Source organism: Artemia franciscana, chromosome 13 (assembly GCF_032884065.1).
Source record: "Artemia franciscana chromosome 13, ASM3288406v1, whole genome shotgun sequence".
Taxonomy (NCBI): domain Eukaryota; kingdom Metazoa; phylum Arthropoda; class Branchiopoda; order Anostraca; family Artemiidae; genus Artemia; species Artemia franciscana.
This window is the reverse complement of record NC_088875.1, coordinates 13605924-13678012: the sequence shown is the minus strand read 5'-3', so window position 1 is coordinate 13678012 and position 72089 is coordinate 13605924. Positions and strand designations below refer to the sequence as shown.

Below are 72089 nucleotides of genomic sequence, written 5' to 3'. Positions count from 1 at the left end.
CATTAAAACTTAAAACGAACAGAAATTACTCCGTATATGAAAGGTGCTTTTCCTCCTCAACGCCCCGCTCTTTACGCTAAAGTTTCTTACTGTTTTAAAAATAGAGTTAAGAGAAAGAGTCAAACTGTTAGTTGACTAACTTGTGTGCGGTTAGATTTCTCGTAGATTTCATTCTGTCCGAAATAAATTATATTTAATAAAATAATGTATTTGCTTTATCGTTTTCGTTTTCGCCTCGTTGGTTCGTTTTTTTTATTTAATAAAAAAATGAAATCTAAGCTAATAAATCATTTTTTATTTCACTTATAAATCATGTGTCAACTTAGGATATTTCTCATTCGTCAGGCAAATAAACAATGAAAACTTTATTTGGCGTGGCCTCCGTTTGTTGCGTCTGAGGTGTCCACAAATCTTTCAAAGCAATTTGAAGCCTACTACATCCTTGCCTGAGTACATGGAAGTATTTGTTGAAAAACTGTCAAAAGAGGGCCAAAAGGAGATTCAGACAGCAGCTTCAACTATAAAACAAGAGAATGTGGAAGAAGTGGAGGATGGTGGTGATGAGATGAAAGAAGAGGGTATGAAAGATGAAGGTACTGTTTCTTCTTTTTGCTATTCTGAATAAAAGAAGTCAGGACCTAGCTTAATTGTGACAGTTTGTGATTTAATGACTATTCATCTCATGGAGCCGGTCTTGATGCATTTTATCCTTAAATTTGATGGTATATCAAAAAGGGGTAAAGCAAGTCTAGCTGAAAACCAATAAAATTAATTGAAAATTTTACGGTGCTACTTTCTTGTTTTGTTTTTTTTTTTATTATTTCCAATCTTTGAATATAAATAAGAAGACATTAATTGGAAGTTTCTATAATCTCGACCAAGTTCCCATCCATGCCTTCCGAATTTGTTTCAAAAGAGAACGTTATTTATAAGTTTTCGTGATGAGTTGGGTGTTAGTCATTTATGTTTTGTTTATCTGTATCTAATTTAAAATCTATGTTGCTGCAGGACAATATTCCGAGCAGAGTTTAGAAAGACTACTTATTCCTCGATTTCTATTAATCTCGAAATTTAGTTTGTTTTTTTCATTTTATCTGTGCGTCAAGCTTTTATCTGTTGTTCACTTTTAGCATTCTTATATTTTTTTATAGTAGTTCAAATTATTTTTGGTAACTTTATGCAATCAGCAATACAATGTCTCAGCTGTTGATTTCTGATTCAATTTTTCTCCACCTTATTCTCATTTAGGGTTTTATAAGTTTCTTTAATGTTTTTATAGTTTTTCTGTTTTCTTTTTTTTTTTGTTCTGTTTTATTGTAATTTACATTTCATAAGCAACTTAGAAATTACTGCTAACGTTGCTGTTCATAGCATTTATTTTTTATTTGTTAATTTTTTTACTCTTTTTAAGTTTTTATAATTCAATTTATTGTTTCTTTTATTTTGCACTTGTATCCGAAAAATTGCAGGTGCTGTAATCTATATTGCAATTTCAGTTTTTATTTAGTGGTTTAACGTTGTTGTGGATACCTGAAGATGGGGTTAATGGGGGATTAAATTAAAATTCGAGGAGGGGAATTAAGCGTGATTTCAACCCTTTTGTTGCAATTCTTTTTCCGTTTTAAGTAGTGGCCATTTACACAGAGGAGGGATAACAATCTGATCTGCTCCCTCCCCCAAAATTTCACGCTATTTATGGTTTGTCCAAGGCACCGCGCGAAGTACTGTACCTCCCTGAAATAAAAACTAGCATACGTGCCTGTGAAGGAGGCACAGTTGTTTATAGTAAAGACCTCTCCTAAGTTTTCTTAATGGAAAGTTCAGGCATGCTGTTAAAATGTTCTCCTGAACTCTATGGAAAAGTATTTGGGTAATCTTGGTCAGAGCCATTTTTAGAATTTTTGCGGGGGGGGGGGGTGCAAAACTTAAATCATATTGTCTGCAATAGATTAGTGACTATCAAGATTTCTGGAAGAAAAGATTTGTTTATGTGTGTCTTTTTTTTACCTTTGTACGAGTCGGACGAAAATGGGGGAGATGGGGTCTGATGGGATACACCTCTCTCCCTGGATATGGTTATAGTGCTGGGTGAATTTTTTAAATTAGAACGTGATACGTCAAAAATGTAGATTTATTTTCAATTATATGGGCTCGTATACCCTTTAATAATTTACAGCAGCCTCCACTTTGTTGTCTTTAGTTCTAATTTGTGCCGTTTACTTTGTGAAAGAAATGGTTTACGTGAATGTAATAGCAGGACTGAAAAATTGTGTTGCACAATCTTTCTACTATTAATAAACTGTAATTTAGTAAGACCATGGGATGATTTTCGGTGGCTGGAAGACCAGATTTTAAGCACGTTTGAGCTTACCATTAAAAAGTATGTGTCTTGACTGGCTCTGGGTAAAGACCTTTTAATAATTGACTCCTGCTAGTAGAATCACTCTGGAAAAGCTAAAAAACAGTTAGAATTTCCGTGGAGGTCAAAGATATGATTAGCTATGTTGATAACGAGTAAAAAACCAGGGAATGATTATGAAACAACTCTTTTGTGCTTTGTCTTTCAAGACAAAGCATTTATTCTGATTGGATAAAGGTATGGACGTAAAAACAAAAAGTCAAATGAAATTTCCCCGTTAGGCGCGTATGTATTTTTTTATGGGGGGGGGGAATGATAATAAGTGAACTTCTTGAAAACTTATTCAAAAAGTCTTTGAGAACTTAAATAAAAAGTGCTCAGAAGTTCAAGAAAATCTTGCTTTTTTATGGGGGGGGGTAACCCGGCCCCGAAGCACCCTTGCCTGTATACCTCTCTATTTCCCCCATATGATAAGAAAATGAAGCAGTCAAATTGCCCGTGTACTTTGTTTTGATCTCGTTGCTTAAATCTCTAATACAAGCTGTTCTACTTCCCGCTACATCCATGTGACATCCATGGGGGTAGGGTAATTATTACCCAAAACTCTGTATGCCTCCTCATCTGAGCTTTATAAGAATACCCTCGAATTAAATTAATTTTCTATTTCAGGGTCCAATGCGGAAGAAACTCTCCCCGCTGCAGTGACTATGTGTACTAGTGAAGATATGAAGTTACTTGCGCCAAGAATTGCTACGGAATGGAGAAAAATTGCTTCAAGGCTAAACTTCAAACCAGATGAGGTACTGCCAATTTTGTCTCTATGTACTGAATTTACAATTGATCCGTGGAAAGTCCATCAATTCTGAAACAGAATGAGATTTTATTTAATAAATTAGCGGCTCAATGCTAACATTAAAAAACCTAGCTCTGAATTTAAATAAGAATCCTAATATCGTTTTATTTGGGGGGGGAGAGAGCTCGGGCCATTGAGGGCCAGGCGGCAGCTACTTCAAGTTTTGGGATAAAATATGGTTAATGTTTTTTGAGGGGGGAGGTTGGACCATGGAGGGCCAGGTGTCAGCTTCAGTGAGTTTTGGAATAAAATATCGTTAATGCTTTTTGGAGGGCCTGTGGAGGGCCAGGGGTCAGATCCCATAAGCTTTGGAATAAAATATTGTCAATAATTTATTTGGGGGAGGGTGGTGGAGGGCCAGGGGTCAGCCTCCATAAGTTCTGGAATAAATTGTCAGAATCATAACATCGACCTTCAGAAACTTAAATTTAAATTCCAACGGGGAAGCCCCTCTAAATAAGCCCTCACAGGTAAGATGAAGTTTTTTTCTTTAACCTTGTAGATGAAAGGCCAAAACTCAGTAAAGAGGAAAATCTGCTACATTTTCATAAAGACGTTTAGATTGAAAGGAGGAAGATAGCGATTTCAGTTCAAATTAATTTTAGTAAATTTAAATGAAATTTAGAACATTTGTAAGACGTATTGATTAACTTCAATATTTAATTTTTAAGGCCACTTAGTCAAACACCTTCTTCGGCTCTTAACATCTTACCTTTGTATAGGAACCCTAAAAGTATGGATAAAGTGCCCGACAATGGGAGAATATTGGATGTTGTTGTATCTGTATATACTGAGAAGCGCAAGTGCGTCGACTAGTTTATTTACATATCAAATGTTATGCACATTCGGGTCATGAAATGCAAGATTTTGTTTGTGTTTGGATGTTTGTGTTTAATGCGGTACATGGTTTTGCCCCCTGATTTCATCCCCGAATTCTTATTTTTTAGAATAATAAGACTTAGCTTAGAATAATATTAAAGAGAGTTGTAAGGAAGAATATTATTTTAAGTATTATTTTAAGTATATTAGAATTTGTGTTCAGATGCGAGCTAATTGTGTACCACTAATAAGAAATTGGAGGGATTTTAATTTTCCAAATAGACTTCGAACTTGTTTATTCTGAGATATTCAGGGGTATGGGTGGAGGGGGTGGTGGTGAGGTATTAGGGCATCTTCTTTTTAGATGCAATTAATTGGTAAATCTATATATATATATATATATATATATATATATATATATATATATATATATATATATATATATATATATATATATATATATTATATATATATATAGTTGTAGGTATAAATCTATGTGTATAAATATTTATAAATATATTCACACACATATTGAATATTTATATATTCAGTGTATTTTTATTATGAATATTTTTAGCTATATATTTAATAGCATTCTTCAGTAATATAAAAAGTAGAGTAAAAATAAAATTTGACATATGATAAAAAGGACAAAACTAAAACCAACAGCAAAACCTGATAAAGGTGCTCTCATTGACAGACCCTTTTGCTGGTAAAAGAATTATGGAACTAGAAATACACTAAGTTTATAAATAACTGAGCAAAGGAGCAAGGTGGACACAAGCTGATTGTATTTTATGTCAATTCACTCGAAAATACACCCCCCCCCTCCTCTGCTTCCCTCTTGATGGTCCCATATATTGTCCGAGTAATGTATGCCTCCATTATATCAGTCTAGTTTTACTTACCTTAAGACTATGGTTTTGTTAATCCGGTTATATTCTCGAACTACAATTTGTCTCCATGTGTGATTGATTGCCTAATGTTACAAAGTGCAGTCAACGTCATTAGAACATCGTGATCCAGCTCTGTTGCTAGATCTTCGATTAAGGGATATTTTTTTCAGTTTTTTTAACAGTTGCTGTAGTTTTGCAACGTTAATGTTTCTGTACATGGAAACCAATGTTTTTCAGGGCAGTTAGACAATCCTTTGACATATGTTCCAAAAACTACTAGACTAGAGTAAATGGAAAGGAAAAACTTACCAGTCCTTCAGATGGTCCTCAAAGTGAGGTTTTAGCAGGCCAAAAAATTTTACATTTATTCATTAAAAATCATTTCAAGACAGATGTCGCTTGGGACCTTATCTTTACCAGCTAAAAAAAAAGTTTTCCAGAATATATCTTATATATCTTCAAAAAACTCTTAACGCTGATTAAAAATTTTTAATCAGCTACTTTTCAAATTAATTCTAATTAGTCCTTCTCATCTTACCGCTCTATGGTCGACAGAATTAAATAAAACTGGTAGTGCTTTTTTGTGGCTATGATAGGGTTGTTCTGTTGCAACCATATCCTTGCAAAGGGTTCATCGTTTGTAAGGAGGGGAAAGCACATGCTTTATTTAAACATTAACTCAGAAAAACACTCAGAATTATAAGATCATTCAGTAAAAGCTAAACAGACTTCAATCGATCCTAGGGAAAACTTCATTAAAAAAAAAAAAAATTCAGCGATAAGTCAAGAATGTTTTAAGATTTTATTTTTCCTATTTAAAGAGACTAAACGTGTAACACGTTCCATCTGATTAGAAGAGGGAGAATTCCCTGCGTCAGCCGGCACGGGAAAGAATTGAGAAAATTTAAGTTTATTCAGACAATATTCTATCCACTTCTATTTTTAATTGGGATTAAAAATTTTGTTTTGTCGACCAACGAAACTTTGTTTAAAATGAGTAATACCTTCCTATTAAGGGGTTCGAGAAAACCTGAAATCTGCACCCTCTTCTCAACTGGTGCTTCAGACACCACCGGTCCTTTCATTGGCCGTGACGACGAAATTTATCAATTGGTTCTATGGTGGCTTTGATTGTATTAACTCAAATTTTGGTCTTACCACAACGGTCAGGGAGCTTGTATTTAAGTGCGTTTCATACGATGATATTTGGTGGCTTTTAGCAGATATATCTAACCGGTGTCAGATTATAATTCAAAGGTGATGTTTCTGCATGCACCGTTTTTAGTCTTTTTATTCAACAGATTTGTTTTTAAGACTTTCGTTTTAAGAGATTCCTTTTTAAGAAATTGCGCTTTTAGTCAGATGCACCAGGCAGAATTTAGGTAGCAAAATTTCCGTTGTTTTAGCTTGACTTTTATTAGAACTTTCTAATAAAAGAAAGACGCTTTCTAAAATCTAATAAAGACGCTGTCTTTTATTAGAACTTGGCTTACGAGTAGAACTTTTTTACTTCGATTGCCATCAAAAGGCTAACGCTAATAGGTATTCGTTAACTAGTCTGTGTGTAAAAAAAAAGCCAAAAGTAAAACAATCCGAAATCAGAAGTTACAATTACTGCTTTTAAACACTAATAAAATAAAAAACTAGATTAAATAACAAAATTAGGCATTGGATTTAGTTAGGCATAATGAAACAACGCTATGTTTTTCGTTTTAAAGCCGGAGGTGTTCTTATAAAAAGCCCCATTTGCTTGTTAATCAGCTACAGTATAATACAGTAGTGTTAATAAAATCTAATATTTTTTTTCACAAAACTTTTATTTTAGAACAATTTTAGAACTTAATTTCGAAAATTCTCCCAGTCCTTTGTAAGTTTTATGTTTTTGGGTTTCAAACAGTACTTTTGTTAAATGTAAGTACAGTTATTATGCACATATAAGTATAATTATTTGATTTTGCAGCATTCTTGGTAAGGAGGAAGGATGTAAAATTGGAGATTTCAATTTTCCCTGTGACTCAATTTTAATTTGAATGGTTCAAAAAGACAGGACCATGAAATTAACAATAGAGATATAAAATGAGAGTTAGAAAATTGGAAAGAAAAAAAAATATCAGTTCGCTTTTCCATATCAGAATTATAGGACCTACATACCTATAGCGATATACCTATAATATAAGTATTTGGCAAATAAAAGTAAAATAAAAAATATTTATGAAGGTGTCGATTTTGAAAGAAGAAAGAAAACGGTGACCGACAAGCATTGATCTGAAGATTGTTTCTTTTTGTTATTCTTTGTTTTAATTTAGTCCTTCTTGTTTACTAGATTTGGAATAAATAATAAGACTTTTATTATTCTGAGTTTTTTACTAAAACTTTTTTAGGTGTTGTTAGCTTTTAACACAGCTGAAAGTTTCAACTTAGTAAATTTATCCTTGCAAATAACATGAAGTCACTACTTTTTGTGGTAACTTCAAAATCTTTCGTCTTTTATCGTATTTTCTGTTACCCTTTCTGAATGTGTTTTCCAAAATCCTATAGATGATAAAACCTATTGTGGACAAAAGGAAATATTACTATAAAAATTCTGAATGTATATTAAAAATAGGCGTAAGAAGGGCGTCATTATGAAAGTCCCTGCCGAATTTAATAAAAGATATTCGAAATTCAAATTTTGCTTCCCAGAAATATTTTTGAGGAGTGGCTGTCAAGAATCAGCCTCTCCTAAGTCTGTAAATGAAGAAGGGTGGATAACAGGCTAGTTCCCTACAGGCTAGTTCTATTCCCACAAAAACTTGAATGATCATTGATACGACACCAAAAATCTTGGACTCAATTCGATTTCCATTTAAATAATTACTTGAATACGATTTTTGACAACGAATCGATCTTTTCATCTTGCCTTTTCAAATGTAAGCACTGTAATCCTGAGACGCTATTTAACTATATCTATATGTTGATTTTAAACTATTTGTCTTCTGATTTTTTTTTTTTTTTTGTCGTTTGATTTAATCCTTTTTTCTTTTTTGTAAGCACAAGCGCCATTTAGTTTTATGACTACGAAAGATTGTGCAAATAAAACCTATTCTATTCTATTCTAAGTTGCCTAGAGGGGGGAGTAAGAATTCTTTAGTCATATCCCGAGAAGAATGCTGCGCTGTCGAGGTTGTTTCTCGAAGGTCTTTGGTCAAATACGCTGGTAAGGGTGTCATAGAGAGACACTTTTGTCGCCTTATGCGCCAACCAGTGTGGAAAGACTTAAGCGCTAAGTAAGTAAAATACTTATTTAAAAAAAAAGGTAAATTCAATTGATTACTTAACTATTAATTTTTTTTCAGATGGAATATTTAGAAACAAAATACAGTGATGTGGAACAGCAGGCATATGAAATGCTACTTCTTTGGATTGAGAAACAGGAAGAAGATGCTACGGCTGAAATTCTTATGTATGAAATAGGTGGCTCTGGTGTTGATGTTAAGTTCGATGGTATTTTTCCACCTACTTCGTCTTAAGGACCAATTTTCTTTTCTACGTTCTACTTATTTTTATCTCATATACACAATAAATTTAGTAATTTCGTTAAGAATTTTCGGGCTATTAATTTTATTTTAACCCAACAAAATTTTATTTTTACTTTCCTCAGAATCCTATTTTACTTTCCTCAGATTGAGAACCTATGACTTAAGTCCTATGAGCCCAAGTCCTGTGCAGTACATCGGTGGCTCTGACGCTAATATTAAGCTTGATGGCATATTGCCGCCTATTTTGTCTTGGGTATTTGGGTCTGGCTTTGGGTCGGCTCGTCTGATTTATTCCTTAGAATACTGCTCATTTTTTTTAGTAAGGCATTTAAACGTTAACGATTTACTTCATTTCTATAGTTCAGGAGAGAAACTTAGCTCTCTACACTCCTTAGACAAAGATCTATCTGCTGGTCTCATTTGTCTGTTATACTACCACTGGATTCTCAATTTAGGGGATTTAAATGTTAAACAACTTGTTTCATCCCTAAATTTTAGGAGTTTTTCATGCTCCTTGGACTTAAGATTTACCTCCTGGTCTTATTTACAATTCAAGTGACTCAATTTACAACTCAAGATTTCTGAGACTAAGATATTTGAACGTTAAATGACTTGTTTCCTGCCTGAAATTTAGGAGAAAACATTGTTTCTCATTCTCGATAGATTGAGATCTTTTTGGGGGGTCTGATTCGTCCCTTGAAGAATCATTTATTTTGTTGACTAATGAATTTAAGCGTTGGGATTTAACCACCTGCTTCATGCCTACAATTTAGGGACACGGGTGGGGAAAATACTGTTTTTCATACTCCTTTGACTTGGATATATATGATGCTCTGATTCGTCTTTCGAGTGCCATCTATTTTCTTCCATTTGTACTTCGTACATAGAATTTAGGAGAAAACCTAGTCTTTCATACTACTTCGACTTTTACTCTTTCAAACTCCATACGCCTTAAATGATTTGCTTCATACGAAGAATTTTGGGGAATACTTAATTTTCAGGCTTCCTGGACTTGTATTGCATAAGTATTTTTAAGGCTATATTGCTGGGTATCAAACTGCTTCTCTGATTTATCCCTCAAAGCCCATCCCATTTCTAGATTAAGAATTTAAACGTCGAACAACTTACTTCGTACATAGAGTTTAGGAGAAAACCTAGTCTTTCATACTACTTTGACCTATACTCTTTCATATTCCATACGCCTTAAATGATTTGCTTCATACCAGTAATTTTGGGGGAATAGTTAATTTTCAGGCTTCTTGGACTTGCATTGCAGCTGTATCTTTAAGCTTCTATTGCTGGGAATCAAACTGCTTCTCTGATTTATCCCTCAAAGCCCCTCACATTTTTCAGATTAAGGGATTTAAATGCAAATGATTTGCTTCGTACCCAGGATTGAGGAACAATACCTAGTTTTTCACATTCTTTAGACTTAAATTTATTTGCAGGTTTGATTCATCCCTCAAAGTGTCATGCATTTATAACTAACGTATTTAAACGCTAAATCACCCTAGACGAAATCACTGCGACAAGTCCATTGGATTAGGTATTTGATATTATGATTTTAGACAACCATTTCCAAACTTCTTAGATAAGCAGCACTCATTTAGGAGGGAATGGGAGTAGTGTGCAGCGTCCCTAGGGAAGTTTGATCCCAATTTATATGACATAAATAAAATTTTAGTAAATAATAACCATCTTTCTCAGGAGAGAAGTTCAATTAAGGAAAGTTATATGTTGGAATGAGATTTCACTTTGTGGTAAATAACGATATAGAAATTTCTTTAGAAAAATGTTGGATTTTCATTTCACGCGCAAAGTTTGTCTTTGATCATAAGAACTAGTTTTGACTGATATGTAAGCAGTGATGAAAGTGAAGAAAAAATGGGCACAAGATTTATCGATCCGCTCGGTGGAGCTGAACTGGATTGCAAAATTAAGGAGATGAGTTTAAATGAGCTGAATTTGAGAGGGCTATCTTGCATCCAAATTAATCTTAAGCTAATAAAGAAGAAAAAGAAATTTTACTTCTTGCGCAATGGAATAAGAAAATTTCAATGGGAAAATAAAAAAATACTACTACTATGAATTTATACGGCGATCCTTATATTTTGTAATTTGGCTCATTTCGAACAGCAGACCTGCTTAGCAGGGAAAAATAGTGAGTCAATGAAGAAAACATCAGAAGTGGAAAAAAAGGTTGCTTTTTAGTCCTACTTCAGTTATGGAATCCTCAATCTTTTCTTAGCAAAGGTAGTTCTCTGAAAATTGACTTGTTGATACTTTTCTTCTCACTTATATTAAAAACTTTATGAAACACAAAAAAGAGATTAAAAACTGTCTATCTTGAATTAACTTGCATCATAACCATATTTGTACGCCATGTATGTATCAATCAGGTACAGAAAGCCGTTCACAAGACAAAACGCCTGAAAAAAATATAATTGAATTTAAATTTTTTTCGTAGTCTAAAACCGTCAACCTGCGAGCTTTGACTCCCCCTTTCTCATTTTGAAAATAAAGAATTAAGATTCTTTTTTCATCAAAACGAGTTACCATCAATTTGAAACTTGAAAACCCTGACGGTTGATAGCACTTAGCAGAAAAAGGCAAAGATTGAAAATAGATGGTAAAGGAGTATTTTTGCTGGTTTTGGATGAAGCATCAAACAGTTCGTAGTAATGAACGGTAAATAAAAAATGATAGGTAGCTATTGTTAGTATCATGTAGTAAGTTAGGAATATTTTTAGTTATAATTGATTTTTTTATATACTTGATACTTTTAGGTACAAGTTAGTTTGGTATATATCTAACATTTTCAGACTTGTGAGATAAGTTAAAATACCGAAATACCTTGAGTTGGGTTGTTGCCTCTGAATTATTTGTCTTTACTGTTTTTATTGTTTGGTAAATGACGACTTATACTTATTGACGACATGACTGCCTGTCCATGGATTATTCTTTATGGTTGATTGTGTATGGCTATGCTGTTTGACCTATGTGGTTGTATGGATGAGTAGGGTTAAGGCCTCATTCAAGTGCTGGTCTATATTAATCACTAATCTAGGAAAACAGTTTTCTCTTTCTCCTTCTATCTCTTTTTTTTTACTGTGTTTGTGCTGTTGCATTGATGATTTCTCTTTTCGTTATTTTATCGTCCGAATCCTAAAATGGTTGATAACTGTTATATTTTATCGTCCAAATCCTAAAATGGTTGATATCTGTAAGGGGGAGGGGCGAACACTTTAGTTTCTTCACGGCTTTGAATGAGAACAGATAAAATGTTTTCGCTATCTTGTTCCTGAGCAAAAATAATTTCAACAAACTAATTATCATTAAAATGAAAGCTTCTGAAACGCATCCTAAATCTCATGAAGGAAATTTCCCAAATACAAATTTTCAAACAGTTCGTGGTAACGAACTGTAGTAAGGAGCGACCCGGCTCAATAGTAACCAAAACTCTAAAAAATGGAATTTTGATATCAATAGCTACATCAAAAGAATCGCATTTTAATGCTGATTTTAAATATATAAGTTTCATCAAGTTTAGTCTTACCCATCAAAAGTTAAGAGCCTGAGAAAATTTGCATTATTTAAGAAAATAGGGGGAAACACCCCCTAAAAGTCGTAGAATCTTAACGAAAATGACACCATCAGATTCAGCGTATCAGAGAACCCTACTGTAGAAGTTTCAAGCTCCTATCTACAAAAATGTGGAATTTCATATTTTTTGCCAGAAGACAAATCACGGGTGCGTGTTTTTTTTTTTTTTTTTTTTTTTTTTTTTTTTTTTTTTTTTTTTTTTTTTTTTTTTTTTTCCAGAGGTCATCGTATCGACCAAGTGGTCCTAGAATGTCGCAAGAGGGCTCATTCTAACGGAAATGAAAAGTTCTAGTGCCCTTTTTAAGTGACCAAAAAAATTGGAGGGCATCTAGGCCCCCTCCTACGCTCATTTTTTCCCAAAGTCAACGGATCAAAATTTTGAAATAGCCATTTTGTTCAGCATAGTTGAAAACCATAATAACTATGTCTTTGGGGATGACTTACTCCCCCACAATCCCTGGGGGAGGGGCTGCAAGTTACAAACTTTGACCAGTGTTTACATATAGTAATGGTTATTGGGAAGTGTACAGACGTTTTCAGGGGGATTTTATTTTGTTTGGGGGTGGGGATGAGGGGAGGGGGCTATGTTGGAGGATCTTTCCTTGGAGGAATCTGTCATGGGGGAAGAAAAATTCAATGAAAAGGGCGCAGGATTTTCTAGCATTACTATAAGAAAACAATGAAAAATAAACATGAAAACGTTTTTTCAAACGAAAGGAAGGAGAAGCATTGAAACTTAAAACGAACAGAGATTATTACGCATATGGGGGGTTCTAAAAATACTTTAGCATAAAGAGCGAGGTATTTAGGAGGAGATAAATACTTCGCTCTTTATGCTAAAGTATTTTTAGTAATTTCAACTATTTATTCTACGGCCTTTCTGATTCAGGGGTCATTCTTAAAGAATTGGGACAAAACTTACGATTTAGTGTAAAGAGCGAGGTATTAACGAGGGTACAAACCCCCTCGTATACATAATAAAAATAAAAGATTATGAAAGTTTGTTACGTAAGTTAATTCTTAAGTTACGTATATTTTTTACTAATAAATCGTTTAAAATTAAAAGTTCTAGTTGCCTTTTTAAGTAACCGAAAAATTGGAGGGCAACTAGACCTCCTTCTCCACCCCTTATTTCTCAAAATCGTCTGATCAAAACTAAGAGAAAGCCATTTAGCCAAAAAAAGAATTAATATACAAATTTCATTTTAATAATTTATGTGCAGAGAGCCAAAACCAAACATGCATTAATTCAAAAACGTTCAGAAATTAAATAAAAAAATAACTAATTTTTTTAGCTGAAAGTAAGGAGCGACATTAAAACTTAAAACGAACAGAAATTACTCCGTATATGAAATGGGTTGTCCCCTCCGCAATCCCTCGCTCTTTACGCTAAAGTTTGACTCTTTGCCACAATTCTACTTTTTAAGACAATTAAAAACTTCTTTGATCCTGAGCGAACGCTTTTGGACCGACTCTATTTTGTCACTAAGTTCATTTGAAAGTTTCGAATGCCAGACCGGACATGCATATTCCAATAACGGCCTGATAAAGGATAAGTAAACACGGAGGGAATGTATCTTAGGACAATTAAATTTGTTTAGTAGCTTAAAAATGGATAGTGAAACATTTGCTTGTTTAACAATGTTGGAAACATGTGTGTCCTACTTAAGATCATTAGAAATTGTGACACCAAGAAGCTTAACATGTTACACTAGCATTTCGCTTGGGATCGGATCGCAAAAAGCAGGAGTAGATTTCAAGAAGTTGATTGTCATTATCTGTGATTTGGTGGGATTTACTGTCATATTTAGATTCTTAGATTCATCCGAACATTGGGTTAGGATTTCAACAGGGTCACTTTTAATATTCCTATGACATACTTCAAGGATCGACAAATCATCCACATATTTCCATCTTTGGGGGAATTCCTTGCCAATTTCGTTAATCATGACAAGAAATAATAGTGGTCCCAATAAGGTTCCTTGAGGTATTCCACAGTACCTAGGGAGGGGGTTAGAGAAGGTATTTTTGTATTTTACAACTTGTGATCTGTCTGAAAGGAACGATATAACAATATTTACTAAAAGTGGGTCAATTTCAAAGTTATCATGTAGTAAACGAATTAGGATAGTGTGGTCAACTAAGTCAAACGCTTTTTGGAAATCGACTAAAACCAGGTTTAGCCAAACATTTGGTTTCTCTAGTTCACTTAGGATCGTGTGAATCAAGTGTACAAGGTAATGGGTGATGGAGGTTTTCCTTAAATTACCGAACTGTCGGATGTCAATGCGTGGTATAATTTTAATTTTAAGCCAGTCACAAAGGAACCCTTCGTAAAGCTTAGAAAAAACTGGAGTGAGTGCAATAGGACGCATGTTGGTTATAGTCAGACTGGAAGATTTCTTTGGGATGGGTGTTATAAAACCTAGTTTCCAGCAACTTGGGAATTTACCAGATTTTGTAATTTGGTTAAAAATATCAGATAAAGGTCCAGCAATTGTGTCTGAAAAGGCTTTAATCAAGTCAATTGGGATGTCTAATGGGCAAGTACTTGATTTTTTGAGCTTTTGGATTTTATTTATAATATCAGAGGGAGAAATTTGGGGGAAAGAGGTGGAGGGAGGAATAGTTTGACCTAAGCCAGTGAAAGGGGGGAGACTTCGTACTATGGACGCAAGATGCATGTTCAAATCGTTGGCTATCTTGTAAGGGGGCTCAGGGAGATGAAAATTAACTTCAACAGGGTTTTTTCCGCAAATCTCTTTAATTTTCCTGTACCATTGTTTGGGTTTATTAGAATACAAATCCTTAACCTTACTATTGTAATACCCAGAAGCTGCCTCTCAATTTTCTCTTCAGGAACTTTCTTAGATCATTAGCCTGTGTGATATGGCCTTGCTTGAACAAATTGATTTTTTTCCTTATTAGTTTTTTAAAAGTCGCAGTAATGTAAGGTTTATCGGTAGAGCATATTTTAATTTTTTTCACCGGAAAATGGGCTTCATAATTACTCCTCAATAAATTTTGGAATGACAAAGCCTTGAAGTCGACATCATTTGTTTGGTACACAGGGGACCAATTTTCACTAGTGATCCAAGAGCCAAAATTGTAGAGTCCTGAGTCAATTAGAGGTCTAAAGACGGTTTAAGTAATAGTAAAGGAATGTTTAACTGTAGCTAGTGGAGATAGGAGTAGGCTAAAGTGGTAACTACCTCCGAGAGGGGGAAGAATGGTGACAGGTCTGTAGAAATTTGACATATTGGTGCATATTAAATCAAGAGTAGAATTGCCTTTGGTAGTAGGGACTTTTACAATTTGTTTTAGACTAAAAGTATTACAAGTAGACTCAAGTTTTAATTCATTTACATCACCCAAGAGGAAAATTCCAGCATTTGGGTATTTAGATAGTACATAGTCGACACTGCTATGCAATTTTTCAATAAACTTAATTTTTTCAGCCGCTCTCTGCCCAGGAGAGTAGTAAAAACAACACAGGACAATCAAATTGAAAGGACGTGGTAAGACCTTAGGTCGAACACAAACCCACAAAATTTCATCAAAGGGAGTAAGACAAGGAACTAATATTTCTGAAGGATAAAAATCATTACGGACGAAGAAAAGAATTTCACCCCTTTTCTTACCCAGAGGATGGGTTTCGAGTCTGAGTTTAATAAACTGGATGAAATTATTCATTTTTAACATGTGTGTATTTTGAGCGTGTACTTCAGTAATAGCGATTATGTCTGATCTATATATTTTAGAAAAGGAGTCTAATTCATTAGTTTTTCAAAATTAAGACTTTCGGCGTTGCTTAACAAAAGTGTGGGAAATTTAAAAGACCCTGCACAGGTACCATTTTTACACTTAACTTTATTTAAATTACAAATGGGTACAGGGGGTGTGGTGGGATTCTTACCGGGGGCCAGATTAATGTAGTCAGAACAAGGGACTAAGGGAGCACATTTGACTTTTATGGGATGACTATTAGGGTCAACATCGATAGATGAATTATTAGAGTAAGAGAAGGATTTGTCTTGGGGATTTGGGGGTGCAATGATATGGATGAAGCACGAGGAGAACAATTAGGATTCATTATAAGACAATTAAAAAGTCTCAGACCTGAGTCACGTTGACAGGGTAGGCACGAGGGATAAAACGAATGGGCTGGGGGTGGGGTTTCGGCACTGGTGAGATGTGCCGAACTCATCTTCGGACATGAAAATTGTATATGAGAATCTTCTGGTCAACACAGCAGTCTGCAACAATTGGCTTCTTTTCATGTCAGACGTAAAAGCGCTCACTTCAAGGACAGACGAACCTGAGAGCCTTCAGGTCTGTTGTTGCAGTAGGGTTGTATGCCTCGGCATGCGTGATGCCTCAACGTAAACGTGGTAGACCATCCGCAGATGTCGGAGAAAGGCCCAGCCCCATTCTAAGTCACAATCAAATCCGATTGGCAATATCCGCTCAAGCAGATGGACTTTATCACTGGCCAGAAAGACTGAGAAGCAGAGCCGCTGCAAATAGTGCAAATCAGGATATACCACTTTTGAGTGCAAAAAATGTGAACTTCCACTGTGCCTTACTGCCAAAAACAATCGTTTTAAAGCCTTCCATAGCAAGTGAAAATGCCGGCTAACATCGTATTTTTACGACGGGGTCTAAAACTGAAAAAAAAGTAATTTTTGAAGCGATCACCCATGTAAAGTGTCATCCAATGAAGTAATTTTCCAAATAAAAATTTTAACTTCATATGTAAATTTAAAAAAAAACTTAAGGAAATTTAAAGCATTGCATAATACCATACACGGAAAATTTAAAAAAAAGTAACAATCAAATTATCTAATAAATAGAAATTTATCAGTAACATAAAATCAAATGCTTCTTGGTAATGATCTGTAAGTAAGGAGCAACTCGTGCTAGTAGTATCTGAAACACTAAAAAAGTAATTTTTGAAGCGATCGCACATGTAAAGTGTCATCCAATGAAGTAATATTCCCAAATACAAATTTTAACTTTCCTTATGTAATTCGGAAAAATATTGAAGGAAATTTAAAGCAACGCATAATACCATGCACGGAATATTAAAAAAAAAAGTAACAACGAAATTATCTACTAAATAGAAAGTAATCAGTAACATAAAATCAAATGCTTCTTGTAAATGATCTATAAGTAAAGGAACAACTCGTGCTAGTAGCAGCTGAGAATCTAAAAAAAGGGATTTTTGAAACGATCACACATGTAAGGTGTCATTCTAAATATTTATAATTCAATAAGTTTAAAATTATCCGCCAGAAGTTACTAGCCAAAGAAAGTTTGTATAAGTTTTAATATGCCCTTAAAAGGAGGCTTAATCTTGTTGAGGGGAATATACCCTCAAAAAGAGGAGTAATCTTGATGAAAATACCACCATTAAATTAAGTTTCCAAGCTTCCAAAAAGGTTGATTGTAGATTAACGTTTATTTTGGTGTTTTTTTCTCCAAAGTGTGACCGTATCGAAACAATGATCCTAGAATACCGGAAGAGCGCTCATTCAAACAGAATTCGGAATTTTTATATATTCCGTGTATAGCCAATGTGGTCTTAGAACGTATTTACAAAATTTCTAGTAATATTTTGGGTGGCAAGAGACTACCCCACAGCAAAGCGGTGTTTTTTTTTTCTATTTTCTTGAGCAGAACAACAATTTTGGCCCAAAGAGAGCAAAAAATGGGCGACAGCTCTCTGCTATTTCAGACATTTTAATTGTAACATGACAGCTTACATTAACATGATAACATGAACAAATAAAGGGAGATATGGAGAGCTGAGGCTATCATGATCCCTGCTAAGAAATTTACAGAGGGAGGGGTACCCGGGATTTCAGTTCGGGGGTTTCCTACAAAAGAGACTTTAAAAAATGCATAAAAATGTGTTTATGCAAATTTTGTTACGTTTTTACGAGTCGGGAAAAAATTGGGGGGAACACAACCTTGGGGGCAATCACTACCAAGAGCTTTTTTCACAAAGATTTAAATTCCCATATTTCCCTTTTTCTATTTTCTTACTATTCTTTTTTTGTTTTGTTTTTTGTTCTGCTTGTTTACGTGGCACTGTAAATGACCCAGGTAGTTTTAATCTTTATTAAATTCGTAATCTTTTTTTTGGATTTTCCCTTTTGCTAAGAATTAGAGTTCGAGATAAGTATAAGATACCAACTTCCTCTCATTGTGAATAAACACAAGGTATCTGAATTATTAAGCGAATCGCCATCGCTAATCTTATTTTAAAAAAATAAGTTAGAGGAGTTGATTTCCTCAGCTTAAAGTAGTAGGCTCTTATTCTAATATATTTTAAGGTTACTACAATTATCATCACTATCTTCCGTTACCTCCCTCCCCCTTTCTTCCTCTGTCTTCTTCGTCTTTCTTGTTTTGAGAAGTGTGCATTTCGTTTTTGTTGTTAGTTTCTTTCCTGTGATATTGGAAGGAGACGAAATCTACTTTTGCATCTCCTTTGATGCAAAGTTAAGAGTCAAGAGATTTTGTCTCCTTTTGAAGGAAGCAAAATCTCCTCTTGCCTTCTCTTTGATGCAGGGTTAAGGGTCAGGAGCATGCTCCTCCTCCTACATCCCAATCTATTCAAAGCCTCCGTCTTTACACCCTTCCAAGAAGTTCCAATTCACTTTAAATAATTCCTTATGACATCTTCCCACCCCATTCGGGGACGACCTGCCTTGTGTTCGGCCCTAGATAGTTGGCGGACACAGACGATCTTTGGTGTTCAGTCATCGTTCATCCACAGAACATGTCCTATCCATATTAATCATAGGAAAAAGTGAAAATCTATTGAACATTATATACTTCTGAAATTGAGCTTACCCCCAGCGTTTTTCCTGCTCCTCTGAAAGCACCAACAGCCATTGCAGAAGTATAATAGTCCAGTACTAAGCCTCCAGTTACAAAAAACATAATTGTGGCAGCAAAATTAAAGATTAGTTCCTGAAAAGGTAAATACGTATTGACTAAGACTTAAGTAAACAAGTAATGATGAACCAAGATTTTGTGGTCAATGTTTTCCATATTCCGAAGGGATTATTTATTTTATTTACATGGTTTTCTTTATTCATATCATTTTTCTTGCTCATGGTCATTTTTATCTTTCTTTTGATTTTCATTTAATAAGCGGTTTCTCATTAAAATACTTGAAATAAATAGGGGTAATCAAATATTTTCTTTCACTCAACATGCTTTAATATGACGAAAAAATAAAAAATGCCTTTATTTTAATAACTTTTTTTTATTAGCGTTCGTTTGAGGTCCCCACTCAAATGGGAGTGATTAAAAGAAATTAATCAACTAAGATTGTAACTAAAATAACTTTTTATTGAGTTAGTAAACCATCAAGATATAATTAACAAAGAATTGTATCATTTATTAGGTAATACACTGTACTTGAAACATTTCACATATATCTAACATTCATACTTAAAATAGAGCGTAGTTTAGGTTTCATAAAAACAATACTTATTGTTAAATACCCCAAATTGTTGTCAAAAACACCCAAAATCGTTTTGACTTTTTAAATTTCATAAAACCTAACGAAATAGACTAGGAAAAACCCAAAACGATTCTTCGGGGCTAAATGACAAAATAATGCCCAGGAGGACTAAACGCAAGATCACTAGGTTATGCAACAGGGAGCAAACACGAATACGTATTGAATGAATAATTGGCCTATGATTCCTCTTCCAAATAAAATGTCTTTCCTATTCTGAAATGCATTCTTGAGGTCCTATTACCCGGACAACATCTTGGCTGTTTAATTTGGCTATCTAAAGGGTAAGTTTCAGCTTACCCTTTTCCAGCTGAAAAACTAAATCGATTCATATGCAAGCACCTTTCTTAACATGACAGCAAGCCAAGAAGTAACAATATTTTCCCCACAATCGTTGATGGCATTAGTAAAGTTAATCTATCAATTTCTTGATTTATCCCTGGCAATTCCAGTCCATTAGTTTTTATTCAATTACTAATCAATTTTACTAATTACAATTACGACTAATCTCTGATTGCAGCATCGAGCCAATTTTTGAAAGTAGCTGAACACACTCCTCCTTCACTTTACTCTCCTCAGGGCCCTAAACTTTAGCCTCTCCCATGAGATTCCCGCCTCCGATCTAGATTTTTATAGTCTAACGGTGAAATTCCTTTGCTTACATCTCTGGTTCCAAACTATTTTTTGGTACTTGTTAATTAAACAAAATAAACTCAAGAATTACGCTTTGGTTAGATCTCAGAAAATTGGTTTCATAGCCAGAAAGACAAGTGACGGATGATCCAATGCAGGGTCTTATATATTTTGGGCTATATATTTGCACATTGGGGGGGGGGGGCTAGGTCAGATTAGGATCGCTGTCCAAATACTTCACCCCCCCCCACCCCTAATGTTCTAAATATAGCCCCAATTGTATTCACAACATAATTTAGAAAATGATATTCGAATACAAAATTGACCAAATGATCACCAAATTGACGATTATGTTCGTTTAAAATGAAGTCAACTTTGTTGTTTCCTTTTTTTTTAGATAAGAAAAATGGGGAGACCCATCTCTAGATCCTGTTAAGAAAGGTGCATAGATGTCGGAAAATATTCCAGCCAGGAAATGAACTGAAAGCATCCTTGAGAATCCTGAACAACTAGCGAAGTTAGAAACATAACACGTAGGTTTGGACGACAAATCTATATACAAGAATGCATACATACATTTTACCATAATTACAAGTGTGTACTTGATGAAAAAAAATATGGAGGAACAATTTCTTTGTGTTCTTATATTTTTTTTTCCACGAACTGGCAACATTTTCTACCACCCAGTGTTAGTTCGCAATCCAAATTTTGTGAACAGCAGGCCTAGATAGTAGCCAAAAAAACTGTTTGCCCCTGGAGTTCCTTTACAGCAACTACTACTAACAACTCAGCTTTCGAAGACAGACCTGCTGATTCTATTTGAGTTGACCTTGACTATGACATTAATACTTTTCTAATAAGGAGGTACATACTCAAGAGGGAGGGATTCCAGCTCACCCTTTTAGAAACTTTAAGCTCCAAAGCTCAAAACTTGACTTAACTGTGAAAAAACACCCTGAACATTGGCTATTCTATTTTTAACATCTTCACTGCTTCCACTGTCTTTACTATATATATATATATATATATATATATATATATATATAGATTAAAGATTGCTCTTTAAAGAGCAAGTGATGTCCTATAACAGATCAAACAAATCCGTTTGGACATCGTTGAGCAGGAATGCAATTCGATCAAGCAAGCAGCACCCCCCAAGTAAATCATCTTTATTAGCTACTTTTTCTATGGGATCATGGAAGCCTCCACAGTGAATACATATAGGGTTGAAGAATGCCAGTGACTTGAAAATAACACTTGCGTAGTTTACGGCATCATTGTAGGTTTTTACTGGGTTTCATGCCACTATTTGTTGGCATCGAAGATTGTGATGGTGCTGCTCTTCTAACATAATATTTTTTTGGTACTTGTGTTAACTGTGTTAAATGTGTGCAAAATGTGTTAACTACAATTGTTCTGCATATTATGAAGTAATAATTGTTTTCTAACTTAACGCTGTTCAATGTATTCTCTCGTCCGTTCTGATTCTTGCTGTCCTTTGACAACACAGTTCTTTATTCTTGACTGTCATTTTGACGTTCTTGATGCTTGCTTTAGCGTGTCTGTTAACCCAAAAATTATTTGTTCTTCACTTTCATCTTCGGCAAGTTCTGATTCCTGCTGTTGCTTGTAATTCTCGGTGCTGATTATCTTCTAACTGCATAATTCTTTGTTCTCGAGGTGTTATATCTTCTAATTTTCTAGTCACGCATTTCTCTGTTCTTCATTTTCATTTTGATTCGTTTTGATCCTCACTGTCGCATGTCTTGTAACCACATTTTTTTTCTTCACTTCTGTTTTTGAATCGTTGTGATTCTCGCTGCCACTCATCTTTTAACTGCATATTCGATATTCTTCAATTCCGTTTTTAACTTGTTCTAATTGTCAGTTTCATTAATATTTTAACTGCATATATCCTTGATTTTATTTTCGTTCATCATTACTTCAGACATTTTTTTAGTGCCTTTTGCTTTAATTGCTTGGATTAACCTTGTCACTTTTGATGGTCTACGTTGTTCATTATCACTCGTCGTACATTTACATTTCTCAGGTCATTCTCTTGACCTTGTGTCATTTGATGATCCAGTTTGTTAATTTTGAGCTTAAGGCTTTGTCCTTTTCTGTTCTTTTTTGTACTCATTTTGTGCTATCGGTAATTAACGTTTGTGTCCCCCGGAGGCTGAAAATGCCTTTTGAAATTTACATCACCAAATATGGGCACATGAATTTACATATTTCTGAATTTTTATGGCACTTGGTATTAACCAAGTGACATATAGCAGTCGCCAATTCTGTCGGTCTGTCGGTCCCGGTTTTGCTACTTTAGGCACTTCCAGGTAAGCCTGGACGATGAAATTTGGCAAGCGTATCAGGGACCGGACCAGATTAAATTAGAAATAGTCGCTTTCCCGATTTGACCATCTGGGGAGAGTGGGGGCCCGGTTAATTCGCAAAAATAGAAAAAATGAAGTATTTTTAACTTATCAGCGGGTGATTGGATCTTAATGAAATTTAATGTTTGGAATGATATTGTGTCTCAGAGCTCTTATTTTAAATCCCGACCGGGTCTGATGACATTGGGGGGAGTTGGAGGGGGAAAACCTAAAGTCCCGGTTTTGCTACTTTAGGCACTTCCAGGTAAGCTAGGACGATGAAATTTGGCACGCGTATCAGGGACCGGACCATATTAAATTAGAAATACTCGTTTTCCCGATTTGACCATCTGGGGGGGGGGGGGGAGCGGGGGCCCGGTTAATTCGCAAAAAATAGAAAAAATGAAGTATTTTTAACTTATCAGCGGGTGATTGAATCTTAATGAAATTTAATGTTTGGAATGATATTGTGTCTTAGAGCTCTTATTTTAAATTCCGACCGGATCTGATGACATTGGGGGGAGTTGGAGGGGGAAACCTAAAGTCCCGGTTTTGCTACTTTAGGCACTTCCAGGTAAGCTAGGACGATGAAATTTGGCAACCGTATCAGGGACCGGACCAGATTAAATTAGAAATAGTCGTTTTCCCAATTTGACCATCTGGGGGGGGGGGAGTAGGGGCCGGTTAATTCGGAAAAATAGAAAAAATGAAGTATTTTTAACTTATGAGCGGGTGATTGGATCTTAATGAAATTTGATGTTTGGAATGATATTGTGTCTCAGAGCTCTTATTTTAAATCCCGACTGGGTCTGATGACATTGGGGGGAGTTGGAGGGGGGAAACCTAAAATCTTGGAAAACACTTAGAGTAGAGGGATCGGGATGAAACTTGATGAGAAAAATAAGCGCAAGTCCCAGATACATGATTGACATAATCGGAACTGATTTGCTCTCTTTGGGGTAGTTGGGGGGGAGTAAGTCTTAAAAATTAGAAAAATGAGGTATTTTCAACTTACGAACGGGTGATCGGATCTCAATGAAATTTGATGTTTAGAAGGATATCGTGTCTCAAAGCTCTTATTTTAAATCCTGACCGGATCTGGTGACATTGGGGGAAGTTTGGGGTGGTGAGACCTAAAATGATGGGAAACGCTTAGATTGGAGGGATTGGGATGAAACTTGGTTGGAAAAATAAGCAGAAGTCTTGCATACGTAATTTACATAATTGGAACGGATCCGCTCAATTGCGGGGGGGGGGGGGGTAATTCTGAGAAATAAGAAAAATGACGTATTTTTAACTTACGAAGGAGTGATCGGATCTTCATGAAACTTCATATGCAGAAGGACCTCGTAACTCCGATATCTTATTTTAAATCTTAACCGGATCAAGCGTAATTGGGGGGGGGGCAGTTGGGGGGACCGGAAATTTTAGAAAATACTTAAAACGGTGAGATCAGGGTGAAACTGGATGGGAAGAATAGAAACCTGTCTAAGATACGTGACTGACATAACTGGACCGGATCTGCTCTCTTTGGTGGAATTGGGGGGGGGGGGTAATTTTGAAAATTGAGGTATTTGTAACTTACGAAAGGGTGACCAGATCTTAATGAAATTTGATATTTAGAAGGATCTTGTGCTTTAAAGTTCTAATTTCAAATTCTGACCAGATCCTGTGACATTCGGGGGAGTTGGAGGGGGGAACCGGAATTCTTGGAAAACATGAAAATTGGAGTATTTATATCTTACGAATAGATGATCGGATCGTAATGAAATTTGATTTTTAGAAGGAATTCATGTCTCAGAGCTCTTATTTCAAATCCCGACCAGATCTTTTGACATTGTGGGGATTTGGAGGGGGAAATCTTGGTAAAAACACTTGGAGTGTAGGAATCGGGATGAAGCTTGGTAGATAGAATAAACAAATGTCCTTGATACTTGATTGACAGAATCGTACTGGATTCGCTCTCTTTGGGGGAGTTGGGGGGAGGGGTTCAGTGATTTGGCGAGTTCGGTGCTTCTGGACGTGCTAGGGCGATGAAAATTAGTAGGCGTGTCAGGGAGCTGCACAATTTGACTTGATAAAGTCGTTTTCCCAGATTCGACCATCTGGGGGGCAAAAGGAAGAGGAAAAATTAGAAAAAATTAGGTATTTATAACTTACGAGTGGGTGATCGGATCTTAATGAATTTTGATATTTAGAAGGACTTTGTGACTCAGAGCTCTTATTTTAAATCTTGACCGGCATTAAGCCTCTTATTTTCCTTTTTAAATCAATCTATTGATTCATAGAATTTTGTTAGAGCTCATACCATATGATCTCTTGGCTCTTAGCTCTTCTCGCCTCATCACAAGTGCCATATGAGCTCTTAGCTCTTGTTTTTTCTGCAAATACTTCTAAAACGGTTGTAAAATCTATTTTCCTTGTGTCTTCACTTTCAGTCAACATGAGTGCTTAACTACTTAGTCTCTCCTGATTTATTGTTGATATCACATACTTGTTGTTTTTTATTCGTTTTAGCCTGGAAAATAATGTCTATCTAGAAGCCAAGCTCTCTGGAATTGTTAAGAACATTTCACAATTTCAAAAATCAATTGTTCACTTTGACTGTGGCGCGAAGCTCCATCAAACGCGGGGCCCAATTGGGCCAAATCGTTCTAATCACCCTTTATCCGGCCCTGGATAAAAGGGATACTATGCTGAAGATGGCGGCAAAATCAGACATCAAACTCACTCATCCATTGCTTTGGTATATATTTGGTATGCCATTTACAGGTCACTGATTAAATCTTGTCTAATTTCGTTGATGTCACTCCTAAAGGTCAAATCTGAGATTTTGAAACTTCTGGGGTAATAGCTGAAAATTATTTGCTAAAAAGCTCTCAGTGGGAGAATGAGCAAGGCATTGTCATGTTCAATCACATTAATCTTCCTCGTCTACACTGCTAATCCTCCTTGTCAGAATAACTAAGCAAACCGTTTTGACAGTCATATCAGAAGAATGAAAGAAGCGATAGTTTTATCCCGCGAATTTTTAAAACGTGTTCCAACCAAAAGCTAATACATCTACTCCTGTGATTCCCGACGTGGAGCGCAGGCCTCACCAGTAGGGCATAGAAATATTTTGGTGGGTCATTGGCAGGACGTTCACCCCTCAGCTGCCTGTATTCTGGAGCCTTAATTTTGAAAAACAAAAATTCATGTGAATAACGTCACATTCATACTTATTTAAAGAGCAAAAAATATACATGGTGGTATTGCAGGGACGTCACGCATTGTATAAGATGTGTTGTATTAAAACGATACTTTTGACTAGCATAAAATATACCTAGAGGAAGATGTGTAAAAAGCTACCAAGTTAATGGTCTTTAATCGTCCTTCAACTGTTAATAACAAGATTTAAATATCCCAAGGGGGCAACTGAATTTTAGAAAAGGCCTAGGTAGGGCATGACCTAAAATTGGCTTTGATCTACTTCTTACACAACCAAGATTGTCTTTGTCATAATATCGTTGGAAGATATTTTTTAAGTTCTGTGTCCACCATCCCGATTCTTCTAGCCTGCAGAGAAGATATTGCAAAACAATTTTCCTGATAATTTTCCAATTTTCCTGATGAGTAATCAGGAAACAAGGTTCCTGATTACTTAAAAAAAAAGCAAATAAATTTCAAGACTGAAAACAAGCATGAAAACGCTATACATAATTTTAAAATATAAAACGTCATCCATGGTTAATACTAAACTGAAGAAATCTACTGAATTTTTTCTTCGAATTTTGAATTCCTTTTCCAAAATATATAATTAACTCTCTCCAACAATTTCCAAATTATTAATTTTACTAAAAATTTTCCTCAGGCTCTTAATTTCGTTTTTACGTCCTTTGATAGTCTTAAATGTTTGCACCGGGGTTATGTATTCATGTAGTTATATTCATACAACTTGTGTGAGTCCCCTCCTTGGTATCTACAACTCATGTTAATCTATTCAAAGTTTACCCAAATTTGCATTCTTTTTTGGGAACGACCATGAAAAAAGTGAAAAAAAACTTACCAACAATTTTTGATACGTGCCGGCTTCTCCATAGAAATAAGAAGCCAATAGGGCAAGTGAAATGATCAAAAAACCACCAATTGTAATGGTTCCAGTCATATATCTATCTGTGTACGAGCCAGAGATGACATCACCACCAAAGTGCAAGTTATATCCCCGTAAGAGAGCAATGCAAATAATTGATACTATCTAAAAGAAGAAAAGGTGAGATTGAGGGATGCTCCCTGATATGGCGAGGCGCATATGGCGGGGATGCTCCCTGATAGGGCGGGGCGCATATATAACGCATATGACCTATTGGTCGAACGCGTCAAACCCCAAACAACATATGGCGGGACAAGGACAAATTTTAGGATAAACTGAAGGTCTATATATGTGCTATGAATAAAAGAGGTGCCATGATAGAACCCTATCATTTGGCGGAGATGCTCCCTGATAGGGCGGGGTGCATATATAACGCATATGACCTATTCGTCGAACGCGTCAAACCCCAAACAACATATGGCGGGGCAAGGACAAATTTTAGGATAAACTGAAGGTCTATATATGTGCTATGAATAAAAGAGGTGCCATGATAGAACCCTATCATTTGGCGGAGATGCTCCCTGATAGGGCGGGGTGCATATATAACGCATATGACCTATTCGTCGAACGCGTCAAACCCCAAACAACATATGGCGGGGCAAGGACAAATTTTAGGATAAACTGAAGGTCTATCTATATATGTGCTATGAATAAAAGAGGTGCCATGATAGAACCCTGCAGGACATCACAAATTATCTTTTTAGCATTGTTTTGACAGTTCATCCCCAGCCCCTTGTAATGGTCTCATACGGTCCTAAGCTATGTGAAAAACTAACCAAAAAAAAGAAAAAAATGGAAATCTTACTTTATAACATGCAACAAGTATCAATGAATTGAATCTTATTTACTTTTTTTTACCATTTTCATCTGTTTTTCAATTAGTTTTCATCAATTAGTGTTTAATTTTTTTTTACATAGTCTAGGGCCAAACAAGACCATTAGGGGGTAGGCTGTTGTATGCTCTTTACTGAGTTGCAGGTATAGCTGCAATCACGAAATGGGTAAAATTCTAGATTAGGCGGATTTTCGGTTATCTTGGAAAGTAGTTGAGTCAAATGAATGAAACTTTCAGGAATAGATCTACAGTTCAAACTTCATCATGGAAACATTTAAAAGTTCTTATATTAACTCATTCCCCATTTCTGAGGGTTATAAGATTGCCTGAAAGGCATGTTACCTCTCTCAATTTTGTATACAGAATCTACTCTCTATTTTGCTCTTGGAAATCACGTTCCAATTTTTGAATAGTATTTTAAGCAATACTATGATTTACTATAAACTTAGACATTCTTATTTATGGATTCTAATAACCTTATTAATCAATATTCAATGAATTCACAATGTTCAAAACATTTTTTAAAAGCACCATCTGCGTTTTAGATTTGCCTCTGAAAGTTTTAGTTCTATAACATAAAGTTTAACCAAGGTCATCAAAGGTCAGTGTACTTTGAAGGGGAAGGAGTTTAGGTATGTGGCTGAAACACCTTTCAAGAGCCTGATTTGGGCACTGGATCCCTAACAATTTCTTTCACCTAGCTCAACCACTTTCCAAGACAGCCAAAGTCTGTCATCTTGAATATTGTCTGAGAACATCATTAATATAATAGCGGAATAGAGCGTTGGAAATAAAAGATCTAAAAGTGTCTTCAATTAACTAAGAACTTGTAAGATTTTTCGGTAAACTAAGCTTTCCGGAATTCTCTTCAGCCCTTATGACCTCTCTGGTTATGCTTTACAATTAATACTTTTATAGCATTAGTTTTACTATTTAGAACTGTGTTTTCTTATGAAATTAAATAGAGTTATTTGGTAAATTCTAGTTAATTGACTTCTTGCTATCTCAGAAAGGGTTTAGTTTAGGAAAATGAAACTTTCAGGGATAAATCTACAGACTAAAGTATGTCCCGGAAAGGTATTTTGAAGCAACTACCTCCACTCCTTCTCCCCTCTAGAGGGCCTTGACCTTTGATGACCATTAAAAATATGTGTGTTATAAAAGTGAAACCTTGTAAAATAGATATTCTGCTTAATTGAAGTACAACAAAATTGTTTTCAGCGTCATAACTTTGCTCAGTTTCATTTTATAAGGTTTTAAAGATATGCAAATACATTTCCTCAAATTATGAAAAAAAAATTGATATGGCTCAAAATTCTACTCAGATAACAGGAATTGTATTTTCAGAACTAAAGGCAGAGAAAAAGCAACTGGTAACTCAAAATTAGGGTAAAATGTTGTTTTGTCAAAATTTCAATAGGTATAGACCTGTCATGTAGGCAAATTTCAGGCCCCTCTAGAGGGAGGAGTGGAGGTGGGTACTTTAAAATACCTTCCCGGGACATACTTTAGCCTGTAGATTTATCCCTGAAAGTTTCATTTTCCTAACCTAAACCCTTTCCAAGATAGCAAGAAGTCAATTGACTAGAATTTTACCCAAAATACATGAAAGAGTACCTCTTTTAGACGAGATCGGCAAAATGTGTTATTTACTTACTACTTCGGCTAATTTCAAAAAACCGAAAGTTCTTGCCACAGTTCTTAAATCTGCCATTTCGTTCCTTAAGAAAAACTGAAGTTAAAAAGCTTCAGTCAGCAACAATTAAAAACGACTAACCAACGTATGACATACGAAACAAGATGCTTAGCTAGTATAGAAGGTTTTCAATTAGGATTACCAACTAGACATGTTTTATGCTGAAAGAGCACATTCCCATGTGCCGGGACACAATGACATAAAGGGGCAAACAAATAACACATTTTAGAAATTTGGGACATAAAAATCTTAGAAATAGATTTTTAGGTTGAAATGAAAATTAGAAAATCTTAGAAATTTCATGTTGAATGGGCGCATTCCCATGTGCCGGGACACAATGACATAAAGGAGCAAACAAGCAACACATTTTAGAAATTTGGGACACAAAAATCTTGGAAATAGATTTTTAGTTTGAAATAAAAATTAGAAAATCTTAGAAATGAAAATTTTAGAAATTTTATGTTGAATGGGCACATTCCCATGTGCCGGGACACAATGACATAAAGGGGCAAACAAGTAACACATTCTAGAAATTTGGGACATAAAAATCTTAGAAATAGATTTTTAGGTTGGAATAAAAATTAGAAAATCTTAGAAATAAAAATTTTAGAAGTTTTATGTTGAATGGGTGCATTCCCATGTGCCAGGACACAATGACATAAAGGCGCAAACAAGTAACACATTTTGGAAATTTGGGACATAAAATATGTATAATATGTATAAATATGTATTGGGACATAAAATATGGTGGGTAAATGTTTGTAAATTCATGACCTAAAACGAAACATTTTCCCAGATTTCCATACGAACTAGTTTCTTGGGAGAATTTGCACTGACCTCTTTGTTATGGTTGAAGCAGTAGCTGCAACCTATTAAAGAGCGGACCCTGCCCATAGTAACTAAACGTTAAAAAACGTTAAAATGGTCATTTTTCTTCTTTTTTCCAGGCCTAGTGGGTTACTAGAACATCATAGAAAGATGCTCAAGAGCTCATTCAAAAGGTAGTTTTCATATGCACGTCGTTTTTATAAATTTTGTCATCTGCAAGTGCCATATGGCACGAAAAATGACACTTTTTATGCTATTTCTCTTGGGGCGGGGCTAGCGGGCCACCAGAACATCGTAGATAGATTTTCGATAGCTCATATAAAAAACATTGCTCATATCTAAGTTCTTCTTATAAATTCCACCATCTGCAAGTTCCAAATGGTACTAAAAACGGTACTTTTAGTAGCGTGTCACAAGTGGAAAAGCTGGGGCTAGTGGCCTATCAGAACTATTTAGAGTGATGTTTAATGGCTCATTTGAAATTTTTGCTCATATCTACGTGCTTTTCATCAATTCTACCATTCGTAAGCGATATATAGCACTGAAAACGACACTTTTGGTGCCACTTCTTGAGTGGAAAATCTTGGAGATATAAAACGGTATCATTGTAATAATTATAATACAAAACCCTTAGCTGGAGGTTTAAAAGAACACCTCCCGTAGCCTCCTCCTTCAAGCCCCCTTAACAAGCTACACAATAAAATTCTTATAAACACCAATATATTAATTTATGGTATTATAATTAGATTATCATTTGTTTGAGTCCTGCTTGGATTTCTTATGATTGTTTTTCAGATAATCCACTATTTTTGTAAATATGATGCCTTCATTTCTTAAAGAATATCCCAGGAAGGCTCATTTTAACGCTATTTCTCATATCTATGTACTTTTTATCAATTTCACCATCCATAAGTGCCTTACTTATGGCACTACGTAGTGCCACACTACGGATTTTTTGGCGCCAATTCTTAAGTGGAAGAGTTTGGAAGCATAAAACGGTACCATTGCAATAATTATGGTCCAAAATCCTTAACTAGAGGTTTATAAGAACCCCTTACATAAACTTCCACTTCAAACCCTCTTAGTAAGTTTCATAAATTGCCTACTCATCTTAAAAGTAAAATATTATTGCGAAAACAAATTAACTAAAACCAAAAATTTTTTCAATTAAAAATATGCCAAAAATTAAGCTTGAATTATCAAGAGTTTTTAAATGAACCTTCTAAGTTCACTGTGCAATGAAGTCTGTGTGCCAGTTCTAATGGTGGAAATGTAGTGGAAGGGATGCCCTTGTCCCCTTAGTTTTTGTGGCAATTGTATTAACCAAGTGACATATAGCAATCGCAAATTCTGTTGGTCGGTCGGTCTATCTGTCTGTCGGTCTGTCTGTCGGTCCCAGTTTTGCTACTTTAGGCACTTCCAGGTAAGCTAGGACGATGAAATTTGGCAGGCATATCAGGGACCGGACCAGATTAAATGAGAAATAGTCATTTTCCCGATTTGACCATCTGGGGGAGTGGGGGGCCCGTTAATCCGGAAAAATAGAAAAATAGAAGTATTTTTTACTTACGAACGGTTGATCAGATCTTAATGAATTTTGATGTTTGGGAGGATATCGCGTCTCAGAACTGTTATTTTAAATCCTGACCGGATCTGGTGACATTGGGGGGGGGGAAACCTAAATCTTGGAAAACACTTAGAGTGAAGGGATCGGGATGAAACTTGGTGGGAAAAATAAGCACAAGTCCTAGATACATGATTGACATAACCGGAATGGATCCGCTCTCTTTGGGATAGTTGGGGGGGGGGGATTAATTCTGAAAAATTAAAAAAATGAGGTATTTTTAACTTACGAACGAATGATCGGATCTCAATGAAATTTGATGTTTAGAAGGATGTCGTGTCTCAGAGCTCTTATTTTAAATCCCGACCGGATCTGGTGACATTGGGGGGAGTTTGGGGTGGGGGAACCTAAAATCACGGAAAACGCTTAGATTGGAGGGGTCGAGATGAAACTTGGTGGGAAAAATAAGCAGAAGTCTTAGATACGTGATTTACATAATTGGAATGAATCCGCTCTATTGGGGAGGAGGGTTAATTCTGAAAAATTAGAAAAAATGACGTATTTTCAACTTACGAAGGAGTGATCGGATCTTCATGAAATTAGAAGGACCTTGTAACTCAGATCTCTTATTTTAAATCTCAACCGGATCCAGCATCATTGGGGGGGCAGTTGGGGGAGGGGAGACCGGAAATCTTAGAAAATACTTAAAGCGGAAAGATCAGGATGAAAGTGGATAGGAAGAATAAAAACCTGTCTAAGATACGTGACTGACATAACCGAACCGGATCTGCTCTCTTTGGTGGAGTTGGGGGGGGGGGGGTAATTTTGAAAATGGAGGTACTTGTAACTTACGAAAGGGTGACCAGATCTTAATGAAATTTGATATTTAGAAGGTTCTTGTGCTTTAAAGCTCTAATTTTAAATTCCGACCAAATCCTGTGACAATGGGGGGAGCTGGAGGGGGAACCGGAATTCTTGGAAAACGTGAAAATTGGGGTATTTTTATCTTACGAATAGGTGATCGGATCTTAATGAAATTTGATATTTAGAAGGAATTCGTGTCTCAGAGCTCTTATTTCAAATCCCGACCAGATCTTTTGACATTGGGGGGAGTTGGAGGGGGAAATCTTGGAAAACAATTGGAGTGGAGGGATCGGGATGAAGCTTGGTGGATAGAATAAGCAAATGTCCTTGATACGTGATTGACGTAACCGTACTGGATTCGCTCTCTTTGGGGGTGTTGGGGGAGGGGCTCAGTGATTTGGCGAGTTCGGTGCTTCTGGACGTGCTAGGAAGATGAAAATTGGTAGGCGTGTCAGGGAGCTGCACAAATTGACTTGATAAAGTCGTTTTCCCAGATTCGACCATCTGGGGGGCTAAAGGGAGAGGAAAAATTGGAAAACATTAGGTATTTATAACTTACGAGTGGGTGATCCGATCTTAATGAATTTTGATATTTTAAAGGACATAAAAGGACATTATGGGAATGTGCTATCAAGTCAAATTTATAAAAAGTGACTAGATGTAAAAATAAGTTTTTAAATGAGGCATTAAGCAGCTCTCTTTTGTTACCGTAACCTTCTAGTTTTGCTAGTCAGTAGGTGATTTATAAAGCCCTGTTTTCATAATGGCTTTTTCAGGCTAAGTCAACCGAGCGAAAACAGCTTTTCGTCCATCGAAAAACTAGTGTTCCTGAAAAACATATATTGGTTTGTAAATTATGAATAATAAACTTTTTGTTACAAACTGAAAGTTTTTTGTAGCTGTCAAGGTTGTCTGCAGTTTTTTTCTAGAGGTGTCATTCCCTCTAGATGGGTGATGATTAGAAATTATATTAAAAGACAAGTTTTGCACTGAAACTAATGAGAAACATTAAAAACTTTAAAGAACAAAAATGATTCCTAATAAATAAAAAAGATTATGACAGCGTTGTTTCTGCATTAAATTTTAATCAAAAATAAGCAAAGAATAATTTTAAAAACAATGTTTTTCGAGGAAAGTAAAGAGCGAAGTTGAAACTGAAAATGGACAAAAATCATTACTTCACAGCCTATCTAAAGTAGTGGGGCTTTAGGGAGTACAGAGGGAACATTCTTATTTGGGCACTAAAGCTTCCCTAAATAGGTTCCCTATACTACAGACTGGACGCTTAAGGCTTCCCCTGTTAGATGAAACTTCAGAAGATACATCTGTTTTCATACTTCTACGATAATCTCATTTGAATATAGCTATGAGGGCCTAGCAACCAGTATTAGCAACTAAATCCAATATAAGGCTGAACTTTCAATGTAATTCATGTTAGCGAGAAAGCAGAATTCAGAGAGGGAAGAGTTTTAATATACTCTTTATCATCAAGTTTTTATTTGACGATACATATCAGCAAAAATGATTGGTTTGTTTACACTATTAGAATTTGATAGTGGAGCTGGCAACAGCATCAAAGACAAGAGTACCAAACGTAGCAGAAGAAATTTCATGGGGATCTCGACTAAGCCTTGAATGAGATGATATGTATGCAAGATATGTGATCTCATTGAGCAAATCCAAATTGGAGGATCAGTTATGTTTTGCAGTAAAACTTGATATAATGTATATACATAGACTTCAAGCTACTTTAAATATAATAGTAAACATGTTGAGGGCAATAAGTTGAATCAGTAAGAGAAAAAGAGGGATATATTGTTGTAATTATGTAATAAAAATGTTTCTAAATTAAAAATGTTTTTCTTGTTAGATATTTTAGTAGGTTAACGATCCGCTAGGAATATTCTACAAGTAGAAAGAATATTAGTTAGTCTGTATTCAACTGTGAGAGTGTTAGGACTTAAAAATGTAGGGATTTGAGAAACAAAAATCAGGCAGAATCTTGTGATTTTGGAAAAATGTTTGATTTGAGATAATGATTTTCGGGAGTTATCTCTTCAAAGAAAAATGTTTTCTGAAAGAATACTTAACGACATAAGGAAAAATGATTTCCGTCTTTGGACTATTTTATAAGACTTTTATAAATACCAAAGGCAAAAAAATCTCCATTTTCTTTTAGAAACAATCACATAAAGAAAAATTAGCAGTGAAAAACTTCAGCGTACCGAATATGTCCATAACTATCAAGTAAAGAAATTAGAATAGTCTCGTAAAAGGTAGCAAATTGTACTTTATCAGACAATAACACTATTGACCTCGTTGCTTAAGCCTCATTTACAAAGAATCACCAAAAGGCTTCATATTTTTCACTTGAAAATTCAGAAGATAGCATTTGAAAAAGGCTGTACTTGCGTGTCATCACTTTTGCGTCAAGGAATAGGCGCTTAAAGGCAATTCTCAACCCTTTTTTCTAAGGTAATCAAATTTCAACCTGAAATTGCAGAAGTGAGAAATATTTTGATACTATCCAGTAGATCCATTTTTAGATCAATTTCTTCGGTGAGTTTATGTTTTCTATTTTCATTTACATATTTAGTTTAATTTATACGTCTTATTGGTCTCTTCTAGTGTTCAGAACAAAGAGAAGTAATTTTAATACCAAAACTATTAAAATGCCATATTTATACAGATTTTGTCCACAACACTAATTACAGTCCCCATTTTAAGTTTTCCACGTTTTGCAAATGTTTTGCAAAAGGTTTGCAACCCATTCCACGTTTTACAAACTATTAGACACCAAAGACGTTGAGTAAATTAGTTTTTTTTAAAATACTTACCCATGGTGTGTTCTGTCATTATTTTGTATCCAAACACCCGAAAATGGAAGAAGCTTACACAATTTTTCCCTGCAGTACCGATTACAGCCTATATTTTAGGCATATTATTAGGTGACAAATATCAACCTTTTGTTTTAAGCCAGTTCATTTTTTTAAGATTAAGAGTTTACCCCACCCCCTCTCTTAGGCTTAGATACAATGTTTTGCATGACATTAACACCAACAAAAGACTCGTACAGCATCAATCGCCTCAACTCAACTAAGCTTAACTCAACGGCGGCCACTTGTCATTTTCATTTTCCTCTTTAGTGTATTTTTTTCTTTGTCTTTGTTTTCCCTGACATAGAGCTTGGTGTGGGCAAAGTATATTGTGTTTATGTATGTATAATGTGCCTAAAAACGCAAATATTTGATCTCAAAATCCATTATCTAATCTTAAAGCCATTTTTACTGCCCAAGTTTCCCTTTTTATTTAAAAGAAAAGTGAAAACAGGAAAGTTTTGTTTTTTACTTACTACTATCTCCATTACTGCTTAGGTTTAAGCTGGAAAAAGATCCCAAATGAGAACAATTTGATAAACATTCTGGTGAAAACCTCGAGGAAATATATTTCCAGCATTTTATCACTTCTTTTTGTGTAAAACTAAATCAAAAGACACTATGTGTATCCAGACTGTTGAGAGGGTTTCTCTGCAACACCAAAAGACACTATGCCCATCCAAGGTTAACAAAAGGGTGTATACGTGGCTCCTCAGAAACGGCTGAAGGTATTAAATTGAATTTATCAAGGCATGGTTAGGAGGAATTAAAATAAATTAGAAAAAAACTATGTTCGTCCACGTTTTCAAAAGGGCTTATCTGAAATATCTCATGAGTAGCCAGAGTTATTAAGTTAAAACCCTCAGTGCATGTTAAATGGACTGTGAAACTAAACAAATATGAACTATTCTTATCCATGGTTGTCAAAAGGGTATATCTACAATATCATAGTAATGGCTAAGGGAATTAAGTAGACACTTACTTGGCAGGTTGAAGGGAGTGGTCGATTAATATTTGTCCATGATTGTAACATGATTTGGGTCAAAATGGCATCAGCCATATAGCAGCCCAAAACTTATGTAGAATTTTAATTCATTTATCTGAATAATATACCCTGTACCCTTCTCCATAAAATTCTATTATACAACTATTATTAAAATTTGTTGGAAATTTTTTCCCCAAACAATGATTAGATGGCTAAAAAATGGACTTAGAATAGTCGAGTTATTATCAATAAGAAAACTTATGCGATCAAAAACGGAAAAAAATTAGTTAAAATAAAAACTTTCAAAAAAACTCTAGCAAAGAAAGTAAACAGCGATGATAGAACTTAAGACGAGCGGAGATAAATTCCTATTGTCATACAATAATCCTCATACAAGGATTCAAAGGGGCTGTTCTTTCGTTGTTGGATTCGACTGGTGCGAATCACACGTATCCAAGGTAAGTTCTTTCAAAGAATCATAAAACGAATTAAACAAAAATCTACATCGGATTCATTTTCAGAAATACTCCACAAACGACCCGCCAATCGTGACCTAAGAAGATGCAAACACTGATGATTAACTTTTAAAGAGGAAAAACCAGCTCCTTGGCTACTCCTAGGCAATGAATCGGAGAAAACTATATATGGAAAAAACAGGAAAATGGTCTGAGATATCACCCGTCAATATAGAATTTTGCAACAAGGTCAAAGATGAAAAAATATTATCAAGCAAAGAAGTGGTAGTGTTAGTTTTGCGAGTTGGAATGCATGCAGAAGGTAATGTTCCACAAGCAAGCATTGTTGAAAGAAAAGTCAAGGACGAGGATGACCTCCGGTCGCACAAATTAAGGTTGAAGTCACCCATAATGACAAGTTCACATGAATGAAGTTGGAGTATTTCCAAAACATCATCAAGAAACTGAAGGAAAGAGGGAAGAGATCAACTAGGAGACCGGTATATATTACCAACAATCAAAGTTTTAGCTTGGGTTTTAATGTCAATAAATATGGATTCAAAAATTCATTATTCATTTCTCTACAGGTCATGTCTAACAGAGTGCGGAAAATATTCCGAAACATAAACAGCAAGGCCACCTTTAGCCATCCTACTTCGATTCAAATATTCCATCTTGTACCCACGGAGATGCAATAGAGATTCGTTTTTCGAATCAAGGAAAGTCTCACAAAGACCTATAAAATTAGATTGACCACTATGTACTATTTTTTCAACTCATCAAACAAAGAACAAAGACCCTAAACATAAAGCTGGAGCACAGAGAAACCGCCATCTCATTTTGATTCTTGGTCTAAATCCGATACATATTTACTATTAACTGAAAAATGGGGATTTAATGGTGATTTATTAGACTGAACTACTGAATCATTTATCAGACTAAGAACATTGATTGGGTTATTTTGAAGATAAAGTAATCGCTCAGAAATTGCTATATAAATTGCTACAAACAGGAGTTTACCTATTGTAACCCTTCCCCCTCCCCATCCATAAAACAACAAAAGATTAACGCGTTTTGTCTACCTGCTAAAAACTAAATATATTTTAAACAGTTATTTCTTTGTAAATATAACAATGAAAAATAAAAAATCTGTTAAACAAACTTTGATTCTCGAGTTACTAAGATTTCCAAGTATTAGTACCATTATATGCTAGACATTAAAACAATTCATTTTCATCAGTAATTTTCAGTGATCGTGACTATTAAAATTATTTTAGTTCATTTTATATTATTCTTCTATGTCGGAAATCGTCGAAATCGGGTATGTTCGTTACTGAACATCTTACGAAAATGAAAACAGCAATCTTTAAAGGTCCAAGGAATGGATATGGTGTAGATAATGCTTAGACTGATCATTGCCGTGTTTGCCAACGTGAGCATTCTTGAGACCACCAGCACCCATACGGTCGGTTGTTGACCTCCTCTAGGTATTAGCTCCTTCTATTGGTGATTATTTGTCCTTTTTATTTATTCTTCTCCTCATTTTTGTTCAGTAATTAAGTTCTAATATTATGCATTTATTTCTCTTTTTATCTTTGTTACGATGGGGAAATGAAGCTTTTTAAACAATATTTTCAATAGAAGAATAGACCTCATGAATTTATCTTGCACTCCGCCGCCACGTTGCCTATTCACAGAAAAGTGACTTCAAAACAGCACAGGAATTCCGCGGCCACTTAGAAATTGTCAGATGTCTCCCAAATATATAGTCGGTATCACCTCTATCTTTCATTACTTTTGCCTCATCTGTTGTGTTCTGTTAAGTGCTTCCCCTATCCCCAAACTTTTTGGGGATTTCCCTGAACATCTTACAAAAACAGAGTGCCAAAAACGCTTGGACCTAGAAGTGTCAAAGCTTAAAATCCAGCCTTGATTGTAACTCCAAAATTACAGCATTTTGTTTTTCTAGTTCTCTTTTGCTAGCCAGAATATTATATATTATTAAATTTTTTTCTTTGGTTGTGAGACGTTTCATGGCTTTTTTGGAGCCATAAAGTCTTCAGGCCAGCATAAGCTTCATCAGTGTTTGGCATGTTGTAGTTCCGTTCTGTACAAAAAAGAAGTTGTTTTTCATTACATACTTGGTCAAACAGCAGTACTCATGCTGTAATTCATTTATTTTGTTTTGCACCATGATACTCTGCACCATGATACTCTTGCATCATGCTTGCACCACCAAACTTTGCACCATGATACTCTGTTGCCATCTGTAGTTATTTGGACAAATTTGAACATTAAAAGCATATAATATGATACTATATCTTTATAAAAATGTAGTTTTCTTCCCTTCATTAAGTGGTATTATTTCTATCAGTAGTTATTCTGTTTTGTTTTTTCTTTTTTTCAGTTCAAGTTCAATTTTCCGTGGTTGTTCTTTGTAGTCACAGGGCCATAGCACAAATGTGAGCTTCACGAAGCAATGGCATACTGAATTTATGATATATTTATTTATTATGAATAAATTTAAGTTAAATGTACTTAATTGAAAATTCTATAGCCATGGAGTCTCAAACGACAGTAGAATATCAAGACACGATCCAGCTTATCAAGACTACCTCAAGAAAGTTCAATTTTTGCCGCTAGAACTAGTTAATTCGGTTCTATATAAGATTTTTGTATAAAATATAACCTAAGATTGTTGTATAAGATATAACCTAAGAATGTTGTGTAAGATATAACCTAAGATTGTTGTATAAACTTTCAACGGTTAATTTAAAAACATGAATAAAACTGAGTAAATAAACGTTTATTGACTTAAAATGAAGAAACAATAGGGGAAATAAAATGAAAAACAAATAATTAAATAAATGAATCAATTAATTAAAAAAAAACAATAAATAAATTCAATAAATTAAGAAGCACATAATCAAGTAACCAGAGGAGTCTCAACCAAATATTTGAGACATTCCAAGATTTTTTTTTTCAAGTACCATGAAGCTTGAAGTAAAAAAGTGGTACATATGCACTGGATAAAATTTACTTCGATCAAAGTAAAAAACTTAATGAAAACCATTTTGCAGGATAAAATTTAGTGTTCCAAACCTTCTAGGCAGCGTTGTATTCTGTTCTATACGCCGTTACAAAATCGAGGAGATACAAAACGCCATTGACCAATAGAAGAGCCTGTAAATAATGTATTTATTTAAAAGTGAACAAACCTCTAAACGATTAATAGAATTTGTCTCTTTCTGTTTCTCCCCCACTATATCACTTCCCTCTCTATTTCTCTGTCTTCCTTTCTACTTCTTGACACATCTCCTTTTTTCACTTCTTTTTTCCTCTCTCTCTCACACATTCAGAAATTTGCAATTTTAAGGCTTTTTATTAGTTCTACATAAATACTACATCATTATTTTTTTGCCTTGCTCAGTATTAAATTAAAGGCTATAAACTTTATTTTCGTAAATAAATGAGGGTCTATCTAACTATAAAAGCAAGTTATGTGGCACATGTTTTTGACTATAGGAAATAACGCTAAATATTTTATTTTCCGGAAAGTAAATGTGTCATGCTTGAAAGGAATTGGACAAATAGAAGTTCTAATGTACTAATTAGGCTATTTTTACGATTAAAGTAAGAAAAATATTAGATTAAAAAATTAAGAAAATATCAAACACAGTTTGGACTCTTAAGCTATCTTAGCTGTAGAGTGACAAACCCTTGTTTTTGTCTTTATTTTTTCATAAAGCTAAATATGCTGTCTGGCTGTTAAAATGTTTGCTTAAAAAAAAAAAAATTAAATGTGACTTCAAAACCTGAAAATAATCTAAAATCTTTATTTATTGGTATCAAAACAATAATCTAAGAAATCTGCTGTAAAAAAAGAAAATCTGGAATCTTTTTTTATTGATGTCAACCCTGTACTTTCTTAATTTGTTCAAGTGATTCAGTTATTTGATTTGTAAGAGAAATACCAAGTTTATTTGAATCTTTAAGCTTGAAACCTGAATCGGTAAATTACCACTGTTAAATTTTAAAGTAAGCTGGCCCTTTTTTTGTATCGAAAATTAGATTTATAGCTTTTAGCATCTATATAAAGTCTAAGAATACTCTAAGAAGTCTAAAATATTGTTATAAATATTTCGATATAAACACTGTCAAAGGTGGTGATATAATTACCAATTTGTTTCAGTTGGAATGTATTTCTAAGACTGAAAAAAAATCCTTCTTTTTAATATGTCTTCTTAATCAGACCTTGTAAGTTTCTTGGGTTGTACTGTTCAGTCAGACTTACAAATGAAAATTGTCATTTTAAGTTTGACCTTTTGCCTTTTACTTTACCGATTATCTTTAAGGGCAGGACATACGCAACTTTTTTCGACAAAAATTTCAGCAGCTCAGTGGGCAAACGAGAGCGGTGCGAAAACAGTGCACTCTGCGTGAAATTTTCAAAACTAAACATTATGGACACCAATAGTCAACTGCTGTCAACTGCTGGACACCAATAGTCAACTGCTGTCAACTGCTGGACACCAATAGTCAACTGCTGTCAACTGCTGGACACCAATAGTCAACTGCTGTCAACTGCTGGACACCAATAGTCAACTGCTGTCAACTGCTGGACACCAATAGTCAACTGCTGTCAACTGCTGGACATCAATAGTCAACTGCTGGACACCAATAGTCAACTGCTGTCAACTGCTGGACACCAATAGTCAACTGCTGTCAACTGCTGGACACCAATAGTCAACTGCTGTCATCTGCTGTACATCAATAGTCAACTGCTGGACACCAATAGTCAACTGCTGTCAACTGCTGGACACCAATAGTCAACTGCTGTCAACTGCTGGACACCAATAGTCAACTGCTGTCAACTGCTGGACACCAATAGTAAACTGCTGTTTATCAATAGCTGCGTTACTAATCTCGACTTAGTCTTTGATTCTGCTGAAGAGTAGGATATGATTGAGGATTAAAACAGCTCAGGAAGAACATCCACCAAAGAAAAGAGCATGCATTAGGCCATCTTGGATGGTAAGTCAATATTGGCAGTATATGGGAAGTCTATAGAGTTGTTGTAGCTTATGCTTTGTTTTCTTCTTTCTTTTACTTTTTTGGATGATCATGATGAAATTTAGTGACGTTTTTGTAAATTGGCACCGAAAATTTTCAATCTTGAATCGCTGCCGTTTTCTTTGCAATTCGGTTCCGATTTGGCAATCGGTGCCGTAAAAGTTAAGCGTGACCAGCCCTTTAGTCATTTTGCCTTATTTACCAAGCACAAAGTATACACCATCTACGGTTACAGCTTACGGAAATTTTTGTTGCCGACACCTTTTCTGTGGCAAAACCTAACTTTAGTTGATTATCTGACGTTTGTGAAATTTAATGATTCAACAAAAAATCTAAAATATTTTAGAATTAAAATGTTATTTTAAAAATACTATAATATTATGAAAAATTAAAAAATAACTTTTTTAATTAAAATATCTGAGAAAATACTCCTATGGAAGAGTAGATTTTTAATTGATCTTTACATTACATTGAGCTAACCAAGCCAATCTGCTACTTCAATTACCTAGGGTATCAAAATAATATTTTTTGTCTCTTTTGACCCATCTTAGGTCTGTTCCGACTTGAGAACTACAATTCTCTAAGGTCTTACGTTTGGTTGTTTCAAAACTAGGAAGTTTCTAAGGCAGAGTTATGTTTTCGTCAGAGGTGCCACGTTGAACAGTTGAAATGGATAGGTGCAGCTACTTAGTTGAACAATAAGCATTAAACCAAATTTAATTAATAAAAAGAACTAGTATAAACGTGTTTAATTTAAGGAGAGCATAAGGTATAATCAAATTAAATATAATCAAATTAAAATAAATTAATTAATCTATGCACCTCTAAGTGGCGGTGAAAAGCTGGTTTTAACTATGTCAAAAATTATGAAGAGTAACCAAATCAAAATTATTTAATTGATTAATTTAATTGATTAACTGATTAATAATTCAATAAATCAAATTAAAAAAATGATCAAATTAAAAATAATTATTCAAAATTATTTAAAATTAAAAATCATAAAATATCAGTCAAATTAAAAACTTATTCAAACCAAGGTCAAATTATTGTCTACTAAAATTCAAAGAGGCATACACCTCTGTAAAGTGTACTCTGTGCAAATTTCGAAAAGTTTGACTATCTTTACAAAAAAAAATGTTCTATCTAATTTCGATTCCCCGAAATTCGATGTTGTCAGTTAACCACGTACCAGTAGCCACTAAAAGCTGTCTTAGTTTTTCTTTAATTTTTCCGAAAACAGCAAATAACTGAAGCTAGTTTATCGATAAATGAGGATATAAAAACGCCAATAAAATGGTAGTAGTGAAATGGTTGCAAGCCGATAACATGGTATTAACTACATAGATTAAGAAAAGCACTTACTCCAAATGTTTTCCCAACTCCTGCATAAGCTTGATGGATAGGATATATGTAATCCGATGTATAATATTGAAGAACAAGAGCACCACTCACGAAGAACATAATCATTGCAACAAAGTTGTACAGCAACTCCTGAAATCAAAGAAGTTTATTAAATAAAACTCTACGTGTAAACAATTAAACAATCCAACCAAAAAGTCATTATACAAATGCTACGGGCATTGGAAAAAATCCCTGAAACAGGCACTGAAACTTTCTATTCCAAACGAATAATCTTTCAAAAATCAAAACGCCCGTAAGTGCGTGTCATTTTTATCGAATCTGTAACAATGCGTACTTCTTTTTCTTTATGAATTCCAAAAATATAAAGCTCTATAGGTGGCACAGCTTCCAATTTCTAAGCTAGCCCCTTCGTCCCGTCTGTCTGTAAAGGGGTCATGTGCCCCTAAGGATTCAGGATTTATGGAAAGCTTTTAATTATTTTAGTTTTTAATCTTCATTTCTACAGCAGACTCATCACCGGAGAACAGAGCTTTTTTTGCAGAAGATATTGTGATTCACAACTTTGTTGTTCTTTCTCTTGGTTGGAAATTTCATTCGAATATTCCAATCGAGCTCTATAGTCATTTTAATGGCTCATTTATGTGGCAGCAAAAAGCAGTAAACTTCCACATGTGTCCTAACTGGGGAGATACAAGGGAGAGGATCTACATCAATATTTGAGATATAAGTAATTATTTTGTTAGCTTATATCAATTACAGACCCTTAACAAGATTGCCTATAACAGCATATAGCAATACTTAACAATTAGAAAAGATATCAGGTAGTATTTTGAACACCTAGATTAAATTCTGCAAATATTCGGCAACGCTGCAAGCCCTGAGCGTAGGTGATCTGACTTTGAAAAGACAGTGTAGCCTTAATAGAAAACTGATCGATTTTCTCACTCCTGATCCAAAATCAAAGGCACAGATATCAAGGAATGAATTAGCAGTGCAGTGGCGTAGCTAGGGACAGACAGGATCTCTAAGGGGGTCCCATACTGATTGATAAATTTTGTTTCGTCTGGTAGTGATGGTGAGGAGAGCGGGGGGGCACAAAGCCAGCATTTTTTCGGAGCGCTGAAAACCCTAGCTACGTCTCTGTTGTAGTGTTGTATATCCTCTATTAATTTTTCGGGCAATCATTATGTTGAAGTTTCAACTAAGCACAAGTCAGGCACGGAAGCAGAAAATTGGAAAGGAATTCTCAACAGCGGACTTTGGCCGCTCAGTAGCGACGTTCTTGGCTCTTTCGCATAAGTTTAAGTTCTCACTAAACACATATCCGCTTACGCGTCGACGTTTTACCCTCCCAAACAGGATTAAAACTGATTTTGGGGTCAAACATTAGAATATATTTATTTTCAAGCAAAGCAAAATACAATTGGCAAAAAATATCAGGAATGTAGCTTAAACCAAAATCACATTAAGAGCAAAGGGGCTAAGAAGTCACACAAGGTAAAATGGTATTAAGTTTAGAGAATGTGGATCTAATCACACGTTGACATTTTCAAGGCTCAAATAAAAACAAACAGGTTTTCACGTCGATTGTCGGACCAAATTATGCTCAAATCAAAATATCATCATACAGTGTAGACTTCAATTTATTCCCCCCCCCCTAATGTGCAAATATATTGCCCAAATTATTTATTTCCCTTGATTTCGTCAGCCTCGCTTCTTTGTCACTAAGTAGTGCTTTTAGGAATTATATAAGTAAGTATTTTAGAATTTTTTGAAGCTGTTTTAGGAATTATATAGTGTTCTCTTTTGAGTAGGCATAACTGTAGATTAATACCTTAGTCTTAAAGATTAAAATAAACACTAATTAATTGACTTCTATTGCCTACTAAGTCTATATCTTTGTACCTTTAGCCAGAGTTTTCTTGCAGATTGGGAAATTGTTGTTGTTTCTTTTTATCTTTTCTACCTCGATAAGTTAACTTTACACTTGAAAGATAAATTACAACTCGATAAATTACGAATAGCATACATAATTGGTACTCTAATCGTGCATAATTTTGATTTTGTCCGCAGATGTCACTATAATGTAGTCTGGGCGATTTCTGGCTTATTGTCTTTGATAACTATCTCCAATCAAAGTGAAAATATACTAGGTCAAAAATTGTCGTTTTCTGTACGGTATTAGTTTAATGGACAGCAAGGACGTATCCTGGGGATACTAAATTTTGCCCCCCCCCCGTCAAATTTTTTGGGTCAGATATTAAAAATTTAACAAAAATGTATCTAAACAAGTTCTTAATACATTTTCCCAAGTTTTTGCAAGCCCCTCCCCCAGAACAAAAATCCTGGATACACCTTTGATGGGTAGATATTTTGTGTTCGACCCTTGTTTTACGAGCATACATAGCACTTCGGCTTTTTCACAGATGACGTTAACGTTTTCTTGGCAAATATTGTAAATTGTAAAATAAAGAGCACAAAAGACAAAATTTAATAGATCCAGCACCAATGACAGTACTGAATGTGGTGGGATGAAGTTAGATATCTTTGACTAAGTATTTCCGCAAGTATAGCACTAAAAAAAATTCAGTTTTATCGAAACCACTCTCTAATTTCAATAATTCATGAAAAACCGTTCAAAATGCAACTCAATCTCTGGCTAAAGCTTGACTTCACGAACACAGCTGTTAAAAGGATGGCCCTTTTAAATGGCCGTCTTAGCTTGAACAATTCCAGGTTGGTCCTGCCTTTGAAACAACTCACCTATATAACAAAAACCCATCAATCAAACAGTTCGTGATAACGAACTGTAAGTAAGGACACACATTACCTAATGGACAAATCTGACATTTTATCACTTCTAATGTAAATACCAAAAATTGTTGCTAAGCTGTTCTAAGCATTGTTGCTGTTGCAATGTTGCAATTGTTACTGTTGCTGTTGCAATAACTGTAGCCAAAAATTGTTGCTAAACTGATTAAAACCTGACTTAGCATGCATTCTCCCTGATGATCCTCCCCTTTGAGGGCAGCTTAGGAAAAGGTTTTGGTAATTATCAAGGAAGTGCGAATATATCAGCTACAACGAATAGACGTGACCATGACGAAATAGAAATATTTTGAACTTACCAAAAAACGTTGATAAGTGCCAGCCTCTCCCCAAATGTATGAAATTAATAGACCAAGGGAAATTATGAGAAATCCACCAAGAGTGATGGTGCCGGTAAGGTATCGGTCTGCAAATGATCCTCCTGAAATCAGTTTTCCGCTTTCATCTGCTGCATACTCTCCACCAAAACTTAGACCATAGTTTCGTAGCAGTGCCAGACAGATAATGGAGACCAACTAGAAGAAAGAATAGATAACATAAAAAAGCAAGCAATAATAAAAATTTGGCACTTATATATTGTACCAAACATAGTCGAGAAGTTTGCTGAATATAAGATCTGATAAAATAGGTTACGTAACCACAAAAGGAAATTAGGCTGACAGAATTAATTGGACTTGTACATTAGGGGTGGGGGTAATTTTAGGTTAGGTTACGGTACTTTACCTCCACACTTCCCTCTAATGTACAACTAGATAGCCCAAATTATATTATTATATAAACTAAAATGTAACATATTCATCATGTTTTGGTATGTTTCATTATGACTAACTTCACTTCTTGAGTGTGTTTCGTATAAGTACCGAAAATTTTAATCCTAAAACTTTATTCAAACTCCAAATTCTATTTAGGGAGGGGGAGAAGGGGCAAAAACATTCTAAGACCCACTTTAGTTAACAGTCTATTGTTTTTTGATAATAGACCGACTTTCGAACCTAGAAATTAGTAAGTTTCGTTTTTTATGCCTGTTGCTCTGCCAGTTTCGCTGATAGTTTATTATTAATCAGAGTTTAAAAATTAATGAGCAGCACACCAAAAGTCAAGATCTGAAAACAACAAAAATAGAAATATAATGTTTAACAGAAATGACTAAACGTAGAGAGGAATTTCTTTAATTATTTCAAGAATTTAGTATTGAAACAACGCATCTACCAGATTAATGGTAGTATATTTGCTTTAAAGTACCAAGAACAGTGAAAATGAACACTTTTTTTTAATTAAGTGGAAGCTTGTACAACCATATACATCAAAAGAAAATTAGGAAAATCAGTAGTCCAGCTTTTTTTTTTTTTACCAGACTTATTTTCGTGATTAAATAGTTTTTGGCAGTAGCGCGTGTTATATTTGGAAAACAGATCTATATAAAAGAGGTTGGCGAAAAAAGTCTAGAACATAGGGCACAAAACGGCTTAAAAACGTAAATCCTTCCTTTGAAGGTGCAGTTATCTTTGGGAATCATCGTATTGTTAATGTTTAAATTTTTATGCGCGAAAAGTTATCGAATTTATCTAATTAGTTTTGCTTATTAATTTTCAAGGTTCAACGTCGCAACTCTGACAAGAATGTACTTGCAGAAAATCTTCTGACTAAAAGACTTGAATTTTTTTCAAATGGCTTTAAATTTTGCATGGGAGAACCAATGAGGTAGAATCGAACTTCCCTTTTTTTCTTACTGGATGAACTCACACGGCTCTGAGGGAAACCTATCAGTATTCAGAAGATGGGATTTGCGTCAAAAACTTTATTTCCTTCATTGACTGTTGAAATACGTCAGATACATAAATCATTTAAATAACACTTTTAACGACAGAATTATAGGAAACTAATCTCTCTTTTTCTCTATTTCTGAGCCTTAAAAAAATGGTTCTGAAAAGTTTAATCTTATTTTTGCGGTAAAATTATAAAAACTCTAAATATGTTCTTTTTTTTAATAACAATAAGGAATGAAAAGAGGAAAGTAAGCTAAACGAGACTGAAAATAGAAAGTTAATATAATATTAAATATAATTAGTGCAAAATTTAGACTATGTAACGACAATATCAAATATCTTGCAGGCTGGGGGATGAGTTTTTTTGGGGCCTTTAAAATATTTAGTTTTGATAAGTTTAAAGTGTTTACTTTAATTCGACTAAAATTATTTACCTTCCTTTGTACACCTTTATGGTTATTGAGCGAAGGGCTATGCTCAGCAAACACAACGATTGAAACATTTAGAGTGAGAAGAAACAATGCTATAACTAGAAAATGTGGTACTAGGTGAGGCGATAGAAATAGAACAGAGAATAGAAACCAAATCCTGCAAAATTTCACGGTTGGATGTCGCGGTTAAACTGGTGTCAGGTAAATTTCCGACCAAAATTTTTATAATTATATGGGTAAATATATATGAGATTCTATTAATAGTACAGGGACAAGGTGAATACACTACTCATACCATTTCTTATGCTCTTTCCAAAGTAATAATCAATTCACTCTCAAATACCCCCCCCCCTCCCTGGGGGCCATATACAGCCCGAGGCATATATAAAACTAGAAGAGTTTAATCTCCTGATGGACCCATATGCAGCTTAAGATTTGTGGTAAATTCAATTTTAGGCCCTTTATATACCCCTAAAGTGACATTAAAACTTAAAACGAACAGAAATTATTCCATATATGAAAGGGGCTGTCCCCTCATCAACACCTCACTCTTTACGCTAAAGTTTTACTCTTTGTCACAACTCTACTTTTTCAAACAATAAAAACTTTAGTGTAAAGAGCGCAACGTTGAGGAGGGGACAGCCTATTTCATTTACGGGTCAATTTCTGTTCCTTTTAAGTTTTAATGTCGCTCCTTACTTTCATTTAAAAAAATTTAATCTCTTAATATTTTTCATCTAATGCAGGTTCGAATTTGAATCAACGTGTATTAAAAAGTAAAAAAACTGCAAATTAATTTTGGCAGGTTTATTCCGTTTATGAAGGGTTACCCGCTCCTCAATACCTTTCTCTTTAAGCTAAAACAGTAAGCACTTTTAAAAAAGCTTCCTATTCTAATTAAACGGCCCTTGTGTTTGAATAGACGCTCTTAAAAAATTGGTATAGAGAGTCAAACTTTAGCGATAGCAGAAAGGTATTGAGGAGGGGGCAACCCTTCATATATGGAACAATTTCTGTTCGTTTTTTAAATAATGCCGGTAACTCTGGCTCACCCTCTATGATATATACCCCTCCATCTCACGGAAAACTCCTCCGTGAAAATTTCAACCAACTGAAAGTGTAGCCTCGTCAAATTCCCTCCAGACAGTTCCGTCCTCACTGAGAATCCCCTTTCCTGTAAAATGACTTTCTGACGATTCAGCCAGAAGAATTCTCCTTAGCATTCTTTCATTTGAATAAGACTTTAATCTCTAATCAGTTTCTCGATCACTCCAGAAATGCCCCCTTTCGTGGAAATTATTTCAGGGATATAATAAAACGCGGAAAAAAGCCCCTTGGATAATTCCCCGGAACATCTCCACATGAAAAATAAGACAATTAAAAAGAATTTCGTACAGTAATTCTGTCAAATTGGGACGGAGGAGGAGCATGCGTAGCTGTGTTGGCCTCAGGTGGCTTGGTGCTGCAGTGAGTTATTATTAGTAGTAGTAGTAAAACTAAAAGAGAGCCATTTGGCAAAAAAAAGTGTTGATAGTAGGTACTGTTGATAGTATGGTAATTGTTATAACTTACAATTTATTTTTATTTGGCTATTGTTTAGCATTTGACTTTGTGCATTTTTGTAATTTGACAAACTTGTAAATGACATAAAATGGAAGTTAAATTAACTTTACAGAAATGATGGACATGTTTTTAAAAACGTAATATCCTAATTGTCAAATGCTGTTTTTATAATTAACCTTAACTGTTGAATCTTATGAAAAAAGTCTCAAATTCAACGGTAAGTTTAAAATTATTTTTTAAGTTAATTTAGCCCAAACAGAAAGGTTCATACGTAAAATGACGTAAAATGTAATTTAAATTACTCTACAGAAATGATGGACATGTTTTCAAAAATGTAATATCCTAATTGTCAAATGCTGTTTTAACCTTAACTGTCGAATCTTATGAAAAAGGTCTCAAATTCAACGGTAAGTTTAAAATTATTTTTTAAGTTAATTTAGCCCAAACAGAAAGGTTCCTACGTAAAATGACGTAAAATGTAATTTAAATTACTCTACAGAAATGATGGACATGTTTTCAATAATGTAATATCCTAATTGTCAAATGCTGTTTTTATAATTAACCTTAACTGCCGAAACTTATGAAAAAAATCTCAAATTCAACGGTAAGTTTAAAATTATTTTTAAGTTAATTTAGCCCAGACAGAAAGGTTCATACATGGAGACAAAGAAACAGGGGCGTAGTTTCAGCATTTTTATCGGGGCGAGGGACAAGAGGGGTCCATATCCGGATAGTCAAGGGGCATGGGCTTTATAATAATTTTTTCTCCAAATTATTGGGGAGCAACTGCCCCCTATTCCCCCGGAATATTGAAACATTTCCTCCGAAATATTTTGAAATATTTCCCAGAAATTTTCCTCCGCAAGTAAGATTTTCCCAGTAGAAATCAATCCCAAGCACACGTAGGCCTATATTTCTCAATAACAAATACTATGTGTAAACAAAGGGCGAATCTCATAACTTACAGGTCTCTCCCCACGGACTGTGGGGGGTCATTTTGAACCTAAGACATAATATTTCATCTTTCAACTATACTAAACAAAATGGCTATCTCAAAATTTTTATAGGATAATTTGGGGGGAAATGGGCGTGGGAGGGGGTCAGTTGCCCTCCGATCTTTTTGGTCACTTAAAAAGGGCACTAGCACCTTTAATTTTCGTTCGGATGCAGCCTTTACTGATCTCTTAGGACCCTTATTTCGATACAATCACCCCTGGGGGAAAACGAAAAAAACAACAAAACAAATAAACACGCATCTGTGATCTGTATTCTGGCAAAAATAGCAAAATTCCACATTTTGCAGATAGGAGATTGAAACTTCTGCTGTAGGGTTTTCTGCTATGCTGAATCTGATGGTGTGATTTTTATTAAGATTCATTTAATTTTAGGCGTTGTCCCCCCTATTTTGAAAACCAGCCCAATTTTCTCAGGCTCGTAACTTTTGATGGGTAACGCCAAACTTGACGAATCTTACATATTTGGAATCAGCATACTAAGCTATTTCTTTTGATGTATTTATTGATATTGAAATTAGTTTTTTAGAGTTTCGGTTACTATTGAGCCGAGTTGCTCCTTACTTATAGTTCGTTACCACGAACTGTTTGATACGGCTTATATACCTCTGCTGGCGTGACTCTTGTTAAAACCGGTTTACCCAAAAATAGAATCGACAATGACAAAATCGAGAATCAATAAACATATGGGAAATATATAGTATGGGCTAAATATCTGGGTAAGGTTAGAAAAGTTGGGTTAGGTTACGTTAGGTAAAATTTGAATGTTCGTGAAAAACAATTATTATATTCGGAAAGAGCATAAAAAAGGCATTGAGTGGTATGTTCACTTTATTCATAGGTCATTTCCTTCCATTATTTCCTTCCATTATTATACACTTTTTAAAATTACTTCAAATAATATTTTGGAAAATTATGCACTCAGTGGCACACGGAGATAATTCCAAACTGGTAAGATAACCGGTTGAATATAGGAGCTATTACGTATGGCTGCATTGACGTAACGAAGAAATACATTAAAGGCTATATATGTGACCATCAGGAGGGGGGGGAGAATTTGTGAGTGAATTGATGATTATATTTGGAAGAAGCATAAAGAATCATTTAGTGTGTTCACCTTGTCCGTACATCAGTTATGAAATCTCGCATACATTGATAAAAAAAAGGAAGAAAAAGGATCAAATAGTGCGTTCTTCTTGCCCCTATGAAAATTACGGAATTTCATATATTTTTGGACATAAATAATAATTAGCAAGAATATGGCTTCTTTTCCTTTTTCTATCTCTAGGGTTTAAGTTCAGCGCAATGAGCTGGACAAGACAACCGTTTGAGGATAGGTGTCATGAAATATACAATCCCGGTTTAAGCTTCTGCATAGTAGAATTTTTTATTAAAAAAACCATTCATAATATTAATTATCTGATACGCTAGATTCAACTGGTTGAAACATAAAATTGACTCTGTTTGAATTTCTCCACAGTTTTTTTTTCTATTTGTAAATATGTAATTCTATTTGTAAAATTGTTAACTAAAGGAAACACTCAAGAATTACGCTTAGGTAAGATTTCAAAAAAACGGTTTCATAGCAACAAGGACAAGTGATGGGTGATAGAATGCATTGGACTTGTATAATTTCGGCTATATATTTGAACATTAAGGGGGATGGGGGTTAGTTTAGGTATAGTTAGGCTATATTAGGTTATATTAAGTTAGGGGTGCGTTTAGGATACTTTACCCCCCCCCTCCCATTTTGCAAACATATAGCTCAAGCTATATTATTATATAAACTAAAGGTTATATGAAGGTCATATTTCATTAGGATTAACCTAACTTCACTTCTTGGGTGTGTTTCGTGTAATTAAAAAGTACTGTAAATAGCTAAGACCGGATAATAAAGATCTTTAATGGGCCGCCTTTAAAGAATTTCAAAAAATATGAAGTAACTTCAACTTCGGTGCTGGCTCTAACTAGCTCCAGAACTAAGCTAAATCAGAATATGAATGGGCTTAGGTTTGGCTAAATCCATACAGATATGACAAAAATAGTTGAGGCCATACCCTGTAAAATGTTAGAATTCCCCATTAGCCAGGACTTGGGTCAAACTTTAGAATGAAATTCTCTTATTAGAAAAATGGAATAAATATAGCACCAACAAGCGAGAACCTTGATCGGTTTTCTATATATTCCAGCAAAAGCTAAGTATTGGTTTTAGAAATAATTTGGCTTTAGCTAAATCATGCTATGAATAGCTTTTTTGCAAGTTATCGATGAAAATAAAAAAAAGCAAAAAAAAATGGGAACTTATACAAAAGAGGGACGAAATCAGAGCTTTATCGTGTATGGACAACCCAAGGATAGCATTTGCCTTGCCTTGAAAGTTATTCCTGCCCAATAGGTTCAACACATTAAAAAAAACTGTCTCTTCGATTAAATTGAAGTTAATCTTTAAAAAAAAAACAATTGCCACCTATAATTCAATATTTTCAAAAACATATATTATTTCTGCCTCAATATACGAGTATTCAAAATTATTTCCATAAATTATAAGAAAAATCAGTTTGATCTTAAGGGCATTTTGAAAAAAAAATATCAGATTTTTTACGGATCAAAATAAAAAATTATTTTTATATTCCCACCGTAACAAAAAAGAAATTTTTCGACTTGAGAAGTCAGGTACCAAAAAATTTATTAGTGGTTTTAGTTCAACTTATACTTGCGATTGTTTTTTGTTTATAAATGAAATTAACAAACAATCAAGAGAGATAAAACTCTACAAAAAGAAAACTTAAAACGAGACGACGGCCAGTAGAATTAAAAGACTAAAACAACGCGGATATTTCGCCTGTATAAAACAAGGCGTCTTCAGCGCAAGATAGAAAATTAAAAGAAAACTAATCTAAAAACAAATAAAAACTACCACCAAATATAATAAATACAATTGTCGCTACTTATCCACGTAGGGAAAAGCAGCTATGCGAGTTACTTCAATGAGAATCAAAGAGCAACTGAAATCAAAGAACTTTCAAATGAAATTAACGCAGCTCAAACATGATACCCAAATTGAGAATGATTTGCAAAGGCTAAGCGAAAGAGCGCAGGAATAAATACCTCACTAGGAAAATAAATATTTTTAAAATTTTTATTTTTATTCTTATTTTTTTAAATGTTGATTTTTAGTATTATATAATTCTATACAATTTGTATTTAGTACAATTATTATCGTATTACCTAAAGTTTACATGTAATTACAATAGAAACCACGATATTGATGACTAATGTCATCAAAAGGAGTGGGTTTAACCTAGAGTGGGTTTAACCTATATAGGGAATATGTAATTTTGACTGCGGCCCGCGGAATGATGATGCATTTACAAACGGTCTGCAAGATCATTTGGGTTGATGAACCCTGAAGTGGACTAACATTAAGGATGGAGATAAATTCAACTTCTTAAAGGACTGGTAGATTTTTAAAAAGCAAACATTTTAAAAGCTTATGACGTTTTTATTTTCTTTTTAATTGATGCAGAGCTCATCAGCAGCACACGCAATTTCCAAGAAAAAATAAATAAATATTAATTTAAACACATTACAAGTCCAGTAATCAAATAAAACTAATTAGTAAGGAATCCAATAATCAAAATAGGTCCAGGCAGCTAGTGGGGAGTCTTGTAGCAGATCTTTAATATTCAAATAATTATGAAAAATTAGGAAAAATCAAGATTTCCTGCCAAACATCTTCAAGTAACCTTTTTCTCCCACAATTTTTTTTTTTGAAAGATTACCCCTCGACAAATCCCCAAGAATGTCTATGTGACGAATCAACTAGACTATGAAAAACTGCACCTACCCTTATAATCCAGGTAATAAAGATAATGGCTGCTGCATATGCAGTCAAAACGGTAAGGCTACTAAGCAAAATATTTTTATTTTTTCTTGGAAACCAAGAAGTTAGCTAAAAGACAGTAGTCATACATAAATACGAATTGAGTTTTTTTTTTACGGGTCACACATTTTTTCAAAGCTAGAAAAGAAAAACTTTGTGCCCATTTTTTAATTATAATGCAATATTGTAAGCATACTTACAAGGATAGTAATATTCTCAGGGGCAGCAAGGGTATTTGCCTAGAGAACTAACAGGAGAGAAGGAAACATGTTAAGAACACCCTTCTTACTAAATAATATGCAGAATAACCATAGCTAACACATGTTGATGCAGCCTCGCTATAATTTACCCCCCCCCCTGATGTACAAATATAGAGCCCAAATTATATATTTCCTGTCTATTCTCAAAATGTGTCTCAGTTGTTTAAGCCCATGGGCCTGTAAATTGAATCAACTGTGACGAAACGAAACTGGAAAAACAAGTTACGGGTGGAATAAAGTATTGAAAATATATAATTTGGTCTATATATTTGCACATTAGGGGAGTTAGGAGTAAAGTATAGCAAGGTTGCAATAAAAATGTGTAAACTATGATTATTCTGCATATTATGAAGTAAGAATTGTTTTCTTAACATGATTACTTCTCTCTAGTTAGTTCTCCAGGGAAATACCCAGCAGATGGCCCGGGGGCCTCAGGCACTAAAAGTCAAGGACTATTATATTCAAGCCATGCTACTAAAATTCATATTTTCTGCCCACCCCATTGAACAAAATAAATGGAGTCTGCGTACAATCTATGTGCAAATTCCAGAACTGTAGGCCTGTGCCTTGTATAAGTCGAAGTAGAACAGTTGGAATTCTGAAACAAATGCTACCCTTGTAAACTAGCCATATTAACAACAAACAAATTCTTCATTTTTTATCATGAAATATATATTTAATCAATTTCTATATTTTTTCAGTTCAGTATCATCTCCCCCCCCCCTTACTCCTTAAGGGCTGGATATGGGCCTAGACCAGCCGCTAAGTCTGATCGTTGTTTTCTTCTCAAATTGGCATGAATGCAAACCACAAAAATAGTAAGCTTAATGCTCTTTACTATGGGTGGGAGGGGGGCTGGGAGAAATTAAAATGAAGACAAATATTAAATCGATTGAATAGTCTTTCTGATAAGATCGAAATACTTTAAGAATTATTTTGTTACTTTAGGTAGTTTCAAAAGATAGTCTTTGCACTAAATTACTGGACTGTATAAGCATAAGTGACTTACCACTTCAGCTAATTTCAGAAAGCCAAGAACACGAGCGAAAACTCTAAGGTCTGCCATTTCACTGTTAACCTTAGCTGTTGCTGCTTCCTTTTCTGAAATAAAAGTGAACTTAATAAATGGAGAACCTATTCAAGCGAGACTGGAGCCATTCATTTTTGAGTTCAGTTTTCATTTGACTTACGAACTCTGTTATTTAGCAACGATAAGTTCTTTTGTGATTTCGAAATGTTTTACTTCATAGCAAGAATTTTTAATCAAGTTATATGATTTCACATTAAAAGAGGCACCCGTGAAAGAAAAAAAAAACTTGTTGCTCTATTTAAACTGCTGTTTTGCTTATAGTGCAAATACTTATAGCATACATATAGCAGGACTTCAGATCAGACCCACTCTAATAGAAATTTCAAACATAAAAACTCCAAATTTTCCGACATTAGGAAAAAAATGACTTTTTTCTACAATTTTATTTTTGCTACAATAGCATTCTCTGTAAAATTTTATGCACCCATACCCCTGTAAAGTCCCTGGCAGGGGCGTAATTTGCTATTGGACAGGAGGCCAACTGCCCCTCCCAGACCTAGGTTTGGGGTCAATGAGCCATGTAGTACCACAAAGGCAGAAATATACCGAATAAAACATACCCGTTTCTGTGGATACTTGATTTATGCCAAATTTCAAATTTCAGCTGGGGGCCAAATAGGATTATTTTCACCTAATTCTATAAAAAATAGAATTTTATTTTTACTAGAATAGTATTCTCTGTAAAATTTCTTGCACCCATACCCCTGTAAAATTCTGAAGTTGCTGTTGAGTACGTTATCTGATTATCTAACTTTTGCCTATATCGCATATCCCGTAAGTAATCTCACCGAAAATATAATTATATATCTTTTCGGTGCAATTATTAAGCATTAATATTTTTAGAAGATTGGAGCAGGGTATAGACTTCAATTTGGAAGAGAAATGAAGCCATATTCCCACCAGTCTCCTTAAAAGGGGATTGAACATGGTTTTTTGGCCCGACTCCATGAGTGAGTGATTCTATTCAGTGACTAAATCCGTACAGAGCATTTCATTATCTAATCTACAAAATACAGCACATAGAGTATATCACGAATACAGCTACAAAATACAATCTACTAAATAGCACTAAGAAAAAAAACTTGAACCCATAGGAAAACAATAGCCTACAATTCCAGAGAAAAATGAAGATGTCTCTGAAGCAGTGGTTATAGTCCACCACAGTGGTGGCAGAGCTTAGTTCAATTATGCTCTATAATACTAGAAAAATTTTACCGTTTATGTTTAGAGTTACTATCTATGTGATAATATCTTCATAGACATCGTTCTCTTATATTCTAAACCCGCCGCAGCAAAAGAGGCTAAAAGGGCCGTATACCGTTTCTTCTGCCCTGGTTTTCATTATTTGACTTCAAACCCATGGGCTGGAAGGATGTCACAAAGAAAGATTTAAGGGAAGTGGGAACTTCATGGGATGGTGTAAAGAGGGAGGCTTTGAACATATTGGGATGGAGGAGTAGCGTGCCTAGCTGTGTTTGGCCTCAGGTGTATTGGTGATGATGATGGTTTTTAGTAGTAGTTGTAAAGAGCCTGCTAGGACAAAGGCACACACGAGAACAAAGACTATAGCGTATACTCATTTATGAGGACTAGAAAAAAAAATGCTCCTTCCTCCAAACAGAAAATTAGAAAGATCTCTGGCTCTTCCCTGTCACATCCCTCCCCCAAAAGATCTAATTTTTGCTGGGTCCCCTAGACGTGAGACAGAAAAGGCTTACCCTGCTGCTTGTAAAGTTTGTCACTTCATAATGAGACTTACTGGTCATGTGCAATCTTATTTGACTCTTTCTCACAACTCTACTTTGTAAAACAATTAAAACTTTAGCGTAAGGAGTGGGGTGTTGAGGAGGGGGCAGACCCTTTCATATACGGAATAATTTTTGTTCGATTTAAGTTTTAATGTCACTCCTTACTTTCAGTTAAAAAAACTTGTTTTTTTTATTTAATCACATTAAAAGCCATTCTGTCTTCACTGTCACAGTTACAAAATACCTTTACGCGCATATTTTGAAAAAAAGACGGATAATTCTAAATATCTGATAGGCCTTATGACCACGGGCATTAACGTGAATTTTCAATTATGAATTTTAGCTTACGGCTTTATCCGAAAAATCACTTGGACAAAGTGTGGGAGTAAACTTTGCCATAATTTATTGAACACGAATGTAATGAAAGTGGTGTAGCTTCCTTCTGTACGTTAACTGGTCTTCTAAGCGAGCCAACCATAATTTATCAGCCCACTTATTTTTTTTTACCAATAATATATGAATTGGTGGACAATATGTGCTAAAAGAAACATGTCAAGGGAAAATAAAAAAGTGCATATTGATGAATATGAGACGAGTTTTCTAGTAGAAACTACATCAGGTTAATTTTTTGTTAGGGCTCAGCTCATCATTTTATATCAGAATAGTTCTTTCTGATAGTATGGTGAAAAAGGGGTCACAACGATGAGAAGGGTAAAATCACATATTGATGATTTTGAAATATTTTCTGGTACGTTGTACATCAAATTTGCTTTCAATTTTTGAGTCAGCTCTTCACTTTACATCGGGACGGTAGTTCATATACAGAACAAGAGCTAAGAGCTCATATGGCACTTGTGACGAGGTCGGAAGAGCCAAGAGCTCATATGGTATGAGCTCTAGCGAAATTCTAAGAATCAATAGATTGCTTTAGAGGAAAATCAGAGGCTTAACGCCGGTCGGGATTTAAAATAAGAGCTCCGAGTCATGAAGTCCTTCTAAATATTACAATTCATTAAGATCCGATCACCCACTCGTAAGTTAAAAATACCTCAATTTTTCTAAATTTTCCTCTTCCTTCAGCCCCTAGATGGTCGGATCGGGGGAAACGACTTTATCAAGTCAATTTGTGCAGCTCCCTGACATGCCTACCAATTTTCATCGTCCTAGCACGTCCAGAAGCATCAAACTCGCCAAAGCACTGAGCCCCACCACATAACTCCACCAAAGAGAGCGGATCCAGTCCGGTTACGTCAATAACGTATCTATGACATTTATAAGCGTTTTCCAAGATTTCTGGTTTCCCCCTCCAACTACCCCCAATGTCAAAAGATCTGGTCGGGTTTTGAAATAAGAGCTCTGAGACATGAGTTCCTTCTAAATATCAAATTTCATTAAGATCTGGTCACCCGTTCTTAAGTTAAAATACCTCAATTTTTCTGAATTTTCCCAATTAACAACCCCCAGCTCCCTTAAAGAGGACGGATCCGTACATATTATGTCAATCTCGTATTTATAACTTGTGCTTATTCTTCCCATCAAGATACATCCCGATCTCTCCACTCTAAGGGTTTTCCAAGATTTCCGGTTTCCAAGATTTCTGTTTCCCCCCTCCAGCCCTCTATGTCCCCGGATCCGATTCGAATTGAAAATGGAGTATCTGAGACATAAGATTCTTCTATATATCAAGTTTCATTAAGATCCGATCACCCATTCAAGATACCTCTATTTTCACGTTTTCCAAGAATTCCGGTTTCCCCCTCCAACTCCCTTCAATGTCACCGGATCTGGTAGAGATTTAAAATGAGAATTCTAAAGCACAAGATCCTTCTAGATATCAAATTTATTAAGATCTGATCACCCGTTCGTAAGTTACAATTACCTCATTTTTTCTAATTTTTCCGAATTACTCCCCCCCCCCAGCTCCACCAAAGAGAGTGGATTCGGTCCGGTTATGTTAGTCACCTATCTTGGACTTGTGCTTATTCTTTCCACCAAGTTTCATCCTGATCTCTCCGCTTTAAACGTTTTCCAAAATTTCTGCCCCCCCCCCTAATGACACTGGATCCGGTCGGGATTTAAAATAAGAGATCTGAGTTTCGAGGTCCTTCTAAATATGAAATTTCATTAAGATACGATCACTCATTCGTAAGTCAAAAATACCTATTTTTTTCTAGTTTTTTAGAATTAACCTTCCCCCAACTCCCCCAAAGCAAGCAGATCCGTTCCGGTTATGTCAATCCCATATCTAGGACTTGTGCTTATTTTTCCCACCAAGTTTCATCCCGATCCCTCCACTTTAAGCATTTTACAAGATTTTAAGTCCCCTCCCCAACTTCCCCTTCACTGGATCCTTTCGAGATTTAAGATAAGAGCTCTGAGACACGATATCCTTCTAAATATCAAATTCCATTAAGATCCGATCACTCCTTCGTAAGTTAAAACTACCTCATTTTTTTTAATTTTTCAGAATTAACCCTCCTCCCCCAACTCCCCCAAAGAGAGAGGATCCGTTCCGGTTATTTCAATCACGTATCTAGGACTTACGATTATTTTTACCACCAAGTTTTATCCCGATCCCTCCACTCTAAGCGTTTTCCAATATTTTAGGTCCCCCCTCCGAACTCCCCCCCAATGTCACCGGATCCGGTTGAGATTTAAAATAAGAGCTCTGAGACACGATATCCTTCCAAAAATCAAATTTCATTAAGATCCGATCACTCCTTCGTAAGTTAAAAACACCTCATTTTTTCTAATTTTCAGAATTAACCCCACCCCAAACTCCCCCAAACAGAGCAGATCCGTTCCGGTTATGTCAATCACGTATCTAGGACTTCTGCTTATTTTTCCCGCCAAGTTTCATCCTGATCCCTCCATTCTAAGCGTTTTCCAAGATTTTAGGTTCCCTCCCAGCTCCCCCCAATGTCACCAGATCTGGTCGGGATTTAAAATAAGAGTTCTGAGACATGATATCCTTCCAAACATCAAATTTCATTAAGATCCCATCCCCCGTTCGTAAGTTAAAAATACTTCATTTTTTCTATTTTTCCGAATTAACCGACCCCCCACTCCCCCCAGATGGTCAAATCGCAAAAATGACTATTTCTAATTTAATCTGGTTTGGTCCCTGATACGCCTGCCAAATTTCATCGTCCTAGCTTTGCTGGAAGTGCCTAAAGTAGCAAAATCGGGACAGACAGACCGACAGACCGACAGAATTGGCGATCGCTATATGTCACTTGGTTTATACCAAGTGCCATAAAAACGAACATTTACGGACAGTTCATTTTCTTAGAAAGAAAAAACTGAAAAAAATTGACACGAAAAGCAAAAAAAAAACTAGTTTTGCGTCGACCTAGAATGTGCAACTTCGGATATGTTTTTGAGATTTTTTTGTTTCTACAGCATGGTATAAAAATTACTTCTGTTGCAATGTGTCTGGGGTCGACCCATATTTTTGGATAGTTTGCCTCTACTACAGAGAAGGTGGCCCAACTTGAAAAAGTGCCTTTTTATAGCCATTATATAATGGCCCAGTACATGTTTACCGATATAATCTGCCACATTTCAGGCAGTGGGTGATTGAGCTCCTCAAACCTTCTCCTGGTTATGACTAAAAGAGAAAAAACAAATATAATTTACAAAAAAAACAGCTAAAAACCTTAAATAATAAAAATCCAAATTATTCGACTCCACACCCAGGAGTATTTATCAACGGGGAGAAAAGTTAAAGTTCAATAAAACGAAAAACATAAAGAAAAAGACAAATAAATAAATAAATAAATAAAACTCGCATCTTAATACTTTAGCTGTTCCTGAGACATTGTAGAGACGCCCTTTTGAAAACCTAGAGGCACATAATGCCTTTGATTTGGTTCAACATCCCCCTAAAAATTCTCAGAAATTTTCATTGTAATACCCTGAGCAGTTACTTTGGTATTTACTTGCTGCAGATATACCTTCTTGACCAACTGAATACATGCAGTGCCTTTTGATTTAGTTCAACATACCGCTCAGCATATCCTGAAAGCTTCAACTTAATACCCTTAGTCGTTTCTGGGATATTACAGATGCACCCTTTTACATCATGGATGCACATGGTGTTTTTTTATTTAGCATTACATCCCCCTCAACATTCACTGAAAGTTTCATACCATTAAGTTTTTCGGACACTCAGGATCAAGCAATCACCCCTTTCCCAATAATAAAACCTATATGAGAAACAACTACAATTTCTATAGTTTAGAGTCCTTTAAACAGGGGCAGAGAGAATCATGCATTCCCTGGTGTCATAGTTATTGGACCTTTCGGCTACCGTGAACCAAATGACTATCTCACAACTTTGATTGGATATCCTCGGGGGTTAGGTGAGACAACACTAGCTGCTTTTCGATCACATTTGACTTTAGAAAGGGTACTGGAAATTTTATATTTCAATCGAATGACTTCCTTCCGAAATTTATATGACAACTCCATCTATACGAAGCGGCATGGGGAATAAAAAAAATAGTATAAAAAAAATAGTATAGGGAACTCACTTCACTCTTTACTTAGAAAGCACTACTGCACTGTCTATGAAAAGGGGTTTGTTCGATGTTGGCTGTGCGATTGGCTTATAACTTCCAGGGATTATTCTCTTTATCAAAAGGGTCAAATATTTTATTGTGGAATAAATTTTTCTATCTTATAAGTTTTGCAAGTCCTAGGACAAAAAACAACATCTTGTGCAAAAATTTCCAAAACACTATCCCCCCCCCGAAAAAAGGAATAGGACCCAAATTAGAGCTACAAAAATTCTTTTGTTTCTTTATCAGTTCAAAACTTTATTAAGTCCTATGGCTAAGGGGACCCCACTGCAGAAGGGGAAATTAAAAACAAAATTAGTTTCCATGAATAAAGGCCTGAATAGGGCCAGAAAAGGGCCTAACAACTTTCTGCTTTCTCAGCCCCTTCTCATGGAAGAGTGGTCATAGAAACTTTGGAGGGAGTTCCTCGATTACAAGTTGAATGTTCCAATGCCTTTTTTACGGACTGAAAGTGAATTGATGGCAACCAGGTTCCTGTCTGGTTGAAAGGTCTAATAAGTATGCCTCTGGGGCATAACCCCCAAAGCCAAAGGGGCAATGGCCCAAAATTGTTCAAAATAGCCATGGTTCAGCAGCAAGGCTTAGCAGAAAAGCTATTAGGAATAGTTAACTAAGCAAAGACTCTCATAGTTTCACAGGAGTATAAACTGGGAAACGACACGGGTATCTTAATCAAACAGTTCGTGGTAACGAACTGTAAGTAAGGGGCGACGTGGCTCAATAGTAACAGAAACTCTAAGAAAGAGAACCTTAAAAACAGTAGATAGATAAAAAGAATCAAACTTTGAGACTGATTCAAAATATATAAAATTCATTGAGTTTAATGTTGGAACGAGAAAATTTGCTCAAGCTGTGAAAAACGGAAGAAACACCCTCAACACAATATTTCTGGAATACCTTAAGGTATCAAGTTTATATATTCTGGGTTGTTGTGGGACAAGTGGATCTCAAATCTTGATTTGTGGGAGAGGGGAGAAGGGAAAGTTAAGAAAATATAGTCTCCTTACTGTTTGAATTCTATGGAACTTTGGACCCTTGTTGGATTAGAATCTCTTCCAGGTGAAGTTGCGGTGTACTATTTTAGGAACAGCTTCAGTGATTGAGCCAAAGTTTCAGAGAGCATTGGGGAGGGGAAATTAAACCTGTTGGGAAAGAACATATCTATAAGGTAATAAAAAAGGTATATCTGCGGCATGTTGGGGGAGGTAAGAGGCAATGGGCTTTGTTGTTTCTGGTTTAGAAGGAGACTAGAAGGCAATAGAAGAAATTTACGTCTCTGATCCGCCTAAGACTTCCAATCTATTCACAGTCAAGTAGTGAGTAAAAGTGTTACGTAATGGCAGGGCATAGATGGGATGTTACGTAGTGACGATGTACACGTGAAAAGTTACATATTACTTTAAGAATTTTTTGTTCGGGATTTCTTTTTCTTTCAAGACCTTTTTTTCAGGAAAAGGAACTGCGCCTTAGAAAGCTGGACCAGCAATCTATTTATAAAATTATGATTCAGGAAATAGATTCTACGCAATAACCAGTTCCACACGCGGAGGATTCCGATGTCCCGCCTACTAGAATGAATAAGCTATTGATTAAGTGTTTCCTATGACTGCAATAATTGAGATGCTGAAAGGTAAATCGATTTCTAGAGTTGGGTTATATTTGAAGTGCACCCGCTTGCTAAGTAATGCCTTAGAAGGGTATTATAAACCCAAACAAAGCGATTCTTCACTTCTTAGCGATATGATCCTGGCATTTTGGAGGGTCCTTCTAAGAGAATATCTGATTTTTTTTGTGAGAATCATATAAACTTGTTCAAAATATAAGAAAATACTCTTCCTTAGAAAATGTTTAGAGATATTTTGTTAGAGAATGATCCGAATTTGCTCAAAATATAGGAAAACGGAGGCACAAGACATGTGACTTAATTCTATATTTTGTTCTTTTTTCTTGGTATCATTTTCTCTCAATCCCCAGTCTGTGTCACTCAATGACTGACCCACCCCCTAGCGAGCAATTTCAATGGGGGGGAGAGGGGTGCTAGCCCCAATCCCAGAGGAGGGTTGTTATTAGAGATAAATTTAAACCAAATTAAGAGTTATTTCTGAAAGGTTTTATGGAAAGGCTACGTTTCTTTGAGCCATGGATATTCATATTTTATGCCACCCTGACATTATATGGCTGAACCACCCCCTAGTGAGCAATTCCAGTGAGCCCCCCTAGCATCCAATTTTATTTCCACATTCCCCGATTCCACAGTCCCCGGGGGAGGGTCTGCAAGTTACAAACTTTGACCATACATATAAAAATGGTTATTATGAAGTGTCCAGACGTTTTCAGCTTGACTTTTTTGCGTTGAGGTTGGAGTGGGTCGGGGGAGGGGTTTATGTGGGAAGATCTTTCAATGGAGGAATTTATCATGAGGGAAGAGAATTTCCATGAAGGGGGCCCAGGATTTTCTAGCATTATGTTAAAAAAATGAGAAAAAAAAATTCAAGCAATGAGTAGCATTAAAACTTAAAACGAACATAAAATATTACGTTTATAAGGGGGTTCGTCTTTTCCGCAATACCTTGATCTTTAAGCTAAAGTATTTTTAGTAATTTCAACTATTTATTCTACGGCTTTGTAATTCAGGGGTCATTCTTAAAGATTTGGAATAACATTCTAGCTTTAGTGTAAAGAGCGAGGTATTGACGAGGGGGCAAACCCCCTCACATACATAATAAATATACACAAATATAGAAGTTCGTTGCGTAAGTTAATTCGTAAAGTACGTATGTTTATCACTAACAAAAATGTTCGTACAAAAAATAAAAAAAAACAGTTGCATTTTTAAGTAGCCAAAAATTGGAGGGCAACTAGGCCTCCTCCCCTACCCGTTTTTTTATTAAAATCATCCGATCAAAACTATGAGAAAGCCATTTAGCAAAAAAAAAATTAATATGCAAATTTCGTTTTAATTATTCAGGTGCGGTGAGCCAAAATCAAAACATGTATTAAGTAAAAACGTTCAGAAATTAAATAAGCAAAACAAGTTCTTTTTAACTGCAAGTAAGGAGTGACATTAAAACTTAAAACGAACAGAAATCACTCCGTACATGAAAGGGGTTGTCCCCTCCGCAACGCCTCGCTCTTTACGCTAAAGTTTTTTTATTGTTTTAAAAAGTAGAGTTGTGACAAGGTCGAACTTTAGCGTAAAGAGCGAAGCGTTGCGGAGGGAACGACCCCCTTTCATATACGGAGTAATTTCTGTTCATTTTAAGTTATGGTGGTAACGAACTGTAGTAAGGAGCGACCCGGCTCAATAGTAGACGAAACTCTAAAAAGTGGAATTTTGATGCTAAAAGATATATCAAAAGAATCGGATTTCACGCTGATTTTAAATATATAAGTTTCATCAAATTTAGTCTTTGTCATCAAAAGTTACGAGCCTAAGAAAATTTGCCTTATTTTGGAAAATAGGGGGAAACACCCCCGAGAAGTCATAGAATCTTAACGAAAATCTCATAAAAAAAAGTCATAGAATCTTAAAATCACGCCATCGAATTCAGCGTATCAGATAACCCTTTTGCAAAAATTTCAAGCTCCTATCTACTAAAATGTAGAATTTCGTATTTTTTGCCAGAAGACAGATCACGGGTGCGTGTTTATTTGTTTGTTTTTTTCCCCAGGGGTCATCGTATCGACCAAGTGGTCCTAAAATGTCACAAGAGGTCTCATTCTAACGGAAATTGAACATTTTAGTGCCCTTTTTAAGTGACCAAAAATATTGGAGGGCACCTAGGCCCCCTCCCACGCTCATTTTTTCCTAAAGTCAACGGATCAAAATTTCGAGATTGCCATTTTGTTCTGCATAGTCGAAAACCATAATAACTATGTCTTTGGGGATGACTTAATCCCCCACAGTCCCTGGGGGAGGGGCTGCAAGTTACAAACTTTGACCTGTGTTTACATACAGTAATGGGTATTGAGAAGTGTACAGACGTACAGACGTTTTTTGGTTTGGGGTGGGGTTGAGGGGAGGGGGCTATATGGTAGGATCTTTCCTTGGAGGAATATGTCATGGGGGAAGAGAAATTCAATGAAAAGGGCGCGTGATTTTCTAGCGTTACTATAAAAAAAAAACAATGAAAAAATAAACGTGAAAAAGTTTTTTTCAATTGAAAGTAAGGAGTAGCATTAAAACTTAAAACGAACAGAGATTATTACGCATGTGAGGGGTTCTAAAAATACTTTAGCATAAAGAGCGAGGTATTTAGGAGGAGATTAATACCTCGCTCTTTATGCTAAAGTATTTTTAGTAATTTCAACTATTTATTCTATGGCTTTTCTGATTCAGGGGTCATTCTTAAAGAATTGGGACAAAACTTAAGACTTAGTGTAGAGAGTGAGGTATTAACGAGGGGACAAAACCCCTTATATACATAATAAGTTTGTTACGTAAGTTAATTCTTAAGTTACGTATATTTTTTACTAATAAAAACGTTCGTTAAAAATTAAAAGTTCTAGTTGCCTTTTTAAGTAACCGAAAAATTGGAGGGCAACAAGGCCTCCTTCCCCACCCCTTATTTCTCAAAATCGTCTGATCAAAACTAACAGAAAGCCATTTAGCCAAAAAAAGAATTAATATGCAAATTTCATTTTAATAATTTATGCGCGGAGAGCCAAAATAAAACATGCATTAATTCAAAAACGTTCAGAATTTAAATAAAAAAAATTAGTTTTTTTTAACTGAAAGTAAGGAGCGACATTAAAACTTAAAACGAACAGAAGTTACTCCATATACGAAATGGGTTTTCCCCTCCGCAATCCCTCCCTCTTTGCGTTAAAGTTTGACTCTTTGCCACAATTCTACTTTTTAAAACAATTAAAAATTTTAGCGTAAAGAACGAGGGATTGCGGAGGGGACAACCCATTTCGTATACGGAGTAATTTCTGTTCGCTTTAAGTTTTAATGTCGCTCCTTACCTTCAGTTAAAAAAAACTATTTTTTTTTATTTAATCAAACAGTTCGTGGTAACGAACTGTAGTAAGGAGCAACCCGGCTCAATAGTAACCGAAACTCTAAAAATGGAATTTATATACAAACAGTTACATCAAAAGAATCGCATTTTAATGCTGATTTTAAATATATAAGTTTCATCAAGATCAGTTATACCCATCAAAAGTTAAGAGCCTGAGAAAATGTGTCTCATTTTAGCAAATAGGGGGTACACCCCCTAATAGTCACACAATCCAAACGAAAATCACACCATCAGATTCAGCGCATCAGATAACCTTATTTTAGAGGTTTCAAGCTCCTTTTTTTGCCAGAAGACAGATCACGGATGCGTGTTTGTTTTTTTTTTTTTTTTTTTTTTCTTTTTTCAGGGGTGATCGTATCGACTGAGTAGTCCTAGAATGTCGAAACAGTTCGTGGTATCGAACTGTAGTTAGGAGCGACCCGGCTCAATAGTAACCAAAACTCAAAAAAATGGAATTTTGATACCAATAGCAACATCAAAAGAATCGTATTTTAATGCTGATTTTAAATATATAGGTTTCATTAAAATTTAGTATTACCCGTCAAAAGTTACGAGCCTGAGAAAATTTGCGTTATTCTAGAAAATAGGGAGAAACACCCCCTAAAAGTCATACAATCCTAACGAAAATTACACCATCAGATTCAGCGCATCAGAGAACCTTATTGTAGAAGTTCAAGCTCCTATCTACAAAATGTGGAATTTCGCATTTTTTGCCAGAAGACTGATCACGGATGCGTGTTTGTTTTTTGTTTGTTTTTCTGTTTGTTTGTTTTTTCCCCAGGAGTGATCGTATCGACTTAGAAGTCCTAGAATGTTGCAAGAGGGCTCATTCTAACGGAAATTAAAAGTTCTAGTGCCCTTTTTAGATGACCAAAAAAATTGGAGGGCACATAGGCCCCCTCCCACGCTCATTTTCCCCCAAAAGTCAGCGGATCAAAATTCTGATATAGCCATTTTATTCACCATAGTCGAAAAACCTAATAACTATATCTTTGGGGACGACTTACTCCCCCACAGTCCCCGTGGGAGGGGCTGTAAGTTGCAAACTTTGACCTGTGTTTACATATAGTAATGGTTACTAGGAAGTGTACAGACGTTTTCAGGGGGTTTTGTTTGGTTTAGGGGGGAGAGTTGAGGGGGGGTCACGTGGGAGGACATTTTCATGGAGAAACTTCTCATGGGGGAAGAGAATTTCAATGAAGGGGCGCATGATTTTCTAGCATTATTTAAAAAACAATGAAAAAATAAATATGAAAAGTTTTTTGTACTGAAAGTAAGGAGTAGAATTAAAACTTAAAACCAACAAAAATTATTATGCATATGAGAGGTTTACCTCCTCGTTATACCTCACTCTTTACGCTAAAGTATTTTCAGTAATTTCAACTATTTATTCTACGGCCTTTGTGATTCAGAGGTCATTCTTAAGGAATTGGGACAAAATCTAAGCTTTAGTGTAAAGAGTGACGAAGGTTGAACCCCCTCATATACGCAATAAAAACATACGAGTATAGAAGTTCGTTACGTAAGCTAATTCGTAAGTTACGTATATTTTTTACCAATGAAAACTTCTGTAAAAAATTAAAAGTTCTAGTCGCTTTTTTAAATAATGAAAAACTTGGAGGGCAACTAGGCCTCCTCCCTCACTCCTTTTTTCTCAAATCTTCCGATTAATTGCAATTAATTAATATGCAAATTTCATTTTAATTATTTATGTGCGGAGAGCCAAAATCAAAACATGCATTAATTCAAAAACGTCCAGAAATTAAATAAAAAAAAACAAGTTTTCTTAAATGAAAGGAAGGAGCAACATTAAAACTTAAACGAACAGAAATTACTCCATATATGAAATAGGCTTTTCCTCCTCAACGCCCCGCTCTTTACGCTAAAGTTTCTTACTGTTTTAAAAATAGAGTTGAGAGAAAGAGTCAAACTTTAGCGTAAAGAGCGAGGCTTTGAGGAGGAAAAGCCCCTTTCATATACGGAGTAATTTCTGTTCGTTTTAAGTTTTAATTTTGCTCCTTACTTTCATTTAAAAAAAAACTTGTTTTTTTTTATTTAATCATACATAGAGACAGTTCTACATTTATGGGTTAGTAGGTGAATCCGGGACGTAAGGAATAGGACGTTATTAGCGCCTATTAGGCGTTTCAATTACAAATGAGAGGATTTGGAGCTAAATTGGAGTTATGATGTAAATATCGGAAATTTAAAAGTAAAACAATTAAATAATTCCTGGAGCGGATTCCCCTCTACCAAATTCTATGACCAAAGTACAACCGATTTGACCTATCTAGTTATAGTACGAATGTCATTATAAAAAGTTGTAAGTCTTATTTTCTTTTTAAATGATTTTTTCATTCAGGAAATTATATTTACTGTATATCTACCTTGATATTCTTCAATGATTCTTTTTCTATTCTACTTGCAGATTTTGAGGGTGTATTCATTTCCACTTTTAAAACTTTTAAAACAAGAGAATCCAATATTGAACTAATAGATTTTAGGAAGTAAAAGCACCTTAAATAACAAGAAAAAATATTGACCTGAGCAAATATGGTGAAACAGGAAGCACAGAACATTTTTCAATTTTACCATTAACTAGGCTCACATCTTTACCTGATGATGAGGTTTCAATGGCAGTATATTTGGAAAAATATTAATGTGGAACATATTATAAAGTGTAATGGACCCCTATTTTTCTCGTTTTCCTTATGTTAAACGAGTAACAGTTTTAAAGCTACTTAATAAACAATATTGTTTTCCAAATCATTGGAGGGGTAACTGCCCCCCCCCCCCTCAACGATGCCACTGCCTCTTATTGTCTGCGAACTAAAGACCGCTTGTCACTAGAAGAAGAAATAACAGCTACAAGAATAAAAATAGCGCTCCTCACCAAAAGTAGTGTTTTGAGTGTTTTGATTTTTGCGAAGTTATAAGAATTGGAGGTTTGTGGGATATAGCCTCTTTCATAGCCAGATAATTCCTGTAAAATGTTAAATACAGTGCTAGATACAATGTTACGTTATTAGCCTACAATTGAGGCTATTGAGTAGACATGCTAATATTTCCCATGTATTTTTCTGTTTTTTTATTTAGTTATCATTGAGTCATTGTACAAGTACATGGGTTGAAACAAGAGTGACGCATGAAGAAATGCATGGAAAAGATAAAACTAGGGCTTTATATTTGCGCAATAGGAGGGGGTTAAAATATAAAGGAAGCGCTATCAAAATATGTTAACTAAAAATTTTCTGCATACTATGAAGTAAGAATCGTTTTCTTAGCATGTTTCCTTCTCAATAGCCCCAGTTGTAGGTTAATACCAAAATTAATAACCTGGTTATTTAAGTTATAGTCAATTACAATATTTACTTACCTTCCTCTTTGCCTGTACGTGTTAGCCTAGTGATAACTGAAGCCATCGCTGGAAGTCCCATAATCATTACAATCAATTTCCATAAATTCGCTATTTTGGAATTTTGGTTAAGTCGGACAAAATCCGACTTGATCTACCCAATTTTAAATTAAGAATATTCCCAAATTAATTTCTTTTTTTCAAACTTATGCAGTCAAACTTGACTGTACACTTATTGCTCTTTTGTATAACTATTGTTTCCTGTCCAGAAATGTAGAAGTCTTCCTAATTTATGAGTAAGCTAATGCTTAAACTTGGTCATCCAATTTATATTCCATTCAAACAGTGCACTAAATCAACTTAGTCTATTTCATGACACTGGACATTTCAACTGCAATACTAAAGAGTGAAATGGACTTAAATCTGTCAAGATCCAAGGGATAAAAAAATAGCATAATTGTGTTGAATCAAAATAAGTGTACTAGAGATAAAGCCTGTAATAATTCAAAAGGTTTTATATAACATTTTGTCTGTCAAACTGAGATACAAGGGTGCTAATTCGCGAGAATTTAGGGGGAGGGGGCAACTTTTTTCGTCAAAATCCAAGTAGGGGCAGTTTTTTCAAATTCTATCAATAAAATACCAAAAACAATCTAAAGCTAGGGTGGAAACAGGCATAAACAATCCAAGCGTTTACTATTTTATGAGGACCAAAGATATAATACTTCGTCCCCTTCCCGAATATAAAATTGTACGTTCCCTAGCACGAGTCCCCCAAACTGGGGGACAAACTGGGGGACTTACAAAACTGCTCATAAAGTTCTAGTGGTATGCAGTATTTATCATGAGAAATACCCGCTTGGCTACAGGCTTCATGCATGAAAAAGAAAAAGAAAAGCTTGCTCTCTTTGTGATAGTTTTGAATTGGCTTCTCTGCTGATTCTAAGGAATGTCAAATTCAGTAAGTTTATTGTTACCCATCAAGAGCTACGAGCTTGAGAAAATTTGTCTGATTCTTAAAAAGGGGTGAAAACCCCACCCAAAATTTTTTTATAAAATCAAGGCTTTTAATGACAACCACACCATCAGATTCAGCATATCAGATAACCCTACTGTAGAGGTTTCAAGCTACAATCCATAAAATTGTGTAATCTCGTGTTTTCTGCCTTAAAAAACATCCCCATCCAGTCAAAATATTTAGATAGCCATTTCGTTCAGCTTAGTTGAAAAATCCAATAAGTGTGCCTGTGGGGATGACTTGACCCTCTAGACTCTAGGAAAAGG

The 72089-nt window shown here is 35.2% G+C and overlaps 3 protein-coding genes across 3 annotated transcripts in view; 1 reads left to right on the top strand and 2 right to left on the bottom strand.

Annotated features, from left to right (window-relative positions):
* Window positions 1–8510, top strand: part of LOC136034553 (THO complex subunit 1-like) — a 64203-nt gene extending 55693 nt beyond the window's left edge. Inside the window, exons 10-12 of the mRNA XM_065715787.1 lie at window positions 346–593; window positions 3029–3159; window positions 8263–8510. Of these exons, the coding sequence (XP_065571859.1) occupies window positions 346–593; window positions 3029–3159; window positions 8263–8436 (553 nt within the window). The 3' untranslated portion in view covers window positions 8437–8510. The remainder of the gene's footprint in view (window positions 1–345; window positions 594–3028; window positions 3160–8262) is intronic.
* A 2068-nt stretch (window positions 8511–10578) lies between these two features.
* On the bottom strand, window positions 10579–29325 carry LOC136034552 (protein snakeskin-like). Its single transcript, XM_065715786.1, has 4 exons — window positions 29215–29325; window positions 26639–26827; window positions 18910–19029; window positions 10579–10874 (listed from the first exon to the last, which is right to left on the bottom strand). The coding sequence occupies exons 1-4, from the start codon at window positions 29269–29271 to the stop codon at window positions 10797–10799; spliced, it is 444 nt and encodes a 147-aa protein (XP_065571858.1). The 5' UTR covers window positions 29272–29325; the 3' UTR covers window positions 10579–10796.
* Window positions 29326–39615: 10290 nt separating this feature from the next.
* LOC136034551 (uncharacterized) lies at window positions 39616–70969 on the bottom strand. The gene is made up of 5 exons (XM_065715785.1): window positions 70827–70969; window positions 56015–56106; window positions 46389–46604; window positions 43261–43389; window positions 39616–40008 (listed from the first exon to the last, which is right to left on the bottom strand). Exons 1-5 carry the CDS (start codon window positions 70891–70893, stop codon window positions 39931–39933), a joined length of 582 nt encoding a protein of 193 aa, XP_065571857.1. The 5' UTR covers window positions 70894–70969; the 3' UTR covers window positions 39616–39930.
* Between the last annotated feature and the right edge of the window lie 1120 nt (window positions 70970–72089).

Bases quoted from the DNA above. Each gene is read 5' to 3' on its own strand.
- LOC136034552 (XM_065715786.1), bottom strand. From the start codon at position 29,271: ATGGCAGATTTAAGAACTGTGGCAAGAACTTTCGGTTTTTTGAAATTA. The intron at 26,828-29,214 runs GTAAGTAAATAA...TTCTTCTTTTAG, and splicing joins TTTTGAAATTAGCCGAAGTA to ATAGTATCAATTATTTGCAT. The intron at 10,875-18,909 runs GTAAGCTCAATT...TATTTTTTTCAG, and splicing joins GAGCAGGAAAAACGCTGGGG to GCGTTTTGTCTTGTGAACGG.
- LOC136034551 (XM_065715785.1), bottom strand. From the start codon at position 70,893: ATGATTATGGGACTTCCAGCGATGGCTTCAGTTATCACTAGGCTAACA. The intron at 46,605-56,014 runs GTAAGTCACTTA...TCTTTCTTCTAG, and splicing joins TTCTGAAATTAGCTGAAGTG to TTGGTCTCCATTATCTGTCT. The intron at 43,390-46,388 runs GTAAGTTCAAAA...CTTTGATTTCAG, and splicing joins GCACTTATCAACGTTTTTTG to GAGTTGCTGTACAACTTTGT.